The following is a 72,089-nucleotide window of genomic DNA, read 5'->3' as shown; positions in this document are numbered from 1 at the left end:
ATCCAGTGGATGTTGGCAATTTGATCTCTAGTTCTTCTGCCTTTTCTAAAACCAGCTTGAACATCTGGAAGTACACGGTTCATATACTGTTGAAGCCTGGCTTGGATAATTTTGAGCATTACTTTACTAGCACGTGAGATGAGTGCAATTGTGCGGTAGTTTGAGCATTCTTTGACAATGCTTTTCTTTGAGATTGGAATGAAAACTCACATTTTCCAGTTCTGTAGCCATTGCTGAGGTTTCCAAATATGTTGGCATATTGAGTGCAGCACCTTCACAGCATCACCTTTCAGGATTTGAAATAGCTCAACTGGAATTCCATCACCTCCACTAGCTATTGTTTCTTCATAAGGTCCACTTGACTTTGCATTTCAGGATGTCTGGCTCTAGGTAAGTGATCATATCATCATGATTATCTGGGTCATGAAGGTCTTTTTTTGTATAGTTCTTCTTGTGTTCTTGCCACCTCTTCTTAATATCTTCTGCTTTTGTTAGGTACATACCATTTCTGTCCTTTACTGTGCCCATCTCAGGATGAAATGTTCCTTTGGTATCTTTCATTTTCTTGAAGAAATCTCTAGTCTTTCTCATTTTATTATTTTCCTCTAATTTCTTTACATTGATCACTGAGGAAGGCTTTCTTGTATCTCCTTGCTATTCTTTCAAAATCTCCATTCAAATGGGTATATCTTTCTTTTTCTCCTTTGCTCTTCACTTCTCTTCTTTTCACAGCTATTTGTAAGGCCTCCTCAGACAGCCATTTTGCTTTTTTGCATTTATTTTTCTTGGGGATGGTCTTGATCCCTGTCTCCTGTATAATGTCAAAACTTCCATCCATAATTCATCAGCCACTCTATTAGATCTAATAGATACTTAAGAATCTTTAATACATACATAATACAGCAGATAATTAATACATATAAATTAAGTATTACACTATCATAGATTAATTATTTTACTGGTTCTAGGAATTAGATAACATGTAGTTAGAACTAGAATGACATATTGGTATTAGCTACAAAATCGTCCTGTAACTGAAAAGGGTTAATTTTGACTTTATACTGGATTTACTTCTATGTAACCTTAACTTGCTGCTTTTATTATTATCAGCAGCAAAGTTGCTCAGTCATGTCTGACTCTTTGCAACCCCGTGGATTGTAGTCTACCAGGCTCCTCCATCCATGGGATTCCAGGCAAGAATACTGGAGTGGGTTGTCATTTCCTTCTCCAGAGGATTTTGCCGACCCAGGGATGGAACCCAGTTCTCCCACATTGCAGGCAGACTCTCTGCCATCTGAGCCATCATGGAATCTCTTATTATAGGCATACATAATGGCCTACCTTCTGGAGACAACCTAAGCCCACCCACCTGTGAAATGACTGCAAGGAAGTGAAACTAACACATCCCCCTACCTGATGCTTGCCATCCTAGGAGATATTAACAAGAATTAAAGGGTCTTTTTACTTTGTTTCCTTACCACTCTCCATCTCTAATCCATAAAAGAACCCAGTATCTAGGTACTGACAATTTGGGTTTATTTTGAGATGCAAGTCTACCGTCTTCTCTGAATAGAGTCATAGTCCTTGCTTCAACACCTTGTCTCCCAGATTTACTGGTGTAGCAGAGCAGAGCAAGTGAGGGTAACAGTCCCTTACTAGGGTGGTGTTCAGCCCTCAACTAGAAATAACTACAGAAGTGATTCCTGCTTAGCACTAGTCCATAACCACTTAACATTACCATTACGATTGTACTTCACTTATGATAATATTCTCAGATTCTGAATCTTATATTGGTCAGTCTTTCTGATATAAATGCAGAAATCTTATTCGCTCCATTGGCAATTGCTCAAATTTTTGTCTCCCATTCCGATATTTATCTTCCTAAATGTTCCACAGAAGTCTAAGTGACACAGGAATGGATGTCAGTGCCCTCTCCTGGCTGTTCCCCTTTAAGTTTCCTGGAAGGCTTGAGAAAAGCATCTACCTTTTGCTTCTTTTCTTACCTCTGGCATTCACAAGTCCTTTCAGAAACATACCGATAAAAAAGACAGACTTTTATGGGAATCAAAGTAAATCAAGTCAGAACCTAGCAGAGTTCATGCAAATGATCAATAGTTTAAACATTATGGCCAGTTTATAAAATGGACAGAAAATACAACATTTAATTTATAAATAAATTGATCTTAGATTAGTATTCTATATCTTTCTCTACTTGTTAACTGGAATAGTACTTAGAGGAATCTTTGGAATTTGTCTGATTTCAAACTACTGCCTTCGTAGGACTGTCATAAAATGTAAATAAAATAGTATACTAGCAAAATTATGTAGTTTGTGAGGAATCATCTTTACAGCCTTCTCTTTGCAGTACTATAAAAGCCAATGAACAGAGACTAATTTCCTCAATTAAACACTGAAACTTAAGGAATCCTTTATTAAAATCCAAATAAATTGTTAGGGGAGTGTGTAATTTCCTCGGTTCTCTCTCATCACAACAAAACTTTGAAGTGATGGACGTTAAAGCCCTTGGCCAGAATGTGTCTCAGCTCTCCGACAGACCACGTTACAGCTCTCAGTTCTTGGACAGATGTGTTATAACTCCGTGTTACAGCTCAGTTTTATCTAGAAAATAAAAGGAAACTACATCCTAGAGGAATGAGGGCATGCTGAACCAAAAGACATGAAGAAAAGAGAGAGCCCCGGCCCTTTCACTCCTCTTCATATATATATAATTTTTTTTTCCTCCCCCTGGGCCTGCCCTTTGTAAATTGGATAGAAGTGCTGTTTGTTATACCTCACTCCGACCCTCAGGCCTTCCTTTATTTTATTTTCAAGGCTTTTCCCTTCCTTGTCTTTTAGCCACCACGATTCTGGACTCCTTTTCCCTATTCTAACTACCTAACATAAATTATATTTTTATTACATTAATTACCCTGTTGGAAAACTTACCTCAACAAACCACAAATTAAAGCTTTAAGACACTGAAGAGGAATACAGAAAGACATGTTTCCCAGGCAGTGGCAGAATGCCTTCAGATGGCTGGGGTTTGGTTGTCACATAGGAACATGTACTAAGAGAAAAGACTCATGCAATAAAAAGGGATAATAAGGGTAGAAGGAAAAGTGGATAGAATGAAACCAAAAATTCAATTATTTCACAATTTTTCACAGGATTTTCCTGTTCCTAAATCATACTGAGAGGCAAAGTGGATTCTGTGCTAAGCCCTAAAGCAGGTGAGCAATAAGTGCTATTCTGTATCCTCGCCTTTGGGTAGAAAGTGTGAGAAAAATATCCTCTAATTGTCTTAATACCAAGCATCATAAATAAGGAATTTACATTATTTTATGGTGGCTGCTGGATTTCTAAATTAATTATATGATTTGAAATTTTCTTATAACTTTAAATAGAAAAAATGAAAATAATGACTTGCAACAGGAACAGGTTGATTTATTTGTGAAAATATTTTTTTAATTTAGTTTCTTAGATGATATCTCAGTTACTCTTCCTAATGTTTAGTGAAATCAAATTTATGCAGAGCACAGCACTATTTAAATCAGGGGTAGACAAATAACAACCTTCCAAATATGGCCTATCACCAGTTTTTGTAAATAAAGTTTTATTGGAACATGGCCACCTGCTGGCTACCTTCTAGTATTATTGGTAGAATTAAGACTTCAGCCTTATAGAGATCTATGACCTTCAAAGTCTACAAAATTTATTTAAACTTTTTTTTTTCACAATGATGTTTTACAATGTTTTCAGGTGACAAAAGAGGAAGAAGAAGTGATTTGATGGGTGGCACATTACAAACAGGTCTTCAGGGAAGCTGTCTCCTTCACTCAATCTATAACGTCCAAAGCACAACACCAGGCTTGAACATGTCCATTTGTGGAAGCCTTGACCAGCTGTCATTACTGCCCTGAATATCTGATAAATGGAAAAGTTTCTTATGACTCATTAATCCTCAACAATGATGTACCATAGATTAAAGACAATACCCGAATCAGACACATCACCAATTTATGTATCAAGTCAAGATGCTAAACTGAAACAGGGCTGGAGAATAAAAGGAGTTAGAGAAAGATTGAGTGGAAAAAAGGAGAATCTTATGAAAAATTGGGGCAGGTGAGCAGTGAAAAATGAAAGCAGTTCTGAGACAGTTCCCACAATACTGAATAGTCTTCACAATGTTTCTTTTATATAGAAGCCCCTTCATTTAACAGAAGTGAACTTTATAACGGGTCTGAGCAGAGAATGTGTTCCCAGAGAACTGCATATGGAGAAAGTTGCCTGTCTCACATATTAAAGTCCAGGTTTCTTGGCAGCCAGCTGACTCTCTGACTTAAAAAAAAAAAAAAAAAAGTTTAAGTGTACCTACCTGCCCTAAATACACCACAGGAACACATTTGGAAGAACTTTTCTCTCTCATAAGCTACATTCTATATAAGAATGTCTGATAATTAAAATTTGGAAAAAAAAATGTTATGACTTTGTCGGGGGTGTGAGGGCATGTGAAATCTAAAAGCTGTCTGTAAACTGTAAATAATAAGCAATGTATTATTTATTAAGAGCTATACTTCTATTTATAGACATTATTTATAGCTATGTCTCTACACCACGAAAAACAAGAAGTGCTTAAAGTTATTTACTATGGCATAAAAATAGGCATGGCTATGTACACAAAGAATATATACTATATATATATTACACACACACACACACACACACATACATATATACTCACCCTGTTTATTTAACATATGCAGAGTACATCATGCAAAATGCCAGGCTGAACGAGTCACAAGCTAGAATCAAGATTGCCAGGAAAATATCAACACCCTCAGATATGCAGATGATACAACCCTAAGGGCAGAAAATGAAAAGGAGGCTCTTGATAAGGGTGAAAGAGGAGAGTGAAAAAGCTGGTTTAAAACTCAACATTCATAAAACTAAGATCATGGTATCTAGTCCCATCACTTCACGGTGAAGAGATGGGGAAAAAGTGGAAGCAATGACAGATTTTACCTTCCTGGGCTCCAGAATCACTGCAGATGTAGGCTGCAGCTATGAGCTTAAGATTCTTGCTTCTTGGAAGGAAAGCATTGACAAATCTAGACAGCCTATTAAGAATTAGAGACATCTCCTTGTCGACAAAGGTCCATGTATTTCAGTTCAGTCACTCAGTCGTGTCCAACTCATTGTGACCCCCATGGATGGTAACATCCTAGGCTTCCCTGTCCATCACCAACTCCAGACTTGTTCAAACACATGTCCATCAAGTCGGTGATACCATCCAACCATCTCATCTTCCACCGTCCCTTTCTCCTCCTGCCTCCAATCTTTCCCAGCATCAGGGGCTTTTCCAATGAGTCAATTCTTTGCATCAGGTGGCCAAAGTATTGGAGCTTCAACTTCAGCATCAGTCCTTCCAGTGAATATTCAGTACTGATTTCCTTTAGGAAGAACTGATTGGATCTCCTTGTAGTCCAAGGGACTCTCAAGAGTCTTCTCCAACACCACAGTTCAAAAGCAGCAATTCTTCAGTGCTCAGCTTTCTTTATAGTCCAACTCTCACATCCAATACATGACTACTGGAAAAAAACATAGCTTTGACTAGATGGACCTTTATCAACAAAGTAATGTCTCTGCCTTTAATATGCTGTCTAGGTTGGTCATAGCTTTTCTTCCAAGGAGCAAGCGTCTTTTAATTTCATGGTGGCAGACACCATCTGCAGTGATTTTGGAGCCCAAGAATATAAAGTCTGTCACTGCTTCCATATAGTGAAAGCTATGATTTTTCCAGTAGTCATGTACAGATATGAGAGTTGGACTATAAAGAAAGCTGAATAGTTAAATATTGCTGCTTTCAAACTGTAATGTTAGAGAAGACTCTTGAGAGCCCCTTGAACTGCAAGAAGCCCGAGATCAGACCAGTCAATCCTAAAGGAAATCAACCCTACATATTCATTGGAAGAACTGATGATGAAGCCTTAATAGTCTGGCAGCCTGATGTGAAGATCCAACTCATTGAAAAAGACCCTGATGCTGAGAAAGATTAAAGGCAAATGGAGAAGGGGAGTGGCAGACGATGAGATGGTTAGATAGTATCACTGTATATATATATTGCAATGTGAACATGAACATAAAGTCGCTCAGTCGTGTCCAACTCTTTGCAACCCCATGGACTGTAGCCTACCAGGCTCCTCTATCCATGGGATTTTCCTGGCAATAGTACTGGAGTGGATTGCCATTTCCTTCTCCAAGGGATCTTCCCAACCCAGGGATCGAACCCGGGTCTCCCGCATGGTAGACAGATGCTTTACCATCTGAGACAACAGGGAAGTCCACATATATTGTAATATACATGAATATATATATATATATATATAATATTATATAATTATATTTTATAACTATTATTATATAATATCAGGCTTCCCTGATAGCTCAGTTGGTAAAGAACCCTCTTGCAATGCAGGAAACCCTGGTTCGATTTTTGGGTCAGGAAGATCTGCTGGAGAAGGGATAGGTTACCTACTCCATATCAGTGAACGTTTATCCCTGTTAATATATATGTATATATATGTATATGCATATATTATGTATATAATATACATATATATATTAACATCTATAGGGTCGCACAGAGTCGGACATGACTGAAGCGACTTAGCAGCAGCAGCATATTAACAGGGATAAACATTCACTGATCTAGAAATCTTCCTTGCTTTATCATAAAGGCCAAATCTTTACAGTCAGTGCAGTGCCTAAAAACATAATCCACAATGATGATCTTGATATTTAGAATAATAATAATAGTCTATCATTTATTTCCCAATACACTTGTCATATTAAAAACATTAAATATAATCCTTCCAAAACTATAAAGAATATGATAATATTTTCAGCAAACAAAGAAGAAAGGCTAAGTATGCCTGCTTTCCCTATACTATCTTACATTTTAAACCTGGTAACTATGATTGTGTTTAAATTGTGAAATTAATAAAAGTTTATGCTCACATAATAACCACATTCACATACTGAAAGAGAATCTAACTTAAGGACTCTGCCAAACTGCTACTCACAACAGTTTCTTAGTAGATAATGAGTCTATCAAATTTAACAATTTTAAATCCAGAAGGAAATGGCAACCCACTCCAGTGTTCTTGCCTGGAGAATCCCAGGGATGGAGGAGTCTGGTGGGCTGCCATCTATGTGGTCACACAGAGTCGGACGCGACTGAAGTGACTTAGTAATCGTTCCTTGAAGTACACGTTTAAATGCATCAATGGCCTGAAAACCAAACTGTTTCAATTACAGAAGTGAAAGTAGTTTTCTTAATTATAAGGCTATAGAAAGATAAACCTAATCATTCTCTAATTATGAGAAATGCATATATGTTTATCCTCTGCAAGTAGTATTTGTTCACATCTTAAAGGAACTCTCACAATGGTCTTTGTAAATAGCTCTGGTTATTTCAAATACTTTAATTTTGAAGAAAACTGGTTTATGTATGTTAGAAAAGCTCAGAAGTTTCCAGATGTAAACCACAAACTTTTAATTTTTGCTTTCTCAATGTAATAAATAAAAAAATCAGTTTAGGATGTCATATGAGAAAATATAATAATGTCTTAGATTAATACAAGAAATCCATATCATCCTCCTAGTATGGGAACAGAAAAGGGAAAATACATAAATAATTAATCAGAGATTATGATACTAATAAAAATAAATTGAATGATAGCATAAGCAGCATAGTTGGAAAAATTAATGGGACTTCTAATCACATACTGAATTTTGTTTATTTAATACAGCTGGAACATTAGCTGCACATAATGACTCAGATTTCACATTAATATGTTTATACTTATCAATTTATATGCACAGTTACTGGAACATGGGAGTCTTATTGCCACATGGAAGTCTTATTGCCAATCTAAAAGAGATAATGTATTAATAATAGCTTAGTCTTCCCAAACAGTGTTTGTTTGAAACATGAATATTCCATATTTGGGAATGCTGTAAATTTGAATATAGATTGATTCATAATGTCTTCTTTCGTTCTAGTAAGTAGTGCAAATGACACTGGGCAATTCACACTTTTGAAAAATCTACAAGTCTATCCTTATTTATATCACTATACTATTTTTGTAAATTAACTCTAAATAAGAATCAGTTTTAGAAAATAAATATCCACAGGAAACCATGTGAATAATGAAATATTTTATTCTTCAAAAATTAACAGATGCTGCAAAGCATATGAAGCAACAGAAACTGTTCTTCATTGCTGGTGGAAAATGAAAATGGTACAGCTACTTTGGAATACAGTCTGACAGTTTCTTACAAAATGAAACAATTGAACATTTCCATGAACAAGTCCATGGTATTTAACCAAAGGACTTGAAATCCTACATCCACACAAAAACTTGCACATTTATAGCAACTTAATTCATAAATGTCAAAACTTGGCCTTTGAATTGACTGGATACAATGGAATATCCAGACAGTGTAATATTGTTTAAGTTAAAAAGACATGGATTATCAAATCATGAAAAGATATGGAGAAAACTTTAATGTCGTTATTAAATGAAAGAAACCAATATTAAAAGGCTACATACTGCATGATTTCAACTAAGCTGTCTCTTGGATATATTGGAGGTTTGAATCCAGAAAAATAACAAAAAGATATTTTCCACAATAAAGGAAATACCACAAAAATCAAGTATCACATAAATATGTATATTGCACAAATTTTTCACTTTCCATGTGCATATAAAAGTTATCCTTATAATATATATCAGTTCAGTTCAGTCACTCAGTCGTGTCTGGCTCTTTGTGACCCCATGAATCGCAGCATGCCAGGCCTCCCTGTTTATTACCAACACCCGGTGTTCAGTCACACTCACGTCCGTTAAGTCAGTGATGCCATCCAGCCATCTCATCCTCTGTCGTCCCCTTCTCCTCCTGCCCCCAATCCCTCCCAGCATCAGAGTCCTTTCCAATTAGTCAACTCTTCGCATGAGGTGTCCAAAGTACTGGAGTTTCAGCTTTAGCATCATTCCCTCCAAAGAAATCTCAGGGCTTATCTCCTTCAGAATGGACTGGTTGGATCTCCTTGCAGTCCAAGGGACTCTCAAAAGTCTTCTCCAACACCACAGTTCAAAAGCATCAATTCTTCGGCTCTCAGCCTTCTTCATAGTCCAACTCTCACATGACCACTGGAAAAACCATAGCCTTGACTAGATGGACCTTTGTTGACAAAGTAATGTCTCTGCTTTTGAATATGCTAGCTAGGTTGGTCATAACTTTTCTTCCAAGGAGTAAGCATCCTTTAATTTCATGGCTGTGATCACCATCTGCAGTGATTTTGGAGCCCACAAAAATAAAGGCTGACACTGTTTCCACTGTTTCCCCATCTATTTCCCATGAAGTGATGGGACCAGATGCCATGATCTTCGTTTTCTGAATGTTGAACTTTAAGCCAACTTTTTCACTCTCCACTTTCACTTTCATCAAGAGGCTTTTGAGTTCCTCTTCACTTTCTGCCATAAGAGTGGTGTCATCTGCATATCTGAGGTTATTGCTATTTCTCCTGGCAATCTTGATTCCAGCTTGTGTTTCTTCCAGCCCAGCATTTCTCATGATGTTCTCTGCATATAAGTTAAATAAGCAGGTGACAATATACAGCCTTGACATACTCCTTTTCGTATTTGGAACCAATCTATTGTTCCATGTCCATTTCTAACTGTTGCTTCCTGACCTGCATACAGATTTCTCAAGAGACAGGTCAAGTGGTCTGATATTCCCTTCTCTTTCAGAATTTTCCACATACCTCAGCCTATTAAGAGTACAATAGCATTATGTGTGTGTGTGTGTGTGTATATATATATATATATATGTGTGTGTGTGTGTGTATGTGAGTGTGTGTAAATACACACACACCTTAATTCAGCTGGTAAAGAACCCAGTTGCGAATCCAGGAGACCCAAGAGATGCCAGTCCAAGCCCTATGTTGAGAAGATCCCCTGCAGAAGGAAATGGCAACTCATTCCAATATTCTTGCCTAAGAAATCCCATGGACACAGGGGCCCGGCAGATTACAGTCCATGGGTTCACAAAGGGTCAGACAAGCCTCTTAGCACAGCACAATGCTCACATAAAAACCACATTCATATACTGAAAGGTAATCTAAGTTAAGAATTCTGTCAAACTGCTACTCACAACAGTTTTTTTGCAGATACTATCTATCATATCTAAAAATTTTAAATCCAACAATCTTTACTTGAATTTCAGTTATCAATGAGTTAATGGCCAGAAAACAATACTGAGAAGAAACATGATAAACCCCAGAGGAAAAACTAAGTGAAGCAGACATATGGGCAGTATACCCAATAAAGATTTCAAGGTAATGATCACAAAGATGCTTAAATGACCCTGTATGCAGGACAGCAAAAAAGACACAGATGTGTATAGCGGACTTTTGGACTCAGAGGGAGAGGGAGAGGGTGAGATGATTTGGGAGAATTGCATTGAAACATGTATAATATCATGTAAGAATCGAATTGCCAGTCTATGTCCGATGCAGGATATGGCACGCTTGGGGCTGGAACGTGGGGATGACCCAGAGAAATGTTGTGGGGAGGGGGGTGGGAGGGGGGTTCATGTTTGGGAACGCATGTACACCCGTGGTGGATTCATGTCAATGTATGGCAAAACCAATACAGAATTGTAAAGTAAAATAAAAAATAAATTAAAAAAAAAAAAAAGAATTTGGTGAAGACTGGAGGAACAGTGAGAAGTTACACATTTTTAACAAAGTAAAAAACACAAAGAAGAATAAAACAGAGATGAAAAGCACAATAATTTAAATAAAACGCATCCTAGAAAAGAATAAACAGTACATGAGATGATACAGAAGAATGGATTAGAGATATGAACGACAGAATACTGGAAATCACTTAAGATGAATAGAATAAAAAATAATTCAAAGAGTCCTAGGGCTGCAGTCTATGGGGTCGTACAGAGTCGGACAAACTGAAGCAACTTAGCAGCAGAAGCAGCAGCATAAGGAGAAAAGACAGATAAGAGGGGCAGAGAATATTTTTTGAAAATATAACAGCTGAAAAAATCCCTAATCTAGGAAAGGAAACACACATCCTGTGTCCTTCCTGTTCAGGAAGCACAGAAAGTCACAAACAGGATCAGACAAAAACTGTATCAGGACACATTACATTTAAAATGGAAAAAATAAAAGATAAAGAGGGAATAGTATAACCATCAAGGGAAAAACAACACGTTACTTAAAAGGGAATTCCTATAATGCTATCAGCTGACTTTTCAGCAAAAACTCTACAGACTAGAAAACTGTGGCATAATATATTTAAAGCTATGAAAGAGGAAATCTTAAAACCATGAATACTCTGCTCAGCAGGGCTTTCATTCAGATGGATGGAGAAATAAGAAATTTTATAAACAAGCAACAGATAAAAGAGTTCAGCACCACCAAATCAGCTTTACAAGAAATGTTAAAAGATCTTTCCTAAGTGAAAAAGAAAAGGCCACAAGTAGAAACACAAATTATGAAAGGAAAAAGAACATTGGCCCAGGCAAATATGTAGTAAATGTAGTAAATCAACTATGTAAAAAGTTCGAAAAAACAAAGAAGCAAAATTATCTAAGAGATGCACAAAACAAAAACACATAAAATATGATAGCAAAAACAGTAATGTGGGAGAGAGAAGAGTTAAAATACAGAGTTGTTGGAATGTGTTTGAACTTAAGAACAGCAACTTGAAATAGTCATCTATCTATTTATCCACACCAACATTAATGTTTTTAAAGTCACACACACACACAGACACAGACACACACACACCCTTCACAGTAACCACAAACTAAAAAATTATGATAGACACATGCACATGAAAAAGAAATCAAAACTTAACCTGAAGACAATCATCCAATCACAAGGGAAGAAAACAAAACAAAAAAGAATAAAGGAACAAAAAGAAACAAAAATGAACCTCCAAGCAATTAACAAAATGGTGATACATACCTAATCATAAAAACTCTAGGGGGTTCTCTGGTGACTCACTGGTAAAGAATTCACTTGCTCATGAAGGAGACATGCGTTCAATCCGTAATCCAAGAAGATTCCACGTGCAACAGAGCAACTAAGCATATGTGCCACAACTATTGAGCCTGTGCTCTAGAGGCCAGGAGACTTAACCACTGAGCCCATGTGCCTCAACTATGGAAGTCCATATGCATAGAGCCCACGCTCCACAACAAGAGAAGCCAATGCAATGAGAAGCCCATGTACTGCAACTAGAGAGTAGCGGGCACTCACCACTACTAGAGAAAGCTTACACACATCAATGAAGATCCAGCATAGACAAAAATAAATAAATCGATAAAATTATTAAAAAAATAAAAACTTTACATGCTAACAATAAAATGTTCCATTCAAGAGACATATATTGCTGAAGAGCTGAGAAAACAAGAGCAACTTGTATTTTGTCTACTAGAGATTCACTTCAAATCTACAGACACAAAAAGACTGAAAGTGAGGACATGAAAAAGGTTTTCCATACAAATGGAAATGAAAAGAAAGGTAGGGTAACTATATTTATAACAATCAAAATTGACTTTCAAACACAGATCACAACAAAAGACAAAGAAGGACATTAAATAATAATCAAAGGATCAATTTAAGAAGTTATAAAAATTGTAAATATGCATGCACTAAATGTAGGAGCACCTAAAACTATAAAGAAAATATTAATAGACTTAAAGAGAGAAATCAACAGTAACACAAATAATAGAGGGAATTTTAACACCTCACTTACATTAGTGGACAGATGAACTAGACAGAAATCAATGAGGAAACACTGACTTTAAGTGACACATTAGACCAAATAGACTTAGCAGACACCAATAGAGCATTCCATCCAAAAGCAGCAGAATACATGTGCAGATGGAATATTTTCCAAGGTAGTATCACATTTGGCTACAAAACAAGTTTCAGTAAATCAAAGAAAACTAACATCAAATATCTTTTCTAATTACAACACTGTGAAAACAGAATACAAGTTTAAGAAAAAAAGAATAGCAGAAAAACAAACATGTGAAAGTCAACCAGTATTCTACTGAACGACCAGTGGATCACTGAAGAAATCAAAGAAGAAATTAAAAAAAAAAAAAAGAAAAAACAGACAAAAGTAGACAAAATGATCCAAAATCTATCTGCATGCATATATGTGTGCTTGCTAAGTTGCTTCAGTCATGTCCAACTCTGTGCGACCCCATAGATGGCAGCCCACCAGGCTCCCCCGTCCATGGGATTTTCCAGGCAAGAGTACTGGAGTGGGTTGCCATTGCCTTTTCCACATGTGTGATTAGTTGTATCCAACTCTTTGTGATTCCGTGGACTGTAATCCACCAGGAATTTTCTAAGCAAGAATACTTGAGAATGTGTTGCCATTTCTTCCTCCAGAGGATCTTCTCAAACCAGAGACTGAACCCATGTCTCTGGTTTCTCCTGCATTGCAGGTGGATTCTCTACTGCTTGAGCAATCAAGGAGGCAGCAAAATCAAACTTAAGAGGGAAGTTTACAGTGATACAAGCTTAAATTAAGAAACATAAAAAATCTCAAACAGACAACCTAATCTCAAACAAACACCTAAAGGAACCAGAAGAGTAAGAACAAACAAAACTCAAAGTTAGTAGAAGGAAATAAATCATAAGGAACAGAGCAGAAATAAATGAAACACAGACTAAAAACAATGGCAACGATCAATAAAACTAAGAGCTACTTCCTTGAAAAGATAAACAAAATTGATAGAACTTCAGCCAAAATCATGAAGGAAAAAAAAAAAAAAGTGGATTGAAATCAATAATGTCAGAAATAGGAAAATTTAAACAGACACCAAAGATATACAAATGATCATAAGAGATTATAATATATAATTATAAACCAATGAAATGGACACACAGAAGAAATAATTTCCTAGAAATGTATAATATCTCAATAGTGAACCTAGAAGAAAAAGAAACTATGAACAGGCCAATTATCAGCCATAAAGTTGAATCAGTAGTAAAACAACTCCCAGAAAACATAACTTCAGGACCAGGTGACTTCACAGGTTAATTCTACCATGTATATAAAAGAGTTAACACCTCTACTTCAAAAACAATTCTAAAAAACTGTAGACAAAAAAACACTTCCAAACTTATTCTATGAAGACATTATCACCCTGATATCAAAACCAAACAAAGATTTCACAAAAATACATTACAGGCCAATATTACTGAGGAATATAGATGCAAAAATCCTCAACAAAATACTAGCAAACAGACTCCAACAACATATTACAAAGCTCATACACTATGATCAAATGGGACTTAGCCCAGGGAGGTAAGGATTTTTCAGTATCTGCAAAAATCAATCAATGTGATATGCCATATTAACTAATTGAAGAATAAAAACCATATGACAATCTCAATAGATGCATAAAAAGCTTTTACAAAATTTAATATCCATTTATGACCAAAAACAAAAACAAAAAACAAAAACTCTCCAGAAAGTGGGCATAGAGGGAAACTGTCTCAATATAATAAAGGTTGTATATGACAAATCTACAGCAAATATAATTCTCAACGGTGAAAAATTGGAGACATTTCCTCTACAATCCAAAACAATACAAAGATGCCAAAGCATTTGACTGTGTGTATCACGATAAATTGTGAAAAATTCTGAAAGAGATGGGAATACCAGACCACCTGACCTGCCTCTTGAGAAACCTATATGCAGGTCAAGAAGCAACAGTTAGAACTGGACATGGAACAACAGACTGGGTCCAAATAGGAAAAGGAGTACGTCAAGGCTGTATATTGTCACCCTGCTTATTTAACTCTATGCAGAGAACATCATGCAAAATGCCAGGCTGGATGAAGCACAAGCTGGAATCAAGATTGCCAGGAGAAATAGCAATAACCTCAGATATGCAGATGACACCACCCTTATGGCAGAAAGTGAAGAGGAACTAAAAAGCCTCTTGATGGAAGTGAAAAAGGAGAGCAAAAAAGTTGGCTTTAAGTTCAACATTCAGAAAACGAAGATCATGGCATCTGGTCCCATCACTTCATGGGAAATAGATGGGAAAACAGTGGAAACAGCACCAGACTTTATTTTTTTGTGCTCCAAAATCACTGCAGAGGTGATTGCAGCCATGAAATTAAAAGACGCTTACTCCTTGGAATAAAAGTTATTGCTTTGCCAACAAAGGTCCATCTAGTCAAGGCTATGGTTTTTCCAGTGGTCAAGTATGGATGTGAGAGTTGGACTGTGAAGAAAGCTGAGTGCCAAAGAATTGATACTTTTGAACTGCGGTGTTGGAGAAGACTCTCGAGAGTCCCTTGGACTGCAAGGAGATCCAACAAGTCCATTCTAAAGATCAGTCCTTGGTGTTCATTGGAAGGACTGATGCTAAAGCTGAAACTCAAATACTTTGGCCATCTTATGCGAAGAGTTGACTCATTGGAAAAGACTCTGATGCTGGGAGGGATTGGGGGCAAGAGGAGAAGGGGACGACAGAGGATGAGATGGCTGGATGGCATTACCGACTCAATGGACATAAGTTTGAGTGAACTCCGGGAGTTGGTGATGGACAGGGAGGCCTTGCATACTGCAATTCATGGGGTCACAAAGAGTCGGACATGACTGAGCGACTGAACTAAACTGAACTGAACTGATGGGGAAAACTTTTAAGCTACTTTCAATGAGTTTTGTGATTGAGCAAATAAATAATTCAGTTTTTCACATTTACTGATGGAATAATTCAATATATATTTATTATCTAATATATAATAGCTACCATTTTAATATACAGATAACTACATGGAAACTAAGGAATGGCAAATATATTCAGTGAGCTTAAGTTTTATTTGAGAAGATGAGTGCTAGTCACTCAGTCATGTCTGACTCTTAGAGACCCCATGGACTGTAGCCTGCCAGGCTCCTTTGTCCATGGAATTCACCAGGCAAGAATACTGGAGTAGGTTGCCATTTCCTTCTCCAGAGCATCTTGCCAACCCAGGGATTGAACACAGGTCTCCTGCATGGCAAGTAGATTCTTTACCATCTGAACCACCAGGAAAGCCTACTATTAAGAGACATTTCTAAGTATAATGACATGTCAACTTTAAAAGTATCAGCAGATACATGTTTGACTTTATATTATAATCTACAGACAATAGAAATGAAAAAAAAAATTTCAGGGTAGAAAATTAAATGTTAACAAAAAGCTATGTTAGAAAATTGTGCATATTTGCATTTAATTGTGAATTTTACATTAGAAACATTTTCAGTAGGTAAATTTAAATGTGTATGCACCTTCTTTGGGGGAAAGGTGGCTAAACAGGAAATATGATTACTCATTTGCCTCAAAATTAATTAGAAGAGACATTAACACATCAGCCCAATCTACGTACACTACAAATGGATCACTGATGAAAGGCTCGTAATAAAAACAGCTGCCAGAAGTTTAAATTATAAATACATTCTTTTCTTAGGCATTCAGCTACCTTGTAAATTAGCATAGTGCACACATAAAAGTATACAAATAATTTAATAATTTCTACTTAAATATGTCTTAAGTATTCTTATTAAATTGTCAATGAATTGTTTGGTAGGTGATTGATGAAGGCCCTATGAATAAAACAATGCTTTGTCAAAATCATTGTAATTCACCTCTTTGGGGGCATTCATATTCAGAATAGACTATTTATTACTGTTTCCAATACACAAAAGAGTCCTCTAGAGACAATCATTTTCAAACTGGTTTAATTACACTGAGGCATAATTTTAATTTGATTGGGATTTATGGCATCTATCCATAGACTTTCAAGTGAAATAAAAGACTCAATAAATGTATAATTAAATATAAAATCTTAGAAGGAAGGCATATCCTTTTATATATCACAAGAATAAATATACTTGTCAACTTGCAAATAAATTGTCAGAAGAGTAGATAAAGAAAATCTGCTTTGCATGGCTGTCATAAGTTTATTTTATGCAAGGAATATTTGCTCTCTTTAATACAATTCATGGTGGAATGTAAATAAAGCAGTCTTACTTATGTTATGTGTCACAAAGACCATATTGTGTCATATCACTTCAAGAGGAACTTAAATATGGATACCTAGATACAGGTATCACACATTTTGGAAAAATAATGAAGTACTCACTCCAATTGCTTATCTGTTATTGTTTCCATGATAGGATTTAAGTACATGATAGGGTCTAATGTAACAGGACATTCCCTTCTATGATCAAAATGAGAGGATTTTTATATGTCATAAAGTTAAAAAGCTTAATTTTATGTGTCAACTTGACTGGGCTAAGTGATGCCTAAATAGGTAAAATGCTATTTCTGATGTGTCTGTGAGGGTGTATCTGGAAGAGACCAGCATTTGAACTGGTAGGCTGAGTAAAGAAGAATGCTCACACAAATGTAGGTAGGCATCATCCAATCCATCAAGGATCTAAAAAGATGAAGAGAAAATTTACTCTCTTTCTTTGAGCTGGGATGTCTATCTTCTCCTGCCTTCAGATATCAATCAGTTCCCCTAGTTCTTAGGCTTTCAGACTCAAACTGAATTAAACCACTAGCTTTTCTGGTTCTCCTGCTTAAGGGCAACTTGTGAGAATTCTCAGCCTCCATAATCACATAATCAAATTCTTATTGGTTCTGTTTCTCTGGAGAACCCTAATATAGGGAGCACTGGCTTTAAAAAATATATCTTAAATACACTTAAGGGAAGTTCTTTACTTTTTCCACAAATAAGCTACTCGTCTTTGGAAATGAAGGCATTGTGTCTCTAGAATGGTTCCCTTTGTCTTCTGATTAATACAGAATTCCTCCTCATGGGGAATGGTGGGAGGGCAGGGTATTCTGTTCCACAGTTTTAGACTTAGTACTAGAAAAGAAGTCACTAATTGCATAACTGAAATTAATATAACAGTCTATTCCTGATTCCTGCTGCTAGTTGCAAAGAAGAAAAGGTAAGGAATATTTGCAGAAATTCATCATGTGTATGTGTGTGTGTGTATGTGTTTTAAAAATACAAAAAGTATTTTCTGCTGGAGTTATAGTCAGATGTGGAAAGCCATTAATTTGCATTTTAATTTTTAAGATACCAAGATTTTGCTGGTATAATCCACAGAATCCACAGAATGAATAATAACAACCTAACATGCTCTAAGTAAAATAAAAGTCATTTTAAATAACTAGTTTTAAATTAACTAAATATACCACTTATATCTATTGCTATCTTTTATCTTTTATAAAATACAGACTTCAACTGCATTAATTGTAATATGTTACACTTTTACTGTGTGTGATGTCTTCAAAAGGATTACTGTGTGCATATTTAAAATCTCATTATAGAAACTGTAACATATTTTATTTTGATTTGCTATTGTAAACCTTCTTGACACAAACATTTTCAAGAAGACATATATTTTGACACTATACAAAATAAAAAGTATGCCTTAGTTTTGATTATCTCACAGACCCATTGACATGAGGATTTCAAAATAACCAGTGTGGGCAGATGCGACCAGCACACTAAGTGTGGCTGAGAGGAGCTACCCCACCTCCGAGGTCAGGGGCAGAAGCCGGGAGGACCCCATGCCCGAAGGGCAGCGGCCAAGAGGAGTTACCCCCAAGTCTGAGGTCAGGGGCAGCAGCCAAGTGTGCCAGGCTGTGAAGGCCCAGGAACGGCCAAGAGGAGCCACCCCGTGTCTGAGGTCAGGGGCGGCAGCCAGGAGGGGCAACACCATGCCCGAGGCCAAGGGCGGTGGCCGGGAGGAGCAACCCCATGTCCAAGGAGTGGTGGCTGCACAGGCACAAGAGGGCCTAGAGGAGCTATCTCACGTTGAAGGTCAGGAAGGGTGGTGGTGAGATACGCTTCATCCAAGGTAAGGAGCAGTGGCTGCACTTTGCTGGAGGAGCCGTGAAGAGATACGCTACGCCCAAGGTAAGAGAAACCCAAGGAAGATGGTAGGTGTTGCAAGAGGCCATCAGAGAGCAGACACATGGAAACCATACTCACAGAAAACAAGTCAATCTAATCACACTAGGACCACAGCCTTGTCTAACTCAATGAAACTAAGCCATGCCCATGGGGCAAACAAAGATGGGTGGGTCATGGTGGAGAAGTCTGACAGAATGTAGTCCACTGGAGAAGGGAATGGTAAACCACTTCAGTAGTCTTACCTTGAGAACAACCATGAACAATATGAAAAGGCAAAATGATAGGAAACTGAAAGAGGGACTCCCCAGGTCAGTAGGTGCTCAACACACTACTAGAGCTCAGTGGAGAAATAACTCCAGAAAGAATGAAGGGATGGAGCCAAAGCAAAAACAATACCCAGCTGTAGATGTGACTGATGATTGAAGCAAGATCCGATGCTGTAAAGAGCAATATTGCATAGGAACCTGGAATGTCAGGTCTATGATTCAAGGCAAATTGAAAGTGGTCAAACAAGAGATGGCAAGGGTGAATGTCGACATTCTAGGAATCATCAAACTAAAATGGACTGGAATGGGTGAATTGAACTCAGATGACCATTATATCTACTACTGCAGGCAGGAATCCCTCAGAAGAAATGGAGTAGCCATCATGGTCAGCAAAAGAGTCTGAAATGCAGTACTTGGATGCAATCTCAAAAATGACAGAATGATCTCTGTTTGTTTCCAAGGCAAGCCATTCAATATCACAGTAATCCAAGTCTATGTCCCAACTAGTAATGCTGAAGAAGCTAAAGTTGAACAGTTCTACAAAGACCTACAAGACCTTTTAGAACTAACACCCAAAAAAGATGTCCTTTTCATTATAGGGGACTGGAATGCAAAAGTCAGAAGTCAAGAAACACCTGGAGTAACTGGCAAATTTGGCCTTGGAATGCAGAATGAAGCAGGGCAAAGACTAATAGAGTTTTGCCAAGAAAATGCACTGGTCATACCAAACACCCTCTTCCAACAACACAAGAGAAGACTCTACACATGGACATCACCAGATGGTCAACACCAAAATCAGATTGATTATATTTTTTGCAGCCAAAGATGGAGAAGCTCTATACAGTCAACGAAAACAAGACCAGGAGCTGACTGTGGCTCAGATCATGAACTCCTTATTACCAAATTCAGATGTAAAATGAAGAAAGTAGGGAAAACCACTAGACCATTCAGGTATGACCTAAATCAAATCCCTTATGATTGTACAGTAGAAGTGAGAAATAGATTTAAGGGCATAGATCTGACAGACAGATTTCCTGAAGAACTATGGAATGAGGTTTGTGACATTGTACAGGAGACAGAGATCAAGACCATCCCCATGGAAAAGAAATGCAAAAAGCAAAATGGCTGTGTGGGGAGGCCTTACAAATAGCTGTGAAAAGAAGACAGGCAAAAAACAAAGGAGAAAAGGAAAGATATAAGCATCTGAATACAGAATTCCAAAAAAGTAGCAAGAAGAGATAAGAAAGCCTTCCTCAGCAATCACTGCAAAGAAAAAGAGGAAAACAAGACAATGGGAAAGACTAGAGATCTCTTCAAGAAAATTACAGATAACAAGGGAACATTTCATGTAAAGATGGGCTCGAAAAAGGACAGAAATGGTATGGACCAAACAGAAACAGAAGATATTAAGAAGAGGTGGCAACAATACACAGAAGAACTGTACAAAAAAAGATCTTCAATACCCAGATAATCACGATGGTGTGATCACTCATCTAGAGCCAGACATCCTGGAATGTGAAGTCAAGTGGGCCTTAGAAAGCATCACTACGAACAAAGCTAGTGGAGGTGATGGAATTCCAGTTGAGCTATTTCAAATCCTGAAAGATGATGCTGTGAAAGTGCTGCACTCAATATGCCAGCAAATTTGGAAAATTCAGCAGTGGCCACAGGATGGGAAAAGGTCAGTTTCCATTCCAATCCCAAAGAAAAGCAATGCCAAAGAATGTTCAAAATACCACACAATTGCATTCATCTCACATGCTAGTAAAGTAATGCTCGAAATTCTCCAAGCCAGTCTTCAGCAATACATGAACCGTGAACTTCCTGATGTTCAAGCTGGTTTTAGAAAAGGCAGAAGAACCAGAGATGAAATTGCCAACATCTGCTGGATCATGGAAAAAGCAAGAGAGTTCCAGAAAAACATGTACTTCTGCTTTATTGACTATGCCAAAGCCTTTGACTGTGTGGATCACAATAAACTGTGGAAAATTCTGAAACAGATGGGAATACCAGACCACCTGACCTACCTCTTAAGAAATCTGTATGCAGGTTAGGAAGCAACAGTTAGGACTGGACATAGAACAACAGACTGGTTCCAAATAGGAAAAGGAGTACGGCAAGGCTGTATATTGTCACCCTGCTTATTTAACTTATATGCAGAGTACATCATGAGAAACGCTGGACTGGAAGAAACACAAGCTGGAATCAAGATTTCCTGGAGAAATATCAATAACCTCAGATATGCAAATGACAGCACCCTTATGGCAGAAAGTGAAGAGGAACTAAAAAGCCTCTTGATGAACGTGAAAGACAAGAGTTAAAAAATTGGCTTAAAGCTCAACATTCAGAAAACGAAGATCATGGCATCTGGTCCCATCACTTCATGGGAAATAGATGGGGAAACAGTGGAAACAGTGTCAGCCTTTATTTTTTGGGGGTCCAAAATCACTGCAGATGGTTACTGCAACCATGAAATTAAAGGATGCTTACTCCTTGGAAGAAAATTTATGACCTACCTAGATAGCATATTCAAAAGCAGAGACTTTACTTTGCCGACTAAGGTCCGTCTAGTCAAGGCTATGGTTTTTCCAGTAGTCATGTATGGATATCAGAGTTGGACTGTGAAGAAAGCTGAGCACCGAGAAATTGATGCTTTTGAACTGTGGTGTTGGAGAAGACTCTTGAGAGTCCCTTGGACTGCAAGGAGATCCAACCAGTCCAGGAGATTTCTTTGGAAGGAATGATGCTAATGCTGAAACTCCAGTGCTTTGGCCACCTCATGCGAAGAGTTGACTCATTGGAAAGGACTCTGATGCTGGGAGGGATTGGGGGCAGGAGGAGATGGGGACAACAGAGGATGTGATGGCTGGATGGCATCACTGACTTGATTGACATGAGTGTGAGAGAACTCTGGGTGTTGGTGATGGTAGGGAGGCCTGGCATGCTGCGATTCATGACGTCACAAAGTGTTGGACACGACTGAGTGACTGAACTGACTGAACTGAACTGAGTAACAACTCCAGAAATTTTAAGAATTTAAAGAAATTTTCACTGTCCTCCGTTGGAAAAATCTGTCACCTGCTGAGACACGGAGCCTCTAATCCAGCAAGGCATAAATTCACAAGGTAGGAAGCACAGATTTTCCAATTAGTTTCTGGAAGCAATACTGCTGCTACTATGTTGCTTCAGTCGTGTCCGACTCTATGCGACCCCATAGACGAGAGCCCACCAGGCTTCCCCGTCCCTGGGATTCTCCAGGCAAGAATACTGGAGTGTGTTGCCATTTGCTAGGAAGAACCAAACTTACTTTGAGCTTCTGGTTCCTTTAAGTGTTGTTTTAGCCACTAAGGAAACAGTTTATGTTGGATACTGGTTTGGTACATGCAGTGTACCACCTTGTGGGTGCTATTTCCAAGATATTTTAACATTGCACTCAACAGGTCACTATATGTATATTTTTTCAAACTAAACTTTTTATTTTATATTGAGGTATAGCCGATTTACAATGTTGTGGGTAGTTTCAGGTGAAGAGCAAAGGCACTCAGCCATATATATACATGGAACAATCCTCCCCCTGCCGGAGTCCAGCTCCAGCAGCCAGGGCATCAGCCTGAATAGGTGAGTGGTATTGACGGACGATGATGTAGTCTCCGACTCATAGTATGAAACTACATTTTTATTTCAAGCTTCAGGTTCTCTTTTATACTTTGCCAAAAGAATTAGGTCAGAGGTTTGATATTTCTAGTTTCCCCCACCCAGATTTACTGTCTCCAGAAATAATTTTTGCCCTACAAACAGAGTTCCTGCTTCAGTGATTCTCTCAAAAATCGGCTTTACTATCTGTTATCTACTTTCTCTTATGTGTCCTATGCTTAACTTGTGATTTCATTGTAACTCATGCTACATTCCTCAGTTTATTTCTTATCTTTCTAAATCCTGTTTGCCCCTAGCAGCTTAAGATCACTATCTCCTAAAAAGGCTTCTAGCTATTCTTAATTATTCCTAAATCCTAAACTCAGCAAAGATGGGTTCCATAAAGGACAGAAATGGTCTGGACCAAACAGAAGCAGAAGATATTAAGAAGAGGTGGCAACAATACACAGAAGAACTGTACAAAAAAGATCTTCACGACCCAGATAATCATGATGATGTGATCACTAATCTAGAGCCAGACATCTTGGAATGTGAAGTCAAGTGGGCCTTAGAAAGCATCACTATGAACAAAGCTAGTGGAGGTGATGGAATTCCAGTTGAGCTCTTTCAAATCCTGAAAGATGATGCTGTGAAATTGCTGCACTCAATAAGCCAGCAAATTTGGAAAATTCAGCAGTGGCCACAGGACTGGAAAAGGTCAATTTTCATTCCAATTCCAAAGAAAGGCAATACCAAAGAATGCTCAAACTACCGCACAATTGCACTCATCTCACATGCTAGTAAAGTAATGCTCGAAATTCTCCAAGCCAGGCTTCAGCAATACGTGAACCATGAACTCCCTGATGTTCAAGCTGGTTTTAGAAAAGGCAGAGGAACCGGACATCAAATTGCCAACATCTTCTGAATCATGGAAAAAGCGAGTTCCAGAAAAACATGTACTTCTGCTTTATTGACTATGCCAAAGCCTTTGACTGTGTGGATCACAATAAACTGTGGAAAATTCTGAAAGAGATGGGAATACCAGACCACCTCTTGAGACCTGCCTCTTGAGAAATCTGTATGCAGGTCAGGAAGCAACAGTTAGAACTGGACATAGAACAACAGAATGGTTCCAAACACGAAAAGGAGTACGGCAAGGCTGTATATTGTCACCCTGCTTATTTAATTTATATGCAGAATACATCATGAGAAACGCTGGACTGGAAGAAACACAAGCTAGAATCAAGATTGCTGGGAGAAATATCAATAACCTCAGATATGCAGATGACAGTGCCCTTATGGCAGAAAGTGAAGAGGAACTAAAGTGCCTCTTGATGAAAGTGAAAAAGGAGAGTGAAAATGTTGGCTTAAAGCTCAACATTCAGAAAACAAAGATCATAGCATCCGATCCCATCACTTCATGGCAAATAGATGGGGAAACAGTGGAAACAGTGTCAGCCTTTATTTTTTGGGGCTCCAAATTCACTGCAGATGGTGACTGCAACAATGAAATTAAAAGACGCTTACTCCTTGGAAGAAAAGTTATGACCAACCTAGATAGCATATTCAAAAGCAGAGACATTACTTTGGCGACTAAGTTCCATTTAGTCAAGGCTATGGTTTTTCCTGTGGTTATGTATGGATGTGAGAGTTGGACTGTGAAGAAGGCTGAGCACCGAAGAATTGATGCTTTTGAACTGTGGTGTTGGAGAAGACTCTTGAGAGTCCCTTTGACGGCAAAGAGATCCAACCAGACCATTCTGAAGGAGATCAGCCCTGGGATTTCTTTGGAAGGAATGATGCTAAAGCTGAAGCTCCAGTACTTTGGCCACCTCAAATGAACAGTTGACTGATTGGAAAAGACTCTGATGCTGGAAGGGACTGAGGGTAGGAGGAGAAGGGGACGACTGAGGATGAGATGGCTGGATGGTATCACGGACTCGATGACGTGAGTCTGAGTGAACTTCGGGAGATGGTGATGGACAGGGAGGCCTGGCGTGCTGCGATTCATGGGGTTGCAATGTGTTGGACACGACTGAGCAACTGAACTGAAACTCAGCAAACTTCTTTTGCCATAAACATTTCCCTCAGAAACAGGTCTCAGATAACAATCCTTCCCATGTCCTCAAGCTGAAGCCTAAGTGTTCATCCTGGGATATTCTTTATAAAGATCCTTGAACAAATGTCAATGGGTATTTTATAGATTATTTTCTGGGTGCAACTGCATAAGGCTTTATGCTTTCTGATGCTTCTTTCAAGCACTTTAACATTCTTTCCAGCCAACTCAATCGAAGAAAGGAAAGAACAAGTCAGAATCACAAGGCCTAACTCCTTCATTCCAGGGCTGTGCCTGCGAGATGAGGAGAAGGGTTTGGGGCCGTGCCTCCATTTTGTCAGTAATGCCTAATGTGGCTCCTGACATTCCCCAAAACCCCTTCCAAACAGGTTGGTAAATAACATTGAACAGAATTTCATGTGCTATACAGTAAATTCTTGTTGGTTATCCATTTTGTATATGGCAGTGTGTACATGAGCTTTCCAAACTATCTAACTATCCCTTCCACCTGGCAAATATAGGTCACTATATTGATTTATTGGCCATTTGTTTTTCCTGATGACATAGGATATGGAATAGTAGGTAGAGTCTACGATCATTCACTCATAGTCATGTCTCATTTACCATAAAAGGACTCCCTAGGTATGGGAGATGTTATATGGTATTCCATGTTGGCAAATAAAAAAAATATTGTAAATCCTTATGAAGTAGTAAAAGTAGAGGTACAGAAGTTATGTACCAAAAGAGGGATGCCTGTTGCCTCCAGTGTGAAATAAGCTTAGTGGAACTAGCTTTTCAGTATGAAGCTGGATGGTCTCAAGTTACACTATCCAGTTGAAGGCTCAACTTTGGTAGTTGACCTTAACAGAGTAACTGTCACAGCATTACCTACACCATTCTAAATGAGAAGGTGCAGATTCTATTAGGGCCAGGCATTACATAATCTTACCTGCTGCCATGATCCATGGGCTTCCCTTGTGGCTCAGGTGGTAAAGAATGAGCCTGCAATGCAGGAGATCTGAGTTCAATCCCTGGGTTAGAGAAGGAAATGGCAACCTACTCCAATATTTTTGCCTGGAGAATCCAATGGACAGAGGAGCATGGTGGGCTGCAGACCATGGGGTCACAAAGAGTAGAGACATAACTGAGTAAATAAATGCACATACACCATGACCCATGCATTCATGGGGCTTTTGCACAAGGACTAATGGAGGAGACAGGCTGAGTATCATTATGCCCACCTATTATTTAAGTAAATTCTATATGATAAGATATTAGGCAGTAGGGATTTGTAGGAGATATCAGATCTACATGCTTTGTGTCCTCCTCCCCCGTGTGTAGGTCTGACTATATTCCTCTTTGTAGACTTCTTGTTATTGAGTTTTTGATCTTGCCAATTTTATACTCATGACCAACTAATCATCCAATTCATGACTAGGTCATTCACTGCTGCCTCAGTCCATGTATATTTTTACCTTAGACAATGAGAAAGAACAAATAAACTTAACAGAAATGCTCTTTGGAAAGATCCATCCTTTCATGCTATCATTTAAGGTAACTTATGAGAGGGTATACATTGTACAGTATTGCATGCTTAGCTCACATCAACATACGAGACAAACCAACCTGTTATCTAGGTCCAAGATATTTTTCCATTTCTATCAAATGGTAACTGAGAATTCCCTATGAGAATACAGATATAGAAAAAGGAGAAGGTTCACTGCCCCCCAAAAAAGAAGAACCTAGGCTATATAGTTATGTACATCTTTGTAAACAATGTTATTATGACTGCATGGCATTAGACCCTACAGTATCTGATGTTTCTTCACATTTTAAATGCAGCTTTGGTTGAATTTAACACAATCAGGACTTCAGAAAGCTATTCAGTTCAATTCAGTTCACTTGCTCAGTTGTGTCTGACTATTTGTGACTCCATGGAATGCAGCACGCCAGGCTTCCCTGTCTATCATCAACTCCCAAAGCTTACTCAAACTCATGTACATCAAGTCAGTGATGGCATCCAACCATCTCATCCTCTGTTGTTGCCTTCTCTGAGTTAGAGTCCAGTAACTCACTATGATAACTATTTTGCAAATGGTAAGGAGTTGTCTGTTACAAATGACATGGCCTTGCTCTGCAATCCTTTTGAGGCATGGCAAAAAATCCACAAAGCTACTGTACCCAACATAGATATCTGTAACAAGATAGTGAGTAATTTAGATAGTATGAGTAATGTTTTATGTCAAGAACAGCTTATATTGCATTCTGGATTTGATCAAGTTCCCATTCAAAACTAGTATCTTGCTGCATCATTTAATAGCTTTCAGTAATATGCCCAAGTACAGTATTTAATATCTCCCAAATCCAAAGAAACCTAGTAGGCATTATGCTTTCTTTGCAAAGGGTCAATATGCAACATTTGCTGTTTATCTTTAAGCATATCCTTTATTGATAATACTTCAAAACATTCAAGTTTCTAAATATTTTTTTTTGATGAATCAGGACTTTAAATATTACTGTAGTATTTTTCTCCCAAGTTTGGTCATATATCTATCCTATAGGAGATTGCCAGATCACTAGCATGGATTAACATAAGGGTATCCTCTTTTAGACCATATTGTAACCAAAATCATAACACTTCACATAGCCTGCAGCAAGACAGTAAGTGTTTGCTGTTGTCCTGTTCATGTAAAAAGGGATTAGATTAATTTTCCTTAATAGTGGAGATTGAAGAGAAAGTATTTTACTGATTGGTAACTATGCATGAACTATCATAGTTACTATATTAGCAAAACCTAGATAGACTTGTCCTCTGCAGCTGCTGCTGTAATTATGGATGAAGTTGAGCTGATGTGAGGAAGTGTAGCAAAAGTATCTCATATAGAATAGAAAGCTGATTGTTATCAAAATAGATGTCAATTTCCAGTTTGGTATTAGTTTGAAGTTCTTTTAAAACCTTAAAACCGAGTTGAACATCCCATCTCATTATCCACATGGTAAAATAATGATGGAATGATGGCAAAACTAATTATAATGTATTTACATAGTAATGATATATTATTTTCTTAAAACTAATGCCTTGATGGAGGAGGCCATGGCAGTCTACTTCAGGATTCTTGCCTGGAGAATCCCATGGACAGAGGGGCCTGGCAAGCTACACTCCATAGGGTTGCACAGAGTTGGACAGAACTGAAGCGACTTAGGACACACACACACACACAATGTCTTGATCACTGTGTTAGACAGCATACACCGTTCATTTGGTTGTTTTATAAACTTTTTGAAGAATTTTGGGCTCAGGAAGTTTCAGCTACTTGCCAAAGTAACACAGTCATTATTTAGAAAAATCTGAGATTCAAACCTGGCTGAATCTAAAGCCACTATGCTGTCTTCGAAAGGACATTACTTTCCAGTATTGCAATTTTAAGGATTTTTCTTTTCTAATGTTAGTTTTACAGCAACGACTATTTTCACAGAAAATTGGAGAAAAAAGAAAAAGAAAAAGAATAGATATGGCAGAGTAATATAAAACTGCAGACTATGACATTCTATTGCCTGAAAAAAATAATAGTAAAATCAATTAAAAATTTATCATCACCAACCTATAAGTAAAAGAGAAGCTTCTAATGACAAAAAATTCACAACACATAAAATTAGGAATAAAACAGATTTTGGATCTATATAGAGCATGGCTCTGAACCACAGTACTGATGCTGCTGCTGCTGCTGCTAAGTCGCTACAGTTGTGTCCAACTCTGTGCCACCCCATAGATGGCAGCTCACCAGGCTCCCTCGTCCCTTGGATTCTCCAGGCAAGAACACTGGAGTGGGTTGCCATTTCCTTCTCCATTTTATGAAAGTGAAAAGTGAAAGTGAAAAGCTGCTCAGTCGTGCCGACTCTTAGTGACCCCATGGCCTGCAGCCTACCGGGCTCCTTCGTCCATGGGACTTTCCAGGCAAGAGTACTGGAGTGGGGTGCCATTGCCTTCTCCAGAATGACAGCCCTGGGTATCCTATAAATCTATTATAATTATTCCCAAAAATTATTCTCACAGACAACCATTTAGACAGAAGAGAGGTAAATTAAGTGCATATCTTTGCAATTTTCTTCTTTGTTTCTTCTGACTGTATATGTACTCTATATAGATTTTGCAGAAATGTGAGTGAAATGGTGGGGGGCTGGTGAATATCCAAGACTGATTCGGTTTGTGTAACTTAAGATTCCAGTGCTGGGAGCACAAGGGTATGTACCCATAAGATTGAACTTTCCTATTATTATTATACAATTCTTCAGATCATTGGCTCTTTATTCATCATAGACCTCAAATCCTGGACATGTCATCTATGACTGCTCTTCATAGAAAGAATCTTTTCCCAGTTCTTAAACTCACTAAAGTCAACCTAGACCCACTATCGATAATAGTGCAATTACACAGGCAAGAAAAGAACTGGTCCAGAACATCAAAATAATTCCAGACATGACAGAAAAATCAAAGAACCAAGTGAGAAATTATGGCAACTTGAACTTTCTAGAATTTAGAATTGCTTTACACAGTATTCATATATACAAGCTAAACCAAAGGATGCTTGGAAAGGAAGAATCCTATTTGGGGAAAAAAAAAAAAAACTGCATGGAAACAAAATGACTTCTAAGGTTCACTTTTGCATTACCCTGTGTTTCCTCTTCTGGTTTCAACAGATATACTTAGTCTGTTGATATTGTATTATCCTTTATTTCCTAATCTTTTTAAATAAGGTGACCTCAGTCTTGCAGGTGGTAAAAATGGAAATTATTGGATAAACATTAGTGCCACAGATGAGAATTTCTCTTTTAAGGTTAAATATTGTTCTGCTTTATGTGCCTTTTCTAAAGTGCATGCATTTCAATTCCCTGTTTGCCCTTTCTTCTATTCTAATATAATTGAGTGGAAATGATGTACTATGGAATATGTTCTTTGTGGAAGAAAACAGATAGCATATACTCACTAGAGGGAAGAAAATTCTTCCTAAAACCTTTCACCCAGCATTGAGCTATACTTTGAGGTTTACAATTTCCTGTTTTTTTTTTTTTTTTTTAAACTATAGAATCCCACATACGAAATGTTTTCTGTTACCTTGATGAAATTCTTTATTTTTCATTCAAGGGAAAGATGCAATTTACTTTAATATCTAATAAAACTATTATTTAATAACATTTAAATATTAATATTTAATAAAAAGAATTTATCCATGGATTTTTTCTGATTCTATCTCTAAATTTATGGTTATTAAATTAATATTTCCAGTTTATCCTCTTCCCTGAATTTCAGACTTATATACTCAATTGCATACACAACATCTTCATATGGGTCTATAACAGACATCTCAAATTAATATGTCAGCAGCACACCCCTGGAATTCCCACCATGCTGATTGTCAGTCCCAGTTTTTCTCATTCCAGTAAAAGTTTTATCTAGTTTCTCAAAATCCAAACCTAAAGTTACCTTAAGTCCATCTTTTATTTTATACATCTCACAACTATTCCTGGATCCATTGACAAACTAAAGTAGCAGTGTAAACTGACACACTAAAGCCTGGAAAGACAGATGAACCTAGAGAACCTGAGCTAAGATCACCTTTCCTAAAAGAGAAGTCACTAGAGACGTAAATTGGTAAATACACTTAAATGATAATTTTAATGAATTGCTCGAGGCTGAATGCAGAATATTGTGAGAGAGAGAAACTCCTAGGAAGTGCAGTTTTAGGAAATTCCCTATTCTTTTACAAGCTTTGCCTCCAGGAAACCCTCTAGGTTATCACTATAAAGATTTAAGAGAGACCATCCTATAGTTGTAGCAGGTGTACAGAAAGAGTATTCATTGTGAAATATGCCCAGAATATTCTCTCCATAAAATTCTGTCATTCCAGGGAAAAGGCTTTACCAGGGCATATCTCAAATGGAGAAGTGCATTCTTATCAATCCAGAATCATCAATTCTTCTTATTTTACTTAAAAAGAATACAAACGAGCTAAACCATAAGAGTAATACAGGTAAATATCACAGTCCATATCTCTACATTTAATCAAAACTTTTATAGAAAGTTTCCCTTCTCCAATACCTTATGACTGCAAAACAGGATTATAAAAATTAATGGTTACAACTAAAATAGCTGTCCAATATAGTCTCTAAGGAGGAATACTTAGGGAAGCCTGAAATCAACAGAGGAGACTAGAGGGGATATATGTATACCTATGACTGATTCATGTTGAGGTTTGATAGAAAATAACAAAATTCTGTGAAACAATTACCATTCCATTAAAAAATAAATTAAAAACAAAAAACAAGACATGAGAGGAATTTGAAAGTAATGTCTTTCATGAAGCGAGATGCAAAAATCTTAGAAGAAGAATGACTAAGTCACATACAGTGCATGAAAACAATATGTACCAGAATCTAGTGGGATTTATTCCAGATATGCAAGACAGAGTTGACATCCATAAATCAATTAACATAACCCACCACATAAAAGGCTACAAAAGAGAATCATGCAGTAACATAAATTGACAGTGCAAAACATTTCATAAAATTAAACACCCTCTCAGAATAAAAACTTATTTAACAAATTAGAAACAAAGTATAACTTTCTCAACTTGATAAAAGAACATCTACAAAAACTTTCAACTCACATACTTCCCATGAGTAAAAGGCCAAGGATATTCTGTCTCACATATCCTATTCAACATCATTTTCAAAGTCCTAGCTAGCACAGTAAGACAAGAAATAAAAGATACACAGATTGAAAATGAAAAGGTGAAATATGTTATTCACAGAGCAAATGATTATCTTCATAGAAAATCTCAAAGCTTCATCATCAAGAAAAAGGAGAAGGGGAAAGAGAAGAACCCTCAATAAAAAATAATCAAATGTATCTCAAATAGTTATGAAATTTGAATAAGAAAATAGAATATATGCATAGTAGATAGAACATTTTGTTTATTTTCTTCCAGCTCTATTGAAATATAATTGATGCACAGCAGTGTATCAGCTTAAGGTGTACAGCATAATTATTTGACTGGTATATATAGTGAAATGATGACCCCAGTAAGTTTAGTGAACATAAATTGTCTCATATAGATACAAAATTAAAGAAACAGAAAAAAAAATTTTCCTTGTGATGAGAACCCTTAAGATTTACCCTTATAATATTTTTCATATATAGCATATAGCAGTATTAATTATATTTATCATGTTGTAAATCACACTCTTAGTACCCATGTATTTTATAATTGGAAGTTTGTTCTTTTTAACTACCTACATCCAGTTCTCTCTCCCACTGTCCCCTGACTCTGGTAACCACAAATCTGTTCTCTTTTTCTGAGTGTTTGTTTTTGAAGTATGTTGCTATTGCTTGCTAAGTCGCTTTAGTAGTGTCCGACCCTGTGAAACCCCATAGACGTCAGCCCACTAGGCTCCTCTGTCCCTGGGATTCTCCAGGCAAGAATGCTGGAGTGGTGTTGCCATTTCCTTCTCCAATGCATGAAAGAGAAAAGTGAAAGTGAAGTCACTCAGTCGTGTCCGACTGTTAGTGACCCCATGGACTGCAGCCCACCAGGCTCCTCCATCCATGGATTTTCCAGGCAAGAGTACTGGAATGGTGTGCCATTGCCTTCTCCATTTTGAAGTATAATTGACCACAATATGTTAGTTCCTATAACACATACAGAAGTTTGATACTTATATATATATATATATATATATATATCAATATGCTCAATTGTGATGACTCTAGTTACCATCTGCCACTATACAAAGATATTACATATTTATTAACTATTTCCCCACCGTGTACATTTTATACACATGACATTTATTTTGGGTTGCCCCACAGGCATGGCTTGGTTTCACTAAGTTAGACAAGGCTGTGGTCCTAGTGTGATTAGATTGACTAGTTTTCTGTGAGTATGGTTTCAGCGTGTCTGCCCTCTGATGCCCTCTAGCAACACCTACCATCTTACTTGGGTTTCTCTCACTTTGGGCGTGGGGTATCTCTTCATGGCTGCTCCAGCAAAGCACAGCCGCTGCTCCTTACCTTGGACAAGGGGTATCTCCTTACCACCGCCCTTCCTGACCTTCAATGTGGGATAGCTCTTCTAGGCCTTCCTGTGCCTGCTCAGCCACTGCTCCTCAGGTTGCTCCTCCTGGCCGCCAGCCCTGGCCTTGGACGTGGGTGGCTTCTCCCAGCTGCCGCCCCTGGCCTCGGGCTCAGGGTGGCTCCTCAGGGTCACTGCCCCTGGCCTTGGGCACAAGGTGGCTTCTCCCGGCCGCCCCTGACCTTGGACGTGGGGTGTCTCCTCCCAGCTGCCACTGACCTCGGACACAGGGTGGCTCCCCCTGGCCGTTCCTGCACCATTGCAGCCTGGGACTCTGGGCCACTGTCCCTGACTTTGGACTGGGGGTAGCTCTCGGCCGTGCTTAGTGCGTCTGCCAGCCGCCACCACCTGCGCGTAGTGCGCCGGACTGCTGCCACCGCCTGCACTTAGAAAGATCAAGGAGATGGGTAGGTCATGGTGGAGAGATCTGACAGAATGTGGTCCACTGGAAAAGGGAATGGCAAGCCACTTGAGTATTCTTGCCTTGAGAACAACCATGAACAATATGAAAAGGCAAAATGATAGGATACCGAAAGAGGAGCTCCCCAGGTGATTGGGTGCCCAATATGCTACTGGAGATCAGTGGAGAAATAACATCAGAAAGAATGAAGCGATGGAGCCAAAGGAAAAACAATACCCAGTTGTGGAGGTGACTGGTGATACAAGCAAGATCCGATGCTGTAAAGAGCAATATTGCATAGGAACCTGGAATATCAGGTCAAGGAATCAAGGCAAATTGGAAGTGGTCAAACAGGAGATGGCAAGAGTGAACGTCGACATTCTAGGAATCAGCAAACTAAAATGGACTGGAATGGGTGAATTGAACTCAGATGACCATTATATTTACTACTGTGGGCAGGAATACCTCAGAAGAAATGGAGTAGCCATCATGGTCAACAAAAGAGTCCAAAATGCAGTACTTGGATGCAATCTCAAAAACGACATAATGATCTCTGTTCGTTTCCAAGGCAAACCATTCAATATCACAGTAATCCAAGTCTATGCCCCAACCAGCAGCACTGAAGAAGCTGAAGTTGAATGGTTTTATGAAGACCTACAAGACCTTTTAGAACTAACACCCAAAAAAGATGTCCTTTTCATTATAGGGGAATGGAATGTAAAAGTAGGAAGTCAAGAAATACCTGGAGTAACAGGCAAATTTGGCCTTGGAATGTGGAATGAAGCAGGGCAACGACTAATAAAGTTTTGCCAAGAAAATGCACTGGTCATAGCAAACACCCTCTTCCAACAACACAAGAGAAGACTCTCCACATGGACATCACCAGATGGTCAACACCAAAATTGGATTGATTATATTCTCTGCAGCAAAAGATGGAGAAGCTTTATACAGTCAACAAAAACAAGACCAGAAGCTGACTGTGGCTCAGATCACAACTCCTTACTACCAAATTCAGACTCAAATTGAAGAAAATAGGGAAAACCGCTAGACCATTCAGGTATGACCTAAATCAAATCCCTTATGATTATACAGTGGAAGTGAGAAATAGATTTAAGGGCATAGATCTGACACATAGAGTTCCTGATGAACTATGGAATGCGGTTCGTGACATTCTACAGGAGACAGGGATCAAGACCATCCCCATGGAAAAGAAATGCAAAAAAAAAAAGCAAAATGGATGTCTGGGGAGGCCTTACAAATAGATGTGAAAAGAAGACAAGCGAAAAGCCAAGGAGAAAAGGAAAGATATAAGCATCTGAATGCAGAGTTCCAAAGAATAGCAAGAAGAGATAAGAAAGCCTTCTTCAGCGATCAATGCAAACAAGTAGAGGAAATCAACAGAATGGGAAAGACTAGAGATCTCTTCAAGAAAATTAGAGCTATCAAAGGAACATTTCATGCAAAGATGGGCTCGATAAAGGACAGAAATGGTCTGGACCTAACAGAAGCAGAAAATATTAAGAAGAGGTGGCAAGAATACACAAAAGAACTGTAAAAAAGATATCTTCATGACCCAGATAATCATGATGATGTGATCACTAATCTAGAGCCAGACATCTTGGAATGTGAAGTCAAGTGGGCTGTAGAAAGCATCACTACAAACAAAGCTAGTGGAGGTGATGGAATTCCAGTTGAGCTGTTTCAAATCCTGAAAGATGATGCTGTGAAAGTGCTGCACTCAATATGCCAGCAAATTTGGAAAAGGACAGAGGACTGGAAAAGGTCAGTTTTCATTCCAATTACAAAGAAAGGCAATGCAAAAGAATGTTCAAACTACCGCACAATTGCAATCATCTCACGTGCTAGTAAAGTAATGCTCAAAATTCTCCAAGCCAGTCTTCAGCAATACATGTACTGTGAACTTCCCGATGTTCAAGCTGGTTTTAGAAAAGGCAGAGGAACCACAGATCAAATTGCCAACATCCGATGGATCATGGAAAAAGCAAGAGAGTTCCAGAAAAACATCTATTTCTTCTTTATTGACTATGCCAAAGCCTTTGACTGTGAGGATTACAATATACAGTGGAAAATTCTGAAAGAGATGGGAATACCAGACCACCTGACCTGCCGCTTGAGAAATCCATATGCAGGTCAGGAAGCAACAGTTAGAACTGGATATGGAACAACAGACTGGTTCCAAATAGGAAAAGGAGTACGTCAAGGCTATATATTGTCACCCTGCTTATTTAACTTATATGCAGAGTACATCATGAGAAACGCTGGACTGGAAGAAACACAAGCTGGAATCAAGATTGCCGGGAGAAATATCAATAACCTCAGATATACAGATGACACCACGCTTATGGCAGAAAGTGACGAGGAGCTAAAAAGCCTCTTGATGAAAGTGAAAGAAGAGAGCAAAAAAGTTGGCTTTAAGCTCAACATTCAGAAAACGAAGATCATGGCATCCGGTCCCATCTCTCCATGGGAAATAGATGGGAAAACAGTGGAAACACTGTCAGACTTTATTTTGGGGGGCTCCAAAATCACTGCAGATGGTGATTGCAGCCATGAAATTAAAAGACGCTTACTCCTTGGAAGAAAAGTTATGATCAACCTAGATAGCATATTCAAAAGCAGAGACATTACTTTGCCGACTAAGGTCCGTCTAGTCAAGGCTATGGTTTTTCCAGTGGTCATGTATGGATGTGAGAGTTGGACTGTGAAGAAGGCTGAGCACTGAAGAATTGATGCTTTTGAACTGTGGTGTTGGAGGAGACTCTTGAGAGTCCCTTGGAATGCAAGGAGATCCAACCAGCCCATTCTGCAGGAGATCAGCCCTAGGATTTCTTTGGAAGGAATGATGCTAAAGCTGAACCTCCAGTAGTTTGGCCACCTCATGGGAAGAGTTGACTCATTGGAAAAGACTCTGATGCTGGGAGGGATTGGGGGCAGGAGAAGAAGGGGATGACAGAGGATGAGATGGCTGGATGGCATAACGGCCTCGATGGACGTAAGTCTGAGTGAACTCCGGGAGATAGTGATGGACAAGGAGGCCTCGGTGCTGCGATTCATGGGTTCGCAAAGAGTCGGACAGGACTGAATGACTGAACTGAACTGACATTTATTTTATAACTGGAAGTTTGTACCTCTTAATCTTTCTTACTTACTTTTCTCTTCTCCTCCCAACACCAAGCCCTCTGGCAACCACTTATTAATTCTCTGTATCTATGAGTCTGTTCCTGCTTTGTTATGTTCATTTATTTACTCATTTTATCTTTTTATTTCTTCCTTTGTGATTTGATGACTATTACTAGAGTTATGTTTAGATTCCCTTTTCCCTTGTGTATGCCTATTACAGATTTTTGGATAGTCTATATTAACCAATATATCTATATATATTAACCAATATATAATCTACATTATATATATATATAAACATAAACACCTTCTTTCTGATTAAGTTGCTGATCTCTTAAGTTCAAATGTATTTAAACAACCCTGAATTTTTACCAACCCTGCCAAATTTAATGCTTTTGACTTCATATTTTACTTTATTTTGATTTATGTATACCTTAACTATTTATTGTAGATATAGATTATATACACAATAGTGGATATAGTGAAAAGCCACTTAAAACTAAACTTTTAAAAAACTAAGATCATGGCATACAGCCCCATTACTTCATGGCAAATAGAAGGGGAAAAGTTGGAAGGAGTGACAGATTTCCTCTTCTTGGACTCTAAAGTTATTGTGGATATTGACTGCAGCCATGAAATCAGAAGACAATTGCTTCTTGACTATGACAAATCTAGACAGTATTTTGAAGAGCAGAGACATGACTGCCAACAAAGGTCCATATAGTTAAGGCAATGGTCTTCCCTGTGGTCATGTATGGTTGTGAGAACTGGATCATAAAGAAGACAGAGCACCAAAGAGTTGATGCCCTAGAACTATGGTACTGGAGAAGCCTCCTCAGAGTCACTTGGATAGCAAGGAGATCAAACCAGTCAATCTTAAGGGAAATCAACCCTGAATCCTCATTTGGAAGGGCTGATGCTGAAGCTGAAACTCCAGTATGATCATTATTTTGAATTCTTTATCTGATAAATTGCTTTCCTCACCTTAATTAGTTCTTCTGAGATTCTATATTATTTCTTTATTTGGAACACATTCCTTTGCTGCTTCATTTTATCTTTCTGTATTTTTATTTCTACATATGTGGTTGGTTGGTTAATTTTTCTTATCTTGGAGAAACAGCTTCACATGGAAGACGCTTTATCAGGCCCAGTAGAACACTCCCCTCTGGTCACCAGAACCATATGTTATAGGGATTCTCTCTATATAGGCTGTGAGCTCATCTATTGTGGCGAGTTGGCTAATGTGGGCACAATGATAAGTGTGGCTGGCCCCCAGTCCGGTTGGTTACCAGGACTTGCCTAGTGCAAAGATCGCTGGTGAACAAAGCTGAGTCTTGGCATACTGGCTGAATGACCCGAGTCCTGCTCTTGGTTCTGGTTGCTCTACCCTGAGAGCTGGTCCTAAGGGTAGATGTCAATGGTGCTGTGGATCCCAGAGCTAGTATCAGCTTGCTGGTGGGTATGACAGCTTTCTGACAGTTGCCTGCAACTGGTGTCCTGAGCTGGTGTCAACCCACTGATGGATGCCCAGGGTTGATGTTCACACACTGGTGGGTAAGGCACTGTCCCGATATTACTGACAGCCTTCTAATGTGTGGCGCCAGGTCCTGGGGTCACTTGCTACAGTGCCTAGGGGGTCTGAAGCAGTTGTCAACCTGCTGGTGAGTGGAGCCAAGGCCCAGACTGTCCCAAGTTCTCAGCTTGTCCACTGGTGGGTGAGGTTAAGAGCTCAAAAGTTCCTATGGCAGCAGGTCTGCTAGAGAGTAGGCTGTGTCCTCACTTGATGAGTGCATGATTGGAACCAGCTCCTACCACTAATAAGCGAGAGAGAGAATTCCAAAGTGATGCTTGCCAAAACCAGTGTCCTTGTGTTAAAATGAGTTTCCCAAAATGGCTTCTGGCAGCATCTATGTCTCCATGAAAAGTCCCAGTTACAACTTGCCTCTCTGGAGGTTCTCTAAGATCATCAAATGGGTCTGATCCAGGTTCCTTTCAAATTTCTGCTACTTCCCTGGGTCTCAGAGCATGTGAGATTTTGTGTATATCATTTAAGAGTGGATCTCTGGTCTAATATCCCTCTGCCTCTCCTTCCAGGTAAGCCCTACTGGCCTTCAAAACCAAATATTCTAGGGGCTTACCTTCCCAAAGTAGGATACCTGCTTGGAGAGCCCACTGTGAGGCTTGAAACCCTTGCTTCTTGTGGAGAACCTCTGAACTATTATTATTTTCCTGTCAGTGTGTTGCCTACTTAGAGTATAGGTCTTGGCTATACCATATATTCACTTGTTCAAAACTTTTTGTGGTTCATTCTTTATTCCTCTAGAAGACTCTTTCCTGCTAGCTTTCAGGTCAATCTCAGTGATAATTGCTCTAAAAATAGTTCGAATTTGGGGTGCTGAGGGGAGAAGGGGAGCTCAGGGTCTTTCTACTCCACTATCTTAGCCATTCCTCAAACATTCTCATAAATGGTACTTGCATCCAGGCCTAAATTAACATATGTTAGGGCTAACTAATTATTTTTAAACAAAATTGATCACTCTCCACTCTGTGCTAGGAACTTGACCAGGTACTATGGTGATAAATTAGAGAGGCACATGTCTTCCTTTATGGGCATTTTAAACTAGCACTGAAATAACAAGAACTGAGAATTTCAACAATCCTGGCCATATTTTATCACTTTTATCTACTTCCATCAAGCAAAGCAAAACTACTTCAGTTAGTTTTCCTTTGTTCTCATCACATAGACCAAGAAAACCCATTAACTAACTGACATAATTGGATTCTGTCAAACACCAAAAGAGTTTATCTCAAAGGACTCAATGGGAATATGTGTAAAATAAACATGATCCTTATTTATAATATGTGAGATTATTTTTTTCTAGAAATATAGCCATGATGCACCTAAATGAACTAATTATATATTAAATTTCAGTTAGTTTTCACAAGTAGATTTAGATCTTGTGCAGGGATTATCCTAACTTTATAATATACAATAGGCAGCAATGATAATGTAGTTTGGTTTCTGATATTTTACTTAAAACTGGTTAAGGAAAAAAAAATGAACTAAATTTGGAAGGTAATACATTAGAACATAGTTTTCAGATCCAAGTAACCGGGCCACAGCATATGACTCTGCCTTTTATAATCTATAAATTTAACCAAGTCATGTCTTCATTCTGGGTCTCTTTTCCAACAGCACAAGACAAGACTCTACACATGGACATCACCACATGGTCAACACCAAAATCAGATTGATTATATTCTCTGCAGCAAAAGATGGAGAAGCTCTATACAGTTAATGAAAATAAACCAGGAGCTGACTGTGACTCAGATCATGAACTACTTATTACCAGAATTCAGACTTAAATTGAAGAAAGAAGGCAAAACTGCTAGACCATTCAGGTATGACCTAAATCAAATCCCTTATGATTATACAGAGGAAGTGAGAAATAGATTTAAGGGACTAGATCTGATAGGCAGAGTGCCTGATTTATGATGGAATAAGGTTATTGGCATTGTACAGGAGATAGGAATCAAAACCATCCCCATGGAAAATAAATGCAAAAAAAAAAAAGCAAAATGGCTGTCTGGGGAGGGCTTACAAATAGCTGTAGAAAGAAGAGAGGTGAAAAAAAAAAAAAGGAGAAAAGGAAAGATATAAGCATCTGAATGCAGAGTTCCAAAGATTAGCAAGAAGAGATAAGAAAGTCTTCCTCAGTGATCAATGCAAAGAAAAGAACAGAAAGGGAAAGACAAGAGATCTCTTCAAGAAAATTAGAGATACCAAGGGAACATTTTATGCAAATATGGGCGTGATAAAGGACAGAAATGGTATGGACCTAACAGAAGTAGAAGATATTAAGAAGAGGTGGCAAGAATACACAGAACTGTACAAAAAAAAAAAAAAATCTGTATGACCCAGATAATCACGATGGTGTGGTCAATCATTTAGAGCCAGATATCCTGGAACGTGAAGTCAAGTGGGCCTTAGAAAGCATCACTACAAACAAAGCTAGTGGAGGTGATGGAATTCCAGTGGAGCTATTTTAAATCCTGAAAGATGATGCTGTGAAAGTGCTGCACTCAATATACCAACAAATTTGGTAAACTCAGCAGTGGCCACAGGAGGGGAAAAGGTCAGTTTTCATTCCAATCTCAAAGAAAGGCAATGCCAAAGAATTCTCAAACTACCGCACAATTGCATTCATCTCACATGCTAGTGAAGTAATGCTCAAAATTCTCCAAGCCAGGCTTCAGCAATATGTGAACCGTGAACTTCCTGATGTTCAAGCTGGTTTTAAAAAAGGCAGAGAAACCAAAGATCAAATTGCCAACATCTGCTGGATCATGGAAAAAGCAAGAGAGTTCCAGAAAAACATGTACTTCTGCTTTATTGAATATGCCAAAGCCTTTGACTGTGTGGATCACAATAAACTGTGGAAAATTCTGAAGGAGATGGGAATACCAGACTCTTTGATCTGCCTCTTGAGAAATCTGTATGCAGGTCAGGCAGCAACAGTTAGAACTGGACATGGAACAACAAACTGGTTCCAAATAGGAAAAGGCGTATGTCAAGGATGTATATTGTCACCCTGCCTATTTAACTTCTATGCAGAGTACATCATGAGAAACGTTGGACTGGAAGAAACACAAGCTGGAATCAAGATTGCCAGGAGAAATAACAATAAGCTCCAATATGCAGATGACACCACCCTTATGGCAGAAAGTGAAGAGGAACAAAAAGCCTCTTGATGAAAGTGAAAGAGGAGCATGAAAATGTTGGCTTAAAGTTCAACATTCAGAAATCGAAGATCATGCATCCAGTCCCATCACTTCATGGGAAATATATGGGGAAACAGTGTCAGTTCAGTTCAGTTCAGTTCAGTTGCTCAGTCGTGTCCTACTCTTTGCGACCCTATGAATTGCAGCACTCCAGGCCTCCCTGTCCATCACCAACTCCTGGAGTTCACTCAGACTCATGTCCATCGAGTCAGTGATGCCATCCAACCATCTCATCTTCTGTCATCCCCTTCTCCTCCTGCTCCCAATCTCTCCCAGCATCAGAGTCTTTTCCAAAGAGTCAACTCTTCGCACGAGGTGGCCAAAATACTGGAGTTTCAGCTTTAGCATCATTCCTTCCAAAGTAATCCCACGGCTGATCTCCTTCAGAAACAGGGTCAGACTTTACTTTTTGGGGCACCAAAATTACTGCAGATGGTGACTGCAGCCATGAAATTAAAAGACGCTTACTCCTTGGAAGGAAAGTTATGACCAACCTAGATAACATATTCAAAAGCAGAGACATTACTTTGCTGACTAAGGTCCGTCTAGTCAAGGCTATGGTTTTTCCTGTGGTCACATATGGATGTGAGAGTTGGACTGTGAAGAAGGCTGAGTGCTGAAGAATTGATGCTTTTGAACTATGGTGTTGAAGAAGACTCTTGGGAGGCCCTTGGAATGCAAGGAGATCCAACCAATCCATTCTGCAGGAGATCAGCCCTGGGATTTGTTTGGAAGGAATGACACTAAAGCTGAAACTCAAGTACTTTGTCCACCTCATACAAACAGTTGACTCATTGGAAAAGACTCTGATGTTGGGAGGGATTGGGGGCCAGAGGAGAAGGGGACGATAGAGGATGAGATGGCTGAATGGCATCACTGAATCAATGGACATGAGTTGGATGAACTCCGGGAATTGATGGACAAGGAGTCCTGGAGTGCTGTGATTCATGGGGTCGCAAAGAGTCGGACATGACTGAGTGACTGAACTGAACTGAACAGAATTCCAGAAATGCAGGAACTTAACTCCTCTATAGCTTCATTTACTCCCCACCTTTTTACATTATCACCGATGTTGAAGCTGAAACTCTAATAGTTTGGCCATCTGATGTGAAGAGCTGACTCATTTGAAAAGACCCTAATGCTAGGAAAGATTGAAGGGAGGAAAAGAAGGGGACAACAGAGGATGAGATTGTTGGATGGCATCACTGACTCATGGAAATGAGTTTGAGTAAACTCCAGGAGTTGATGATGTACAGGGATGCCTGGCATGCTGCAGTCCAAGGAGTCGCAAAGAGTCAGACATGATTGAATGACTGAGTGGCACAGGAAGAATGAAGAGACCAAGCTTTCACAGGAATCTTACTTTTCTATTTAAAGCAGGGTTTGCATTTCATATATGTTTGTGTGTGTGTGTGTACATATAGTATATACATATTAAGATTTTGGGATTTTTGTGCTTATATGAATAGGATATATAATAAAAGTTTTGAGAGACAAAAGTCTATAATTTTAAGAGAATGACCTGTTTCAGTTACAGATAATTAGCTTTCCATTTAATTTGCATATTAGAAAGCAATTTTTACTGACAAATACTATAGATTCTGACTAAAACAATTAATTTCATTATAATCACATTTAAGTTTGTGCAGTTATAATTGCTAATGTGACTACAGTCATTTTGGTCTTTATAATTCAATTAGATCATGATTTTTAATCTTTCTAATCTAGTATAAGAAGGCCACATGTTTAAAAGTTTTAACTATTTTTTAAACTTCTTTTTCCCTAATAGATAGTACTTAATTGAAGTTAAAATCATTCCCCTGTTTTTAAAATTACCTAGGCACATGCTGTGGCATTGATCAGAGAACCACCATGAAGTTAAGCCCTTCACAAATGTGTGAAAGTGAAGTCCCTCAGTCGTGTACGACTCTTTGTGACCCCATTGACTGTAGCCCACCAGGTTTCTCGTTCCATGGAATTTTCGAGGCATGAGTACAGGACTGGGTTCACAAACTTCAGTTGAGTTCAGTTCAGTCACTCAGTCATGTTCGACTCTTTGTGACCCCATGAACCACAGCACGCCAGGCCTCCCTGTCCATCACCAACCCCTGGAGTTCACTCAGACTCACGTCCATTGACTCAGTGATGACATCCAGCCATCTCATCCTCTGTTGTCCCCTTCTCTTCCTGCCCCCAATCCCTCCCAGCATCAAAGTCTTTTCCAATGAGTCAACTCTTCCCAGGGGTGGAAAAAGTACTGGAGTTTCAGCTTTAGCATCATTCCTTCCAAAGAAATCCCAGGGCTGATCTCCTGCAGAATGGACTGGTTGGATCTTCTTGCATTCCAAGGGACTCTCAAGAGTTTTTTTCCAACACCACAGTTCAAAAGCATCAATTTTTCGGTGCTCAGCCTTCTTCACAGTCCAACTCTCACATCCATACAGGACCACAGGAAAAACCATAGCCATGATTAGACGGACCTTAGTCAGAAAAGTAATGTCTCTGCTTTTGAACATGCCATCTAGGTTGGGCATAACTTTCCTTCCAAGGAGTAAGTGCCTTTTAATTTCATGGCTGCAGTCACCATCTGCAGTGATTTTGGAGCTCCCCAAAAATAAAGTCTGACACTGGTTTCCACTGTTTCCCCACTACTTCCCATGAAGTGATGGGACTGATGTCATGATCTGCATTTTCTGAATGTTGATCTTTAAGCCAACTTTTTCACTCTCCTCTTTCACTTTCATCAAGAGGCTTTTTAGTTCCTCTTCACTTTCTGCCATAAGGGTGGTGTCATCTGCATATCAGAGTTGTTTGTTATTTCTCCTGGCAATCTTGATTCCAGCTTGTGTTTCTTCCAGCCCAGCGTTTCTCATGATGTACTCTGCATAGGAGTTAAATAAGCAGGGTGACAATATACATCCTTGACATACTACTTTTCCTATTTGGAACCAGTCTGTTGTTCCATGTCCAGTTCTAACTGTTGCTGCCTGACCTGCATACAGATTTCTCAAGAGGCAGGTCAGGTGGTCTGGTATTCCCATCTCCTTCAGAATTTTCCACAGTTTATTGTGATCCACACAATCAAAGGCTTTTGCATAGTCAGTAAAGCAGAAGTACATGTTTTCCTGGAACTCTCTTGCTTTTTCCATGATCCAGCAGATGTTGGTAATTTGATCTCTGGTTCCTCTGCGTTTTCTAAAACCAGCTTGAACATCAGGAAGTTCATGGTTCACGTATTACTGAAGCCTGGCTTGGAGAATTTTGAGCATTACTTCACTAGCATGTGAGATGAATGCAATTGTGTGGTACTTTGAGAATTCTTTGGCATTGCCTTTCTTTGGGATGGAATGAAAATTCACCTTTTCCTGTCCTGTGGCCACTGATGAGTTTCCAAACTTGCTGGCTTATTGAGTGCAGCAATTTCACAGCATCATCTTTCAGAATTTGAAATAGCTCCACTGGAATTCCATCACCTCCACTAGCTTTGTTCGTAGTGATGCTTCCTAAGGCCCACTTGACTTCACATTCCAGGATGTCTGGCTCTAGATGAGTGATCACACCATCATGATTATCTGGGTCGTGAAAATCTTTTTTGTACAGTTCTTCCGTGCATAATTGCCAGCTCTTCTTAATATCTTCTACTTCTGCTAGGTCCATACTATTTCTGTCCTTTATCGAGCCCATATTGACATGAAATGTTCCCTTGGTATCTCTAATTTTCTTGAAGAGATCTCTTGTCTTCCCTAGTCTGTTCTTTTCTTCTATTTCTTTGCATTCATGGCTGAAGAAGGCTTTCTTATCTCTTCTTGCTATTCTTTGGAACTCTGCATTCAGATGCTTATATTTTTCCTTTTCTCTTTTGCTTTTCGCTTCTCTTCATTTTTACATCCATTGTAAGGCCTCCTCACGCAGCCATTTTGCTTTTTTGCATTTATTTTCCATGGGGATGGTCTTGATCCCTGTCTCCTGTACAATGTCGAACCTCATTTCATAGTTCATCAGACACTCTATCTATCAGATCTAGGCCCTTAAATCTATTTCTCATTTCCACTGTATGATCATAAGGGATTTGATTTAGGTCATACCTGAATGGTCTAGCGGTTTTCCCTACTTTCTTCAATTTAAGTCTGAATTTGTTAATAAGGAGTTCATGATCTGAGCCACGGTCATCTCCTGGTCTTGATTTCATGGACTGTATAGAGCTTCTCCATCTTTTGCTGCAGAGAATATAATCAATCTGATTTCAGTGTTGACCATCTGGTGATGTCCATGTGTAGAGTCTTGTCTTGTATTGTTAGAAGAGGGTGTTTGCTATGACCAGTGCAATTTCTTGGCAAAACTCTATTAGTCTTTGCCTTGCTTCATTCTGCATTCCAAGGCCAAATTTGCCTGTTACTCCAGGTGTTTCTTGACTTCCTACTTTTGCATTCCAGTCCCTTATAATGAAAATGACATCTTTTTTGGGTGTTAGTTCTAAAAGGTCTTGTAGGTCTTCATTGAACCGTTCAAGTTCAGCTTCTTCAGCATTACTGGTTGGGGCATAGACTTGGATTACTGTGATATTGAATGGTTTGCCTTGGAAACGAACAGAGATTCTGTCGTTTTTGAGATTGCATCCAAGTACTGCATTTCGGACTGTTTTGCTGACCATGATGGCTACTCCATTTCTTCTGAGGGATTCCTGCCCACAGTAGTAGATATAATGGTCATCTGCATTCAATTCACCCATTCCAGTCCATTTTAGTTTGCTGATTCCTAGAATGTCGACATTCACTCTTGCCATCTCTTGTTTGACCACTTCCAATTTGCCTTGAATCATGGACCTGACATTCCAGGTTCCTATGCAATATTGCTCTTTATAGCATCGGAACTTGCTTCTATCATCAGTCACATCCACAGCTGGGTATTGTTTTTCCTTTGGCTCCATCGCTTCATTCTTTCTGATGTTATTTCTCCACTGATCTCCAGTAGCGTGTTGGGCACCTACAGACCTGGGGAGTCCCTCTTTCGGTATCCTATCATTTTGTCTTTCATATTGTTCATGGTATTCTCAAGGCCAGAATACTGAAGTGGTTTTCCATTCCTTTCTCCAGTGGAGCACACTTTGTCAGACCTCTCAACCATGACCTGCCCATCTTGGTTTGCCCTGCGGGCATGGCTTAGTTTCATTGAGTTAGACAAGGCTGTGGTCCTAGTGTGATTAGATTGACTAGTTTTTTTTTGTGAGTATGGTTTCAGTGTGTCTGCCCTCTGATGCCCTCCTGGAATACCTACCGTCTTACTTGGGTTTCTCTTACCTTGAGCGTAGGGTATCTCTTCACGGCTGCTCCAGCAAAATGCAGCCACTGCTCCTTACCTTGGATGAAGGGTATCTCCTCATCGCTGCCCTTCCTGACCTTCAACATGGGGTAGCTCCTGTAGGCCTTCCTAGGTGCAGGCGGCTGCAACCAGCGAACTAGGTGTGGCCGAGATAAGCTACCCCACGTCCAAGGTCGGGGCAGCAGCCAAGAGTGCCAGGCTGTGATGGCTCAGGAATGGCCGAGAGGAGCTGCCCTGTGTCTGAGGTCAGGGGCGGTGGCCGCGAGGAGCTACCCCGCATCCGAGGTCAGGGGTGACAGCTGATAGGAGCCACTCCGCGTCCGAGGCCAGGGACGGTGGTCGAGAGGAGCCACCCAGTGCCTGAGGTCAGGGGCAGTGGCCGGGAGGACCAACCCCACATCCAAGGAAAGGTGGCTCACAAACTTATGACCCATCAAATTTTGAGCAAATTAAAATGGTTGTTTTAGGGCAGGAAATGTTGGTGTATTTGTTATGTAGAAGTATTTCACAAAATCAGATTTTATTCATAATCTGATTATTGCTATAGCTGAGGCCTGGAAACACAAAATTCCTAAAGGAGGGTAGCTAATGGTAGAGGATTTACTTCAAGTCACACTTCTACAACTTCTGTCACAGCCTTTGTCCCTTAAGTCATGAGAACTAACTCTTTTAGGTTTTACATTTGCAAATTGCTAACAAACGTTTGGTAGTTAGACTAATGGAAGACTAAAAGTTGTCCTTCTTAAAAAAAACTAAACAGGTAATCTGTTACATTGGCTTCCTTGGCAAGTTATGACTTTGTTAAATATAGAAAGGTTAAAGAGGTTATTTCTTTAAAAATTGAAACAAATTGAAATAGTAATTATATTTCAGTGCTAGCAATGTTGGTATGATAATATTCTTTATTTTGTAGTAGAAATAAAATGTATCTATACATATTAAATAGGTTTAACTCATTCATCTTTGTATATTTCTTTTCAGTAGTTCCCGTGCAGGGGAATAAAGAGAATGAAAATACAGTGCTCTGGTAGAACATATTGTTCACTAATTCTTATACCCTAGACCTATGGCTTTATCCTTTCTTGTAAGTGATATTTTGACTGTTTTCTCAGACTGTCAGGGAATTTTCCATTTTGATGTTCAAATTCCAATCAATCCTTCTAAATATCTCAGATTTCACATAGAATACCCTTTATAAGTCCTTGTCTTTTTCCTTCTTAACTTTTAAATAAAAGAGAAACATTAGCTAAAGGGATGTCCTAGATCCTTTCTTTAAAGTTTCTATCTGCCAATATAGTCACATTCTGAGGTGCTAGGGCTTGGGAGTTCAAAATGTGAATTTAGGGGAAGACACAATTGACCCCATGATAAGTATACATATTTGTTATGTAACACTTTTAGAATGATTATAATACCTTAGAACACAAAGCAGATTATAGTGCTCCACTCTATATTAAATTACTTCTCACAATTTTAAGATTGTTTTGTCAAATGTGTATAAAGTTCAGTCTCCTACTTAACTCCCATAAGTCACTTCTCACAAGATACATTTGTATTGCCTTTAGGAGCAGGCTACTACTCATCCTAGTGGAAATCTGGAAATCTCTTTACAGTTCAGTTCAGTTCAATTGCTCAGTTGTGTCCGACTCTTTGCGACCCCATGCCTGTCCATCACCAACTCCCGGAGTTCACTGAGATTCACATCCATCGAGTCAGTGATGCCATCCAGCCATCTCATCCTTGGTTGTCCCCTTCTCCTCCTGCCCCCAATCCCTCCCAGCATCAGAGTCTTTTCCAATGAGTCAACTGTTTGCATGAGGTGGCCAAAGCACTGGAGTTTCAGTTTTAGCATCATTCCTTCCAAAGAAATACCAGGGCTGATCTCCTTCAGAATGGACTGGTTAGATCTCCTTGCAGTCCAAGGGACTCTCAAGAGTCTTCTCCAACACCACAATTGAAAAGCATCAATTCTTCGGTGCTCAGCTTTCTTCACAGTCCAACTCTCACATCCATACATGACTATCAGAAAAAACATAGCCTTGACTAGACGGACCTTTGTTGTCAAAGTAATGTCTCTGCTTTTAAATATGCTTTCTAATTTGATCATAACTTTTTTCCAAGGAGTAAGCATCTTTTAGTTTCATGTATGCAGTCACCATCTGCAGTGATTTTGGAGCCCAAATATTAATTAAAGTTAAAAAGCATCATATGAAACATCCATGTGAAATGTTATTGCTGACCCACGAAAAGACACTGGGATTCTTGGCCTCTGGAAGAGAATTCAATCTGGGGCAAGTAATGAGACGAGGCTTGATCGCTCAGTGCTTTTGTGCAATAGAGTTTTATTAAAGTATAAAAGGGATAGAGAAAGCTTCTGACATAGACATCATAAGAGGGCAGAAAGTGTGCCCCCTTGCTAGTGTTAGCAGGGGAGTTATATAACTTTTAATTAGTTATTACAATGAATCAAAAGAATGTCTCAAGTTTGTGAAAATTTTACCAGACCCACTCGCACAATTTTCATTTTAGAATAACAAGATTAGAATTTAACAGTAGAAAGATCCTCCAGACCCACTCCCATAATATACATTCGAAGATATCAGGATTAGTTGGAAGGATTTCCGGAAGGAGAAACTGTCCTCCAGCTGGATACATTGTTGATGTATAATCCCTAGTACAGAGTTTAAACTGAGTTGTGTAAGTGACTAAAACTAAGGAATGTAGAGGAAAAAAAAGTTGTCCTTCTCTACTCCTTGAGAATTCCAGACCACCAATCTCCATTTCGAGAGCCCCGGACCCCCTTTCTCCTCCTGGGACCCTGGACTTCTTATCAATCTGCCTAGGAATTGAGTTTCTCACATGCACATTGATTGTTGAATGTTGAAAAAAATGAGAATTTTTATTTTAATTAATATATAATAAGATCTGTAATAACAAATATTTCAAATACATTTGCACTATAGCTTTTTACTCACTTGTAAGTCAGGGTACATTAATTATAAATTCAAGTCACTTAAAATTAATTGCCCCAAACAAATACATACCAGCATGAGGATTTCACAACTAGATACTTTCCTATGTACTTCATATACACTGACTTTCACAGTTTTTATCAAGAAACCAAATACAGGGGGCATATGCAAATATATTACATATATATATGTATATATATATGTACACACGTGTACAAATCATACATAGGAAAGACATTGCCTTACGCCATTCCATATCAAAGTTAAATGTATATGATTTGTTACACAGTGAACTGAATGTGGAAAATTCCAATTTCATCTCTTGGTGCTCTGAGAAAAAGGGAAAAAAGATGCCAGTCTTAAGCAATGTGACATTAAATGTAATATCAAAGTCATTCTAAATGATGCTATTGAAATAAATTTGATTTTTGTTATATCACAGCCATTTTATCATTGTTGACCATTTTAGAACTGATGTATGATACATACTAGATCTATCCAGTAACATAAGCAAAGTTCTAAACAGAAAAATTTCTGAAAAGCAAAAGGTTATTATGAGGTATAAATAAGAAGGGAAAATAGCACAAAATGTCAATTGGATTTTGAGATTTGTGTAAAAAGTCATCAAGCAGTGGGTGTTCATGTGACTTGCTATTTGTGCTTATATTGATTAATTGAAGATAAATAAAATTTGAGCATTTTAAATACAGAAAGGGAAATGCTGTTAACCTTTTGCATACTGAACTTTATAGAGCTGTTTCTAAATGTGTCAATCTTGCTGAAATTAAAGGAAAAAAGTACACTTTACACACATTTTTATTTTCAATAGGTAATGATTCTAATTTGATCGAAATTCATTGTATGATTTGGGAGAGGGTCATCAATACTTCTGTGAACCTGTCACCCAGGTGTTAGTGATGAGTGAATGTAGATGTAGTATGGCAATTCACAGAAGAAAGAAGCAGTTATTGTACAAAAAGTAAAATAATTGGTGTACTGTTTTCTTCAGTTGGCCTTTTAGGGAATTGTTTTGTGAATAATATTAAATGCCCAGTTTGCATCATTCTACAGTGCAACAAAACAACATAATCCTTCAAATATATATCCTCCACTTTCCTACTTGTATCATTATTTTCATAAAAAAGTACACTTGTCATTGTGGACAAGAACCTAGCCCACCAGACTCCACTGTCCACGGAGTTCTTCAGGCAAGAATACTGGGTAGCCATTCCCTTCCTCAAGGAATCTTCTTCACTCAGGACTGAACCCTGGTCTCCTGCACTGCAGGTGGATTTTTTATCGTCTGAGCCACCTGGGAAGCACACTAGACCCTCTTTAATTCAAATTGAATAATTAAAGATGGAGAACCTCCTTGTGATAAAAGGTCATGAATCCTGAGAAGTATATGTTCCTTTTAGAATGTCAAGTTAAATTTTAGATGACATATAATCAAACAGTTGAAAAATACATTATTTCTGTAACTGACGACATTAGGGCAAAAATGACAAAATACAATCTAAAAACTCAGAAACTTTGTATAAATTTCTAATGGTTGAAGCAGAGATTCATTATATTATTTGCTGAGAGATCTATTATCTATTTTAACGAAGCCCAAAGTCTTGGTAAAGCTACTATCCATAGTAAATTTAATAAAAGAATGTGACAGGTGTAAGTGTAGAAAATACTTTTGTGCTAAACTGTTATATAAACCTCATGTGCCTCTGCATACCCTTCTACCTTTTGACCAGCATGTCCATATCATAAAGGAAAATAGTATTGTCCTGGAGTCCAAGTTCACATATTACCCCATCAGGGAATATTTTCAAAATAATGTACCTAGACAGGAATGATCTGTCTTCTATGTTTCTGCACATCATATTACATTACCTCCATTCCAATTATCTTTACATACCACTAAATGTATACATATGCATATATATTCTTAATTTTTATGCCTGACATATAATGGAAACAAAAGAATTAAAACGAAATAACTAAATAAGATTGAGGCCTAACAATTTTGGGTTTGAAATAGATCATGGCTTGGGAGGTGGTCCTAAGATGGTGGAGGAATAGGACGGGGAGACAACGTTCTCCCTCACAAATTCATCAAAAGAACATTTCAACGCTGAGTAAATTCCACAAAACGACTTCTGAATGCTGGTAGAGGACATCAGGCACCCAGAAAAGCAGATCATTGTCTTCAAAAACAGGTAGGAAAGAGATGATTAGGGAGAATGGCATTGAAACATGTATAATATCATGTAAGAATCGAATTGCCAGTCTATGTCTGATGCAGGATATGGCACGCTTGGGGCTGGTATGCTGGGATGACCCAGAGAGATGCTGTGGGGAGGGGGGTGGGAGGGGGGTTCATGTTTGGGAACGCATGTACACCCGTGGTGGATTCATGTCAATGTATGGCAAAACCAATACAGAATTGTAAAGTAAAATAAAAAATAAATTTAAAAAAATTAAAAAAAAAAAAACAGGTAGGAAAAAATATAAAAGATGAAAAAATAGACAAAGGAGGTAGGGAGGGAGTTCCTTCCTGGGAAGGAAGTCCCGTCCCAGGAAGGGAATCTTAAGAAGAGAGGTTTCCAAACACCAGGAAACACTCTTGCTGCCGAGTCTGTGGTGAGCCTTGGAAGCACAGAGGGCAACATAACAGGAAGGAAAACTAAATAAATAATTAAAACTAACAGATTATGAGCCCAACAGTAACTCCCCCAGCAGAGTAGCACAGACGCCTGCATCCCCCACTAGCAAGTGGGGGCTGAGCAGGGAGGCACGGGAAGCGTGGACTGCAGTGCTTTTTAAGAATTGGGCTGGAATGCCCCGTGCATAACCAGAGTCAACTAACTTGGGCTAGCAAACCAGACTGTGGGATAGCTACCACTTGAAAAGCTCGAACATAAGATACCATCAGGACCATGCACAGAACAAAGGACAGAACAGAAATAGCCAGCTGCAGACCATCCCCGTCTAGAGACAGGCAGCCAGAGCCATAAGGGCTGGAAGGGGGCAATCGCAGGCCAAGAGAGACATTACCTACCAAAATGTAAGCAGGCTTCTTTGCTAACTAAGACTTCTGGGTGTTCTGGACAGTCATCATCTGCCTGAGAAGGGACACCAGCAGTATACCCAGAAAACTGAGCAGCAGAGATGGGAAAGGCAATAAGTCACAGTGACCACACTCGCCAAACACCTGAGCTACTCGGACCTGGAAGGCCTAACCAAATCTGCACCTCTGAGGGCTACCTGAGTGCCAAGTCTGAGCAGCTTAGACTAGGGAGGTGCATGCAGCCTAGGGCCAGCCTCAGACAGTTCCCAGCAGAGCAACGTAGAGCCTGAGCAGTGTACACCATGAACAGGGGCAGGCCCAGCGGGGCTGAGACACTGTGAGCACAGGCCAATGTTACTTGTTTGCAGCATCTCTCCCTCCCCACAGCATGACTGAACAAGTGAGCCATAAAAAAAAAAAAAAAAAAAAAAGGATCCACCACCGCCTCCTCCCCTGCCCCGTGTCAGGGCGGAAATCAGGCATTGAAGAGACCAGCAAATGGAAGAAGTTAAACAGAGGGAACCACCTTGGAAGTGACCCCACACTGCCCACAACACCAGAGAAAGGGCCAGATATATCTTTACTATTTTTATGATCATTCTTTTTATGTTGTTGTTGTTGTGTGATTGTTTTTTCTTTTCTTTTTCTTCTTATTTTTTTAGCTTTTTTAAATTTTTAAGTGCTCTGTTTCTCCTATAATTTTAATTTTTATTTTTATAACCTACTATTACTTAAAAAAAAAGACCCTATTTTTAAAGCAAGCACTGTATATAGTCTTTTTGTGGTTGTGTTGTTGTTTCTTTAATAATTCTTGTGGCTTTTTCTTCTTCTTCTTCTTTTCTTTAATATTGCATTTTTGAAAATCCAATCTCTACTCTAGATTTTTAATCTTTGCTTTCTGGTATGTGTTGTCAATTTTGTACATTTAAAAACCCAATCTTCAGCATCCAATTTTACCTGAGAGTGAGATTACTGGCTTGACCACTCTCTCCTCCTTTGGACTCTCCTTTTTCTCCACCAGGTGGCCTCTGTCTCTTCCCTCCCCCTTCTCTTCTCTACCCAACTCTGAATCTCTGTGTGCTCCAGATGGTGGGGAACACTTAGGGAACTGGTTACTGGCTGGATCTGTCTCTCTCCTTTTCATTTCCCTTTTATCCTCCTGGCCACCTCTGTCTACATCCTCCCTCTCCTCTTCCCTGTATAACTCTGTGAACACCTCTGAGCGGTCCAAAATGTGGAGTGCATATAAGGAAGTGATTACTGGCTAGCTTGCTCTCTCCTCTTTTGATCCCATCTCATCTCATTCCAGTCACCTCTAACTACCCCCTCCCTCTTCTCTTCTCCATGTAATTCAATGAACCTCTCTGGGTGTCTCCCAATGCGGAGAAACTTTCCATCTTTAACCTAGATGTTTTATCATCAGTGCTGTATAGATGGAGAAGTCTTGAGGCTACTGTAAAAATAAAACTGAAAACCAGAAGCAGGAGGCTTAAGTCCAAACCCTGAGAACATCAGAGAACTCCTGAATCCAGGGAACATTAATTGATAGGAGCTCATCAAACACCTCCATATCTACACTGAAACCAAGCACCCCCCAAGGGCCAACAAGTTCTAGAGCAAGCCATACCATGCAAATTCTCCAGCAACACAGGAACACAGCCCTGAGCTTCAATATACAGGCAGCTCAAAGTTACTCCAAAACCACTGACATCTCATAACTCATTACTGGTCACTTCATTGCACTCCAGAGAAAAGAAATCCAGCTCCACTCAACAGAACTCCAACACAAGCCTCCCTAACCAAGAAACCTTGACAAGCCACTGATACAACCCCAGCCACAGTGAGGAAACCCCATAATAAAGAGAACTCCACAAATTCCCAGAATATAGAAAGGCCACCCCAAACACAGCAATATAACCAAGATGAAGAGACAGAGGAATACCCAGCAGGTAAAGGAACAGGAGAAATGCCCACCAAACAAACAAAAGAGGAAGAGATAGAGAATCTACCTGAGAAAGAATTCCGAATGTTGATAGTGAAAATGATCAAAAATCTTGAAATCAAAATGGATTCACAGATAAATAGCCTGGAGACAAGGATTGGGAAGATGCAGAAAAGGTTTAACAAGGACCTAGAAGAAAGAAAAAAGAGTCAATATATGATGAATAATGCAATAAATGAGATCAGAAACACTCTGGAGGCAACAAATAGTAGAATAACGGAGGGAAAAGATCAAATTAGTGAAATAGAAGATAGAATGGCAGAAATAAATGAATCAGAGAGGAAAAAAGAAAAACGAATTAAAAGAAATGAGGACAATCTCAGAGATCTCCAGGACAATATGTAATGCTCCAAAACTCGAATTATAAGAGTCCCAGAAGAAGAAGACAAAAAGAAAGACCATGAGAAAATCCTTGAGGAGATAATAGTTAAAAACTTCCCTAAAATGGGGAAGAAAATAATCACCCAAGTCCAAGAAACCCAGAGAGTTCCAAACAGGATAAACCCAAGGCGAAACACTGCAAGACACATATTAATCAAATTAACAAAGATAAAACACAAAGAACAAATATTAAAAGCACGAAGGGAAAAACAAGAAATAACACACAAGGGGATTCCCATAAGGATAACTGCAGATCTTTCAATAGAAACTCTTCAGGCCAGGACGAAATGGCAAGACATACTTAAAATGATGAAAGAAAATAACCTACAGCCCAGATTACTGTACCCAGAGAGGATCTCATTCAAATATGAAGGATAAATCAAAAGCTTTACAGACAAGCAAAAGCTGAGAGAATTCAGCATCACCAAACCAGCTCTTCAACAAATGCTAAAGGATATTCTCTAGACAGGACACACAAAAAGGGCATATAAACTCGAACCCAAAACAATACAGTAAATGGCAATGGGGTCATACTTATCAATAATTACCTTAAATGTAAATGGTTGAATGCCTCAACCAAAAGGCAAAGACTGGCCGAATGGATACAAAAACAAGATTCCTATATATGCTGCCTACAAGAGACCCACCTCAAAACAAGTGACACATACAGACTGAAAGTGAAGGGCTGGAAAAAGATATTCCATGCAAATAGAGACCAAAAGAAAGCAGAAGTAGCAATACTCATATCTGATAAAATAGACTTTAAAACAAAGGTTGTGAAAAGAGACAAAGAAGGCCACTACATAATGGTCAAAGGATCAATCCAAGAAGAAGATATAACAATTAAAAAAATATATGAACCCAACATAGGAGCACAACAATATGTAAGACAAATGCTAACAAGCATGAAAGGGGAAATTAACAAAAACACAATAATAGTGGGAGACTTTAATACCCCACTCACACCTATGGACAGATCAACTAAACACAAAATTAACAAAGAAACGCAAACTTTAAATGATACAATAGACCAGTTAGACCTAATTGATATCTATAGGACATTTCACCCCAAAACAATGAATTTCACCTTTTTCTCAAGTGCTCATGGAACCTTCTCCAGGATAGATCACATCCTGGGCCATAAATCTAACCTTGATAAATTTAAAAAAAAAAAAAAGAAAGAAATCATTCCAAGCATATTTTCTGACCATAATGCATTGATTAGATCTCAAATACAGGAGAAAAACTATTAAAAATTCCAACATATGGAGGCTGAACAACACGCTTCTGAATAACCAACAAATCACAGAAGAAATCAAAAAACAAATCAAAATATGCATAGAAACAAATGAAAATGAAAACACAACAACCCAAAACCTGTAGGACACTATAAAAGCAGTGCTAAGGGGAAGATTTATAGCAATACAGGCATACATCAAGAAACAAGAAAAAAGTCAAATAAATAACCTAACTCTACAGCTAAAGAAACTAGAAAAGGAAGAAATGGAGAACCCCAGAGTTAGTAGAAGGAAAGAAATCTAAAAAAATTAGGGCAGAAATAAATGCAAAAGAAACAAAAGAGACCATAGCAAAAATCAGCAAAGCCAAAAGCTGGTTCTTTGAAAGGATAAATAAAATTGACAAACCATTAGCCAGACTCATCAAGAAACAAAGAGAGAAAAATCAAATCTATAAAATTAGAAACGAAAATGGAGAGATAACAACAGAAACACAGAAATAGGATGGATCATAAGAGACTACTAGCAGCAATTATATGCCAATAAAATGGACAACGTGGAAGAAATGGACAAATTCTTAGAAAAGTACAACTTTCCAAAACTGAACCAGGAAGAAATAGAAAATCTAAACAGATCCATCACAAGCACGGAAATTGAAAATGTAATCAGAAATCTTCCAGCAAACAAAAGCCCAGGTCTAGACGGCTTCACAGCTGAATTCTACCAAAAATTTAGAGAAGAGCTAACACCTATCCTACTCAAACTCTTCCAGAAAATTACAGAGCAAGGTAAATTTCCAAACTCATTCTATGAGGCCACCATCACCCTAATACCAAAACCTGACAAAGATGCCACAGAAAAAGAAAACTACGGCCAATATCACTAATGAACATAGATGCAAAAATCCTCTACAAAATTCTAGCAATCAGAATCCAACAACACATTAAAAAGATCATACATCATGTCCAAGTGGGCTTTATCCCAGGGATGCAAGGATTCTTCAATATCTGCAAATCAATCAATGTAATTCACCACATTAACAAATTGAAAAATAAAAGCCATATGATTATCTCAATAGATGCAGAGAAGGCCTTTGACAAAATACAACATCTATTTATGATAAAAACTCTCCAGAAAGCAGGAAAAGAAGCAATATACCTCAACATAATAAAAGCTATACATGATAAACCCATGGCAAACATTATCCTCAATGGTGAAAGTTTGAAAGATTTCCCCTAAAGTCAGGAACAAGACAAGGGTGACCACTTTCACCACTACTATTCAACATAGTTCTGGAAGCTTTGGCCATAACAGTCAGAGCAGAAAAAGAAATAAAAGGAATCCACATTGGAAAAGAAGAATAAAACTCTCACTGTTTGCAGATGACATGATCCTCTACATAGAAAACCCTAAAGACTCCACCAGAAAATTACTAGAGCTAATCAATGGATATAGTAAAGTTGCAGGTTATAAAAATCAGCACACAGAAATCCCTTGCATTTCTATACACTAAAAATGAGAAAGTAGAAAAAGAAATTAAGGAAACAATTCCATTCACCATTGCAACGAAAAGAATCAAATACTTAGGAATATATCTACCTAAAGAAACTAAAGACCTATATATAGAAAACTATAAAACACTGATGAAAGAAATCAAAGAGGACACTAATAGATGGAGAAATAAACCATGTTCATGGATCAGAAGAATCAATAATGAGAATGAGTATACTATCCAAAGCAATCTACAGATTCAATGCAATCCCTATCAAGCTAGCAGCAGTATTTTCCACAGAACTAGAACAAATAATTTCAAGATTTGTATGGAAATACAGAAAACCTTGAAGAGCCAAAGCAATCTTGAGAAAGAAGAATGGAACTAGAGGAATCAACCTGCCTGACTTCAGGCTCTACTACAAAGCCACAGTCATCAAGACAGTATGGTACTGGCACAAAGACAGAAATGTAGATCAATGGAACAAAATAGAAAGCCCAGAGATAAATCCACACATCTATGGACACCTTATCTTCAACAAAGGAGGCAAGAATATACAATGGAGTAAAGACAATCTCCTTAAAAAGTGGTGCTGGGAAAACTGGTCAACCACTTGTAAAAGAATGAAACTATATCACTTTCTAACACCATACACAAAAATAACCTCAAAATGGATTAAAGATCTAAACATAAGACCAGAAACTTTAAAACTCCTAGAGGAGAACATAGGCAAAACCCTCTCTGACATAAATCACAGCAGGATCCTCTATGATCCACCTCCCAGAATACTGGAAATAAAAGCAAAAATAAACAAATGGGACCTAATTAAAATTGAAAGCTTCTGCACAACAAAGGAAACTATAAGCAAGGTGAAAAGACAGCCTTCTGAATGGGAGAAAACAATAGCAAATGAAGCAACTGACAAACAACTAATCTCAAAAATATACAGGCAACTCCTGCAGCTCAATTCCAGAAAAATAAATGACCCAATTAAAAAAAATGGGCCAAAGAACTAAATAGATATTTCTCCAAAGAAGACATATGGATGGCTAACAAACACATGAAAGGATGCTCAACATCACTCATTATCAGAGAAATACAAATCAAAACCACAATGAGGTACCATTTCACACCAGTCGGAATGGCTGAGATCCAAAAATCTACAAGCAATAAATGCTGGAGAGGGTGTCGAGAAAAGGGAACCCTCTTACACTGTTGGTGGGAATGCAAACTAGTACAGCCACTATGGAGAACAGTGTGGAGATTCCTTAAAAAATTGCAAGTAGAACTGCCTTATGACCCAGAAGTCCCACTGCTGGGCATACACACCAAGGAAACCAGAATTGAAAGAGACATGTGTACCCCAATGTTCATCACAGCACTGTTTATAATAGCCAGGACATGGAAGCAACCTAGATGTCCATCAGCAGATGAATGGATAAGAAAGCTGTGGTACATATACACAATGGAGTATTACTCAGCCATTAAAAAGAATACATTTGAATCAGTTCTAATGAGATGGATGAAACTGGAGCTGATTATACAGAGTGAAGTAAGCCAAAAAGAAAAACACCAATACAGTATACTAACGCATATATATGGGATTTAGAAAGATGGTAACGATAACCCTGTATGCGGGGCAGCGGAGGAGACGCAGATGTGTAGAGCAGTCTTTTGGATTCTCTGGGAGGGGGGAGAGGGTGGGATGGTTTGGGAGAACGTCATTGAAGCATGTATGGTATCATGTGAGAGGCGAATCACTGGTCTAGGTTTGATGCGGGTACAGGGTGCTTGGGGCTGGTGCACTGGGATGACCTGGAGGGATGGTGTGGCTGGGGAGGTGGGAAGGGGGTTCAGGATTGGGAGCACGTGTGCACCTGTGGTGGACTCATGTTGATGTGGGGCAAAACCAATACAATATGCCATGTTCTTTGAAATTTATTTTAAAGTAATTAATCAACTACTAACTATTCATTATTAATGCACTGCAGGGCATTAAAATCTTACTCTGGAAATATGGATGTTGCGGGGAGCCAGCATGAGGAACTCCGCCCATGGCAAAGGTCATCAGGAAGGAGGCTTTGGCATATGCAAAGGCAGATTGAGCCTCAGGACCCCCCTGTTCCTGAGCATCTACCCCCCAAACCAGAGTCTGCCTACTTTACTGTTTTATGTTCTCACCTATACATCTGACTTTATGGGGGCTGACCCCCATTACCTCTCTCTGAGAAGGAGTTAACTTACAGCTCCAAGTCAATAAAAATTCCCGGGTGTGACAAGAGTGTTTCAACTTATGAACTCCTCTGAAGGTTATCTAGCCTGCCTGTACAGGTTCGTCCAGCCACATGTGATTGTTTACAGCCTCGCAATCGTGAGAGACATGAGATGTTTTAGACTTACTAAAGGCAGATTCTTTGGGGAAGTTAGAAATTATTGATATAGTGGGTTAGTTAGGAATTATATTGGTGAAGGGTTTTTCATTTGTTGTGCCAATAATTGCTGCTAATTCCCTGCCCTGGGTGTGACAAGGGTGTCTCAGGTTAAACCTCTCTGCTGACAGACTAGCTTGTGTGACATCCTCTCAACCATAAACAGCACAGAGAGTTTGGAGTATCTTGAAAGTCTTAATTAGCATAGGGCTTTTCTCATTGTTGAGTCAATGATTGCCGCCAGGCCTCCATATCCTTAGGCACCTGGGAATATATTAATGTATTTGGAATATAGAAAAGGAAATACAGTAGTTTTTGATGTTAGCAATACTAGATCTTTTGAGTTAATGAATTTTCTCTTTTGTTATAGATCACTGTACTTTGTTATAAATCACTGTGTCCTTGCTATGCAAAAATGTAACTTTATCACTATCTTAAGACTAAATAGATCTTAAGGGGAACATTGGTGAAGGGTTTTCATTTGTTGGGCTGATGTTTGCTGCTAAATCTCCATATTCCCTGCCCTTATAATGAATATAACTAGCATATAGGAGAAATAAGTATTAACCTTTAAGATTAATCATGTTAACCTTAGGTTAAATAAATTCCTTTTTTAGTTGTAACCCACTACACCCTCACCCTATAGGAATGCAACTTTATCTGGTACCTTCAGAGGATGGCGCCTGGTTTAAGAAAAAACACCCTTGGAAAAAATAACTTTTTTGGTTATCAGAAAGGATCATAAAATGTTAGCAGGCCTCATGGCCAGAAGATGATGTAAAACCCCTAAGACCTTTTTTTTTATACATTTATGTGAAGCACCTGATTTTGATAAAGGTCAGGACTGCTGACCCCTGCAAATTTCCATTTGTCTCTATGTGTAAAAAAAGGTATATAAGCAAACCTAAAAAATAAAGAAATCGGATCAATTTCTGGAAAGACTGATTTCCCCATGTCGTTTCTTTCTTGCTCCCCGTTTTTCTGGCTGAATTCCCATCTGCAGCGTGGGTGCTCACCACGTCTACTTACTTGCCCCAGCCTTTAAGTTCCACGTGAGAAGGAGCCCAAGGAGGGGCACCTTCTGATATTCAAGTGGCACCAGTGGCCCAATGTAGATGGTGCAAATTTCTTGTCTTGGAATTTTATTGGTATCCCACATAAAATAAGTTATTCAGCCTCTTTTTCTCCACTAATATTTCCTACTACACTATCCGTTTCTAATCTCTCTATATATCTCTATATATATCTGTAATTAAATAAGTTTTTTCCTAGGACGCTGATTCCGTCTCCCCTTCGAATTACCCTGGATCCACCAGGGCTAGACCCCGGCAGGAAGTATAAGACATTGAACTTAATTTTAAAGATACTGAATTATGAGTAGCAAATCTTATTCATAAACACAGTGAACAAGAGACAGTTTAAGATTACTTACAAATAAATTGCATAGTTTATGACCAGATGAGATGCAATCATTATCTACTGCAATCCATTAGAAATTTCATTTCCTTTTCTTTCTAACATTGTGGAATAATTTCCTCCACAGTCTCTCAGTGAAGTTGCCCTGGACCCATCTGATTAAATCTGAATGTCCTTCCTTATCATAATAAATCTCTCTTGCTTCTCACATCCCTAACAACCAAATCAATCTCATAATTTGCCATATTAAAAAGCCTCTATAAATCTCTGCTAAGTAAAATATCATACTTTATTTCACTGATTTTTACACTTAATTAACTTTATTAAGATATTATTTCTCATTTTAATTGTATAGTTCAGTTGATCTTGGTGAATATAGGTACTTATCACTATTATAATCAAAATATATAATATTTTCATTACTATAAAAAGTATTTTCCTCTCCCTTTCAGGTCAATCTCTGCTCCTAGATCCAGACCCCAAGCAACCACTGAATTACTTCTTTCACTATAGACTAGTATTTAGATTTCTAAAATTTCATATAAATGGAATTATAAAGGATTATTCTCTTATTCTTAGCCATTTATTTGTAATGTTTTCAAATGTATCATATTTCATTCTTTTTATTGATAAATTGTATTCTGTAAAGATATTGCAAATTATGTCAGTTTTAAAACTTTTAGTACATTCATAGTGATATCTCATCAGTGTTAATTTTCATTTCCCTGACTAAAATATGTTGAGCATTTTTTGTAAGTTGAAAAGCAATTATGTAAAATTGATTTTATAAAATATTTTTAATGCTTTTGTCATTTAAAAAATATCTTATTAATGAAAGTGAAAGTGTGAGTTTCTCAGTCATGTCCAACTCTTTGCAACCCAGAGGACTGTAGCCTGGCAGGCTTCTCTGCTCATGGGATTTCCCAGGCAAGAACACTGAAGTGGATTGCCATGCCCTCCTCCAGGGGATCTTCCCAACCCAGGGATTGAACCTGTGTCTCCTGCATTGCATGCAGATTCTTTACTGCCTTACTAATGAGCTATAATTATTCTTTATATATTCTATATAGATACAGGTCTTTTGCCAAATGTAAAACTTGCAAATAATTTCTCCTAGTCTGTAACATGCTTTTCATTTTCTTAATGGTGTTTTTCAAAGACCTGAAAGTTTTTAAATTATGGTGAAGCCCACTTCATAATATCTGATCTTATGGTTCCAAGAAATCCTTGCTTATCCCATCAGTAAGATTTTCTTCTTGAATTTTATAATTTCAGTGTTTACAGTACATGTTGAATTGATTTTTATGTAGTGTGTGAAATAAAAACAGAGCTTCATTTTCCCCCCCAATACATATATCCTGTTGTTCTAGCACCAGCATTGTCTTGCTTGGTTCACCAAACCTTAATTCCCAAATTTTCATATAAAATTTGTCCATGAAGTGGATTGCATTCTAGGGGAATCTGAATGTTAATTGACAGAAGCATGTCTAAACTTTGCTCCAGACAGATACATTATCTCTATCTTGTAAGGTTCTTTTTCTTTTTTCTTTTTTTAAACATTATTTATTTTTATTGGAGGCTAAGTATGTTACAATAGTGTGGTGGTTTTTGCCATACATTAGACATGAATCAGTCACGGGTGTACATGTGTTCCCCCATCCTGAAGCTCCCCCCCTCCTTCTTCCTCACACCATCCCTCTCTTTTACTTAAAAATCCTTAAAAATCCAGTTCAGAAGAAAGTTCTACAGCATCTTTGCTCAGAAAATAATACAAATATGTGAAAGATACAACAAAATTGTCTCCCTTGGCTACTTTTTTTTTTTTTTCCTTAGATTTTTGTGCTTTGTTTGCTGAACTTCTTGGTCTAAATTCTTTTCTTTCTTTTCTTTTTTTTTTTCACAAAATTTGAAAAATTTGGCATCGTTCCTTCCACTAATTTTCCCTTTTATCTTTCTTTCAGGGACTACATTTATACATTTGTTGGGACATATAAAGTTTTCCTACTCACCATTGCTTTGTTTGCCAGTATTTTTATGAGTTTCATTTTTGATAGTTTGTGTTATAGTATTTTTAAATTCGCTAATATTTTATTCTAAATTGTAAGAAACAAATGGTAGGAGAATTGTCCTAGATTAAAAAATATTAAGAAAATATAGTATTCTGTATAAGAGCCACATTTGGGGAAATATTTGAAATTTGGAAATAAACTAGATATTTTATATTAGGGGATTATTGTTTCTTGGAAGAAATAATGAGATGAGATTACTTAGCATAATGTCTTAATTTTAATGTATGGAACCTGAATGGTTTGGGATAATGTATTTACAATGTAATCTACTCATTCAGAGAAAAACAAACAAAAAATAAAACCTAGTCTTTATAGCTTCCAAGTAGATAAATGAAGAAAATGTCATTTAATTTAGACAAACATGTGCATATTTACAGTATTATCTATTCAGATTTTTCTACTTGAAAATTATCAAAACTAAACATTAAAAATATAATATTGAAAAAAATCACTTACATTCTATAATATCTTAGTAGGATACACAAAATAGTATATTTCATGTAGGTTTAAGGATATTCCCTTCAAATGTTGAAGATCTGAGGATCAACTTTGACAAGAAATTTAGACAATTTTATTGGTAAACGTTTCAAAGATGGAAAAAGTAATAGTACTGAAATACAAGATTTAGAGGTTTCTATGCAGGAAAATCACTTTTATAGAAGTAACATTGGATTTATGTGTCTCTCAGAATAGGATATGAAAATATTACCAAAAGTCTACTTCTAGGTCAAGGTACCTTTCATACCTGGGCTTATTAGAGTTACTATAAGAAGCAATATCTTTGTGTATATCTTGTATTAATTTTTAAAAATTATGTCATGTAGTGTTCATGCTTTCACTGACTCTGTAGTACATTTAACCTCTAAGTTTTGCCACTCCAAAAATCCAGCTGCGGACTTTCCTAACCTCTTCAGTTCAGTTCAGTCTCTCAGTCGTGTCTGACTCTTTGTGACCCCATGAATCGCAGCACGCCAGGCCTCCTTGTCCATCACCAACTCCCGGAGTTCACTCAGACTCACATCAATCGAGTCAGTTATGCCATCCAGCCATCTCATCCTCTGTCGTCCCCTTCTCCTCCTGCCCCCAATCCCTCCCAGCATCAAAGTCTTTTCCAATGAGTCAACTCTTCGCATGAGGTGGCCAAAGTACTGGAGTTTCAGCTTTAGCATCAGTCCTTCCAAAGAAATCCCAGGGTTGATTTCCTTCAGAATGGACTGGTTGGATCTCCTTGCAGTCCAAGGGCCTCTCAAGAGCCTTCTCCAACACCACAGTTCAAAAGCATCAGTGCTTCGATGCTCAGCCTTCTTCACAGTCCAACTCTCACATCCATACATGAACACAGGAAAAACCATAGCCTTGACTAGACGGACCTTAGTAGGCAAAGTAATGTCTCTGCTTTTGAATATGCTATCTAGGTTGGTCATAACTTTTCTTCCAAGGAGCAAGCTACTTACTGCTAAAAATCCTTGAGCAAGCAAATCTTACTGGGTGCCTGCTGAGATCCCTGTCAAAATTTCATGTAGTTTATTTCTTTTTGATGACCTCTGTAAATTGTGCAATAGTATATTTCCCTGAGATTGGAAAACTTCAGAAACTTGTCCTGCTTTGTGTAAATGAACGAGTGGACCCATAGTTATTATAATCCCTTGTCATTAGTTGAAAAATTATCTGTGCCATGATATAAGTAGAACAACCAAGTCCTGTGTGTGCATGTGTATGTGTATTTAACTCTTATTAGAAGTTGGGAATACTTTTCTTAGTTTGCTCTCTGATTTAATTTAGAAAAAAGGGTTGAAAATTTTCTTTTGCACAATTCCACTGATAAATGTCAATGAAGATGTAATGAAATAGGAAATTCTCTACTTAGAAAAAATATTTGGCATTGTATATCTAGATTAAAAAATAAGTTCATACAGTTTGAGAATTGCCACTTTAAAATACACCCTAATTAAAAAATATAAGTGATTACATTCTTTGTAAAATATGTGATGATTGCAATATTGCAGAAACTTGGAAAGCATAATAAAATCACTACAATGACAAAAGATTACAAAATTTTATTTATACCTATTAAAGTTTAATATTATTGTAACTAACACACCTTTTCATACTGTTTATGGGGTTCTCAAGACAAGAATACAGAAGTGGCTAGCCATTTCCTTCTCCAGTGGACCATGTTTTGACAGACCTCCCCACTATGACCCATCCATCTTGGTGGCCCTCCACAGCATGGCTCATAGTTTGATTGAGTTAGACAAGGCTGTGATCCATGTAGTCAGTTTGGTTAGTTTTCTGTGACTATAGTTTTCATTCTGTCTGCCTTCTGATGGATAAGGGTAAGAGGCTTATAGAAGTTTCCAGATGGGAGCTACTGACTGTGGGGTAATCTGGGTCTTTTGAAATGGGCAGGGACATGCTCAGTAAATCTTCAATCCAATTTTCTGTTGATGGACAAAGCTGTGTTCCCTCCCTGTTGTTTGGCCTGAGGCCAAACTATGTAGGCATAATGACAGTAATGGTGATCTCCTTCAAAAGGACTTTTGCCTATACTGTTGTATTCAGTGCCCCTGACCCCACAGCAGGATATTGTTGATTCATGCCTTCTCTGGAAACTCCTGGACACTCACAGGCAAGTCTGGCTCAGTCCCTTGTGGGGACATTGCTTCTTTCTCTTGGCTCCTTGTGTGCACATGGTTTTGTTTGTGTCCTCCAAGTATCTGTTTCTCCATCCTGTGAAAGTACTGTAATCAAATCTCACTGGCCTCCAAAGTCTAATTCCCTGGGGTTTCTCAGTCCTTTTGCTGAATCCCCATAAATGAAAATGGTCCTGAATATTCACTGGAAGGACTGATGCTTAAGCTGAAGCTCCAATACTTTGGCCACCTAATGTGAAAAACTGACTCATTAGAAAAGACCCTGATTCTGGGAAAGATTGAAGATGGGAGGCAATGGGGATGACAGAGGATGACATGTTTGGATGGCATCACTGACTCCATGGACATGAGTTTGAGCAAACTCCAGGAGTTGGTGATGGACAGGGAAGCTTGGTGTGCTGTAGTCTATGGGGTTGCAAAGAGTCTAACTCAACTGAGTAACTGAACTGAACTAATACGGTGTTTTCAAAACTATTTTATTGACATAAAAAGTCAGACTCCTCTATTGATGGAATTCTTCAGCTAGAATACTGGAGTATGTGGGTGGCCATTCCTTTCTCCAGGGGATCTTCCTGACACAGGGATCGAACCTGAGTCTCCAGCATTGCAAACAGATTTTTTACTGTCTGAGCCACCAGGGAAGCCCAAAAAATAGGATACAAGAAAAAGTATATTCAACATGATTCCACCATTTTGTCATATACATGATCACAAAAAATGGGAACTATTCATTTAAAGAATCTTTATTTTTTAGTAAAAGGGTCATGAAAAATAAACATTTTTTCCTTTTTTTTTCTAGAATTTTGAGTTATTTCAAAGATAATGGGTGATAAAATACTGTTAATATATTCCTTCAACAAGACCCATCTAGACTACTGTCCACAGGCCAAACAAAGTTGCCTGATATTATAAATAAAGTTTTATTGCAACATGGCCACACCCTTATTGTTATTATTTGCCATATGCTTGTAACTTCTCTCATGCTGCAGGGACAAAGTTGAGTGATTGTAACATCAAGAACTTAAGGCTAGCCAATAGAGTTAAAAATATTTCTTATCTGACCCTTTCCAAATAAAGCATTCAGTTTCATTAAGTCCAAGTTCAAATAAAACAAGAATTTTTTTGTTTTGTTTTAATATAAATTTCTTTATTTTAATTGCAGGCTAATTACTTTACAATATTGTATTGGTTTTGCTATATATTTACACGAATCCACCACGGGTGTACACATGTTCCCCATCCTGAACACCCCTCCTACCTCCCTCCACATACCATCCCTCTGGGTCATCCCAGTGCACAAGCCCCGAGCATCCTGTATCATGCATCAAACTGGTGATTTGTTCCACATATGATAATATAAATGTTTCAATGCCATTCTTCCAAATCACCCCACCCTCGCCCTCTCCCACAGAGTCCAAAAGCCTGTTCTATACATCTGTGTCTCTTTTGCTGTCTCGCATACAGGGTTATCGTTACCATCTTTCTAAATTCCATATATGTGTGTTAGTATACTGTATTGGTGTTTTTCTTCCTGGCTTACTTCACTCTGTATAATAGGCTCCAGTCTCATCCACCTCATTAGAATGGATTCAAATGTATTCTTTTCAATAGCTGAGTAATACTCCATTGTGTATATGTACCACAGCTTTCTTATCCATTCATCTGTTGACGGACATCTAGATTGCTTCCATGTCCTGGCTATTGTAAACAGTGCTGCGATGAACATTGGGGTACACATGTCTCTTTCAATTCTGGTTTCCTTGGTGTGTATGCCCAGCAGTGGGATTGTTGGGTCGTATGGCAATTCTGTTTCCAGTTTTTTAAGGAATCTCCACACTGTTCTCCATAGTGGCTGTACTAGTTTGCATTAAACAAACAAACAAACAAAAAAAGTCTTATGCACCAGAACTTGATAGTTTATACACTTTATGTGTGACTTCATTTATTAGAAATTCTCATTAAGGTCTTGATTACCCCTAAAATTGTGACTTAAATTACTATTTTAAAGCAGAAATTTGAGTGACTCAGAATGGATATTCTTCATTTTTCAGCAGCCTCCTTAGGGGAAAAAACAAACAAACAAACAATAAAACAAAAAAAAACTAAGGTTACTTAAATCTTCATATGCAGAAATAAAGTTTTTAAATCTTTTTTTTTTTTTTTTAAATCTCCACACTATATCTCTTTAAAAAGATTACAGAGAACAGCCATAAGAAATGATTCCATCATGAAACTGGTTAACATGTCGGTTATGACTGTTGGCCTTCCCTGGTGGCTCAGACAGTAAAGAGTCTGCCTGCAATGCAGGAGACTGGGGTTTGATCCCTGGGTCAGAAAGATCCCCTGAAGAAGGAGATGGCAATCCACTCCAGGATTCTTGCCTAGGAAATCCCATGGACAGTGTTGCCTATTGGGCTACAGTCTGTGGGGTGGCAAAGAGTCAGACAGGACTGAGTGACTTTCACATATGACTGTTAAAGGAACAGAGCTCAGGGCAAACACTGCTCTAGCCTTTTTTTATTTTTCCCTTTTCCTTTTGTTTCTTGCTCTGAGATATGAAGTAATAAGAAAACGTAGTCACTTCCCAGCTATGCAAACCACAAGGTGTTTGTTTCACAATAAAGTAGTGATCTTAAAAAATAAAAATAAAAAAGCACTAATGAGCAATGGGGAAGAAATCAATGCATATGTCAATGTATAAAGGCCTAAGGTCAAAGCTCCCAACTGGAAGGTGCAGGATTTTACAAGCATTTTAGGAATTCCTTTTAGTAGAATGTTGCCCCAAATGTACTATTGATTTTTCAAAGAAATCTGATGGTCTGGAGTACAATCCTCCAATTTTCCTAAATTTGTGCCAGGTTTTTCTTCCTCTTTCTATTGTAATTCTGGTTTATTGACTTCCCATTTTAGTCCTTCACTCTCCTGAAGGTGGGCTTGAACCTCTTTGCCAGAATGAAGGATCTGAGCAATCACCCTAATCAACAGGCTATGATGTTGGCTCCAGTCCCCTGACAACTCACAAAGGCTATCAGGAGAGTAATTTCTGTGGTTTCTCAGATCAGATTTCTTTTCCTGTAACATCGTTGACAGGCAAAGTGAGGCTGAAAGAGTACATAAAATCGCCTGGTTACTTTGAAAAGACTGTTCAAATAAGTAGAAGAAGTAATACACTTGTATCTCACCCAAGAAGTTTTCATCATGCACAGATGCTCAATATAATTTCTTTTGCTAACCTCTAGGTCCATTGACCTAGTGGCTTCCCTGATGGCTCAGCTGGTAAAGAATCCTCTTGCAATGTGGGAGACGCAGGTTCACTCCCTGGGTTGGAAAGATCCCCTGGAGAAGGATCTGGCTACCTGTTCCAGTATTCTGGCCTGGAGAATTCCATGGACTGTATAATCCTTGGGGTCACAAAGAGTCTGACATGACTGAGTGACTTTCACTTTCAGGTCCATTTACTATGATCCCATCCTTGGTCTACCTCACAAATTCCCCTCAAATTCAGGTCAAGATCTTCAGTTCAGGTGGAGTTAACTAAGTCACAAGAAGACAAATTACTAATTACTGTTTTCTAAATGGATCCACCTGTTAATTATCACATGATAATATCATTAGCATGTGGGTGGAGCCCTGTATACCTAACATTGAGAACTGATGCTTATGCAGTCTGGTCTTTGACCAGAACAGTTTTCAACTTGGCTGGGGTCCTACTGTGACCTTAATCCACCTCATAATTATGGCCAGAAACATATAAATGTAATGTGGTCTTATAATCTTGATTCTGAAAGTCAACTGTGTAAATTTTCCTCTTTATCTTTCTAATCAGGGCAACTTGGCATAAAACTGAAAACATTTTCAGACACTCATAGAACATGAGTCTATCCACAGTTTGGAAGGACTTTTTTCAAAATAAATATAAAATTTAATGCATAATTTTATATATATATATATATATAATAGAGAAGGAAAATTTTACTTTCTGACTTCTTTGCTGAGATCCCTTATAATAAAAGACAGGTTAACAAAAGAAAAGCAAACAAGATTACTAATATTTATACTTCATGTATACATCAGAGACACCCAAGAAAAATGAGTAATTCAAAGACATGGCTTTAGAATTCAGGTTTAAATACGAAATTAATGGGGAAAGGGAAGGAGACATCTAGGTCTCTTCAGTTCAGTTCAGTCGCTTATTGGTAAGAACTCTGGAATATCTGTGTCTATCACTGATGATGGGGCTTCCCTGGTGGCTCACTGGCAAAGAATCTGCTTGGGAATGCAAGAGAAACGGGTTTCATCTCTGGGTCAGAAAGATCCCCTGGAGAAGGAAATGGCAACCCACTCCAGTATTCTTACCAGGGAAATCCCATGGACAGAGGAGCCTGGTGGACTACAGTTCATGGGGTCAGAAAAATCCAGACATGACTTAGCAGGTAAACATCAACAATCACTGAGAAAAAAAATCATTTGTGAGTCCAAGAAATGAGGTAAAAAGAAACACACATGCAGATGAATGTGTAATATTTTTGCCAGATCTCTTGGAATTCGTAATTGTAATCTAGGAAGGAGGCAAAAATGGGCCTTTTCATGTGTGCTCAGTCACTCAATTAGTTCTGACTCTTTGCAACTCCATGGAATATAGCCCTCCAGTGCTCCTCTGTCCATACAATTTTTCAAGCAAGAATATTGGAATGGGTTTCTTACTTCTCTGGAGTAGGAATGGACATAAACTTGGGCAATCTTTAGAAGATAGTGAGGGACAGGGAGGCCTGGTGTGCTTCAGTCCATGGGGTCACAAAGAGTTGGATACAACTGGACGACTGAACAACAAAACACCAGGGAATCATCCTAACTCAGGAATCGAACTGGAATCTCTAGAATATTTTACATTGGCAGGAGAATTCTTTACCAGTGCCTTAAAGTTATAATTTGAGTAATATACACCAAGGACAATATTATAAGTTCATTTCCACATAAAGAATAAAAATAATATGGAGAACTTGTATAATTTTTAAGGGGTGGGATATAGTTGATGTGGTATGCTCATTTATTTATAACTGGGAGCAAAAATAAGGGAAAGATTACCAATAGAAATAGATGTCCATTGTGAGGTGTGTGTGTGCACGCACGCACACACACACACACACACACACACAAACATCCAAGAAAATAAGAGACCAAACTGTTTTAGTGAGAGTTCTGCATAGAAACAAACCAGCAGGGGATATATATATATATATATACACACATAATATACACATATCAATAACCTCAGTTATGCAGATGACACCACCCTTATGGCAGAAAGTGAAGAAGAACTAAAAAGCCTCTTGATGAAAGTGAAAATGGAGAGTGAAAAAGTTGGCTTAAAACTCAACATTCAGAAAATGAAGATCATGGTATTCAGTCCCATCACTTCTTGGGAAATAGATGGGGAAACAGTGGAAACAGTGTCAGACTTTATTTTGGGGGCTTCAAAATCACTGCAGATGGTGACTGCAGCCATGAAATTAAAAAACACTTACTCCTTGGAATAAAACTTATGACCAACCTAGATAGCATACTCAAAAGCACAGATATTACTTTGCCGACTAAGGTCCATCTAGTCAA

This window comes from Oryx dammah, unplaced genomic scaffold (genome assembly GCF_014754425.2).
Source record: "Oryx dammah isolate SB20612 unplaced genomic scaffold, SCBI_Odam_1.1 HiC_scaffold_14, whole genome shotgun sequence".
In the NCBI taxonomy this organism is placed as follows: Eukaryota; Metazoa; Chordata; class Mammalia; order Artiodactyla; family Bovidae; genus Oryx; species Oryx dammah.
Note: the sequence above shows the minus strand (reverse complement) of the source record.